The sequence below is a fragment of the Aegilops tauschii genome, chromosome 2 (assembly GCF_002575655.3).
Source record: "Aegilops tauschii subsp. strangulata cultivar AL8/78 chromosome 2, Aet v6.0, whole genome shotgun sequence".
Classification (NCBI taxonomy): domain Eukaryota; kingdom Viridiplantae; phylum Streptophyta; class Magnoliopsida; order Poales; family Poaceae; genus Aegilops; species Aegilops tauschii.
Window position 1 is genome coordinate 267962374 of NC_053036.3, and position 72089 is coordinate 268034462.

Sequence of the window (72089 nt, forward strand, 5' to 3'; positions counted from 1 at the left end):
ACCGTCGTTGAGCGTTTATTCAACTTTGCATCTCTGAATTGATTATTGCTCACCCTTTTTGCTACCATATTATAAGCCTTCCCAGCTCTAAATACATCTACGTCGTGTGTTTTACTCTCCCTGGTAATCGCTCTGTCCAAGCTTTGAGAGTTTTGACTACAACGGTTGTCGATCACCACCTGCTGCTTGGTAAGAACTGGTAAGAATTTGAGATTTGCTTGATGGATTTGTGACGCCCCACCACCACCATTTTCTAGTAGTCTGTAGGATCATATTCTTGTGTGTTTCTATTGCTGCTAACCATGGCAGGATCACAAGTCAATGAGACTGACTGGGAGAACATGACGAATAAGGAGTTGCACGATAAATTTCAGCAAATGATGACTAAACAGGTGCAAGATGTGCTGAACAATTTTGAAGAGGCCATGGATAAGATAACTGGCCTTGAGAAGACGTTTGAAAGAAAGCTTGATAACAAATTTAATGAACTGCTTGCGCGTCTTCCACAACCACCACCAGCTGCACCTGCCGCACCTCTGCAACAACAACAACAACAACAACAACAACAACAACAACAACAACAACAACAACAACAACAACAACAACAACAACAACAACAACAACAACAACAACAACAACAACAACAACAACGACTACCTCCACGTCACGAAACAGCCCTCCGCCGAGCGAGCCGTGTCCCTCTTGAGCCTGGCCAAACTGTTGGTGCTGCTGTTGATACTTCTGTGGCTCATGCTGCTGATGAGGAGGAGGATGATTATGCGGGAGATTGCGAGGATGAGGTTGATAAAAATCAGAACTACGTGCAACCACCAGCACCACAACCACCAGGTCGTTGACATGCAAATAATCGCAATGGTTGGGCTGCACCACCCCCTCAGGTACGAGATCATGACAATCTCCCTAAATTGAAAATGAATATTCCACCATCTGAGGGTAGATACGTTCCTGATATATATCCTACTTGGGATTTAGAAACCGAAAAACGTTTTACATGTTTAGAAAATCCCGAGGAGAGATGTGTTGCTGCTGCATTTTGTGCTTTCACTAGTTTTGCTTGTGTGTGGTGGTTTGAACATCGTAGATTCTATCCGAATAATATTCCAACTACTTGGGCTGCTTTGAAAACTACTATGCATACTCGTTGGGTTCCACCATATTTTCAACGTGAATTACTTAAAAAATTGCAGCGTTTAAGACAAGGAAAAAAATCTATAGAGGAATATTATCAGGAATTATAAACTGGCATGATTAGATGTGGTATTGTTGAGGATAATGAAGCTATGCTTGTACGTTTTATGGGTGGATAAAATAAAGAGATTCAGACCATTCTAGAGTATAAGGAGTATAATAATATCACTCGTTTATTCCATCTTGCTTGTAAAGCTGAACGTGAAGTGCAAGATCGACAGGCATTGGCACGAACTAACTTTTCTGCAGGTCGACCTTCCTCATGGACACCGCGTGCATCCTCTACTTCCACACATTCTACTGCATCGGCACGTCCATCAGATGCCACCTCCAGTCGTGATACAAGAAAGCAGGCACAACCACCACTATCTACCAAGAGCACACCTGTCGGGCCTATACAGAGCTCTTCTTCTTCCATGGCATCAACATGGCACACAAGTGATATTATTTATCGTCGTTATAAGGGAAGAGGTCATTATGTGAGAGAATGCAAATCTCAGCGTGTGATGATTGCTACTGAGGATGGTGGTTATGAGTCCGCTAGTGACTATGATGAGGAGACTTTGGCTCTTATTACACGTGAAGAACACGGTGGAGATGATTCTGAAAATGAGACTCAATACATGGCTCCTGAAGACGCTGACAGGTATGAATTTTTAGTTGCTCAACGTGTTTTGAGTGTGCAGGTTACACAAGTGGAGCAAAATCAGAGGCATAATTTGTTCCATACAAAGGGAGTTGTGAAGGAACGTTCTGTTCGCGTCTTCATAGATGGAGGGAGCTGCAACAACTTGGCTAGCATGGAGATGGTGGAGAAGCTATCTCTCACCACAAGACCACATCCACATCCTTACTACATACAATGGTTCAACAACAGCGGCAAAGTTAAGGTAACACATACTGTTCGTGTGCATTTTAGTATCTCTACATATGCTGATTATGTTGATTGTGATGTGGTACCTATGCAAGCATGTTCCTTATTACTTGGTCGAAAATGGCAATTTGATAAAAATTCTGTACACCATGGTAGAAACAATCATTATACTCTTGTTCATAAGGATAAAAATATTACTTTGCTTCCTATGACTCCTGATTCCATTTTGAAAGATGATATTAATAGAGCTAATAAAGCAAAACAGGAGAAAAATAAGAGTGAAAATCAGATTGTAGCAAAAGAATCTGAGCAACAAATGAAACCTAATAATAAACCATCTAGTGTTGCTTCCGAAATGAAATTGAAAAATGCATGTTTACTTGCCACAAAATCTGATATTGATGAGCTAAATTTTAGCAAATCTGTTTGCTATGCTTTGGTGCAAAGAGACATTATTTTCATTCGAGGAAGTGCCTTCCTCTTTGCCTCCTGCTGTCACTAACATTTTGCAGGAGTTCGCTGACGTCTTTCCACAAGACGTGCCACTGGGATTACCACCTATTTGTGGGATTGAGCATCAAACTGACTTAATTCCTGGTGCATCGCTACCCAACCATGCACCATACCATACCAATCCAAAGGAGACAAAGGAGATTATGCATCATGTACAGGAGCTGCTCGACAAAGGTTATATTCGCGAATCCCTTAGTCCTTGTGCTGTTCCTATTATTCTAGTGCCGAAAAAGGATGGTACATCGCGTATGTGTGTTGATTGTAGAGCCTTTAATAATATTACAATTCATTATCGTCATCCTATTCCTAGGCTAGATGATATGCTTGATGAATTGAGTGGCTCTACAATATTCTCCAAAGTTGATTTGCGTAGTGGATACCATCAAATTCGTATGAAATTGGGAGATGAATGGAAAACTGCATTTAAAACTAAGTTTGGTTTATTTATATGAGTGGTTAGTCATGCCTTTTGAGTTAACTAATGCACCTAGTACTTTCATGAGACTAATGAACGAAGTTTTACGTGCTTTCATTGAACGATTTGTGGTAGTCTATTTTGATGACATACTGATTTATAGCAAATCTTTGGAAGAACATGTGGAACATTTACGTGTTATTTTTATTGCTCTATGTGATGCACGTTTGTTTGGTAACCTTGGGAAGTGCACCTTTTGCACCGACCAAGTTTCTTTTCTTGGCTATGTTGTTACTCCACAGGGAATTGAAGTTGATAAAGCCAAGATTGAAGCTATTGAGAGTTGGCCGTAGCCCAAAACGGTCACACAAGTGAGGAGTTTTCTTGGCCTCGCTGGTTTCTATAGGCGTTTTGTGAGAGATTTTAGCACCATTGCTGCACCTCTCAATGAGCTTACCAAGAAGGATGTGCCTTTTGTTTGGGGTACCGCACAGGAAGAAGCCTTCACGGTATTGAAAGATAAGCTGACACATGCTCCTTTACTCCAACTTCCTGATTTTAATAAGACTTTTGAGCTTGAATGTGATGCTAGTGGAATTGGATTAGGAGGTGTGTTCTTACAAGATGGCAAACCTATTGCATACTTTTCTGAAAAATTGAGTGGGCCTAGTCTGAATTATTCTACTTATGATAAAGAATTATGCTCTTGTTCGGACTTTAGAGACATGGCAACATTATTTATGGCCCAAAGAATTTTTTATACATTCTGATCATGAATCTTTCAAACATATTAAAAGTCAAGCTAAACTGAATCGTAGACATGCTAAATGGGTTTAATTCATTGAGACTTTTCCTTATGTCATTAAACACAACAAGGGTAAAGAAAATGTTATTGCTGATGCATTGTCTCGTCTCTCTACTATGCTTTCACAACTTGACTTCAAAATATTTGGTTTGGAGACCATCAAAGATCAATATGTGCATGATGCTGATTTTAAAGATGTAATGCAGAATTGTAAAGAAGGAAGAACATGGAACAAGTTCGTTATTAATGATGGCTTTGTGTTCCATGCTAACAAGCTATGCATTCCAGCTAGCGCTGTTCGTCATTTGTTGTTGCAGGAGGTGCATGGAGGAGGACTAATGGGACACTTTGGCGTGAAGAAGATGGAGGACGTACTTGCTACACATTTCTTTTGCCCAAAGATGAGACGGGATGTTGAGTGTTTTGTTGCTTGCTGCACTACATGTCAAAAAGCTTAGTCACGACTCAATCCTCATGTTCCCTGGGAGGATATATCTATGGACTTTGTTTTAGGTTTACCTCGAACAAATAAGGGGAGGGATAGCATATTTGTTGTCGTGGATAGATTCTCGAAAATGGCACACTTAATACCATGTCATAAAAGCGATGATGCTGCTAATGTTGCTGATTTGTTCTTTCGTAAAATTATTCGCTTGCATGGTGTGCCGAATACTATTGTTTCAGATCGTGATACTAAATTTCTTAGCCACTTTTGGAGATGTTTATGGGCTAAGTTGGGGACTAAATTGCTTTTTAGTACTACTTGTCACCCCCAAACTGATGGACAAACTGAAGTAGTCAATAGAACAGTGTGTACTATGCTTAGGGCTATTTTGAAAAATAATAAGAAAATGTGGGAAGAATGCTTGCCTCATATTGAATTTGCTGATAATCGTTCGTTGCATTCTACTACTAAGATGTGCCCTTTTGAAATTGTGTATGGTTTCCTACCTCTTGCACCTATTGATTTGTTGCCTCTTCCATCTTCGGAGAAGGTTAATTTTGATGCTAAACAACGTGCTGAATTGATCTTAAAAATGCATGAGTTAACTAAGGAAAACATTGAGCGTATGAATGCTAAATATAAACTTGTGGGAGATAAGGGTAGAAAACATGTTGTGTTTGCACCTGGAGTTCTTGTTTGTTTACATTTGCGTAAGGATAGATTTCCTGATTTGCGCAAATTGAAGCTAATGCCACATCCTGATGGTCCTTTTAAGGTGTTAGAGAAAATAAATGATAATGCATATAAACTTGAGCTACCTGCAGATTTTGGGGTTACTCCCACTTCCAACATTGCAAATTTGAAGCCTTATTTGGGTGAGGAAGATGAGCTTCCGTTGAGCACGACTTCATTTCAAGAAGGGGAGGATGATGAGGACATCAATACCATTGTTACATCCACAACCCCTACTAGTACATATACTGGACCAATTACTAGAGCTCGCGCACGGCAATTAAATTACCACGTACTTCCATTTCTTGGTAATGATTCTAATGTTCATGAGAATATGATCCTGCCTAAATTGGATACATTTGTTTTGCTTACAAATGAAGGGCCTAGCTTGGAGAAGGATGAACATTGGAGCAAGAACAAGCATGGAGTTGATGGCATGCGCAAGGGGAACAAGAACGGAGTTACAAGTGATGATTTCAGGACTTTGAAGCCACCATAAGGAGTGCATGAAGCCTTGGACGAAATATACAAGATGCTACTTCATAAATTTTGTCCAGAGGCTATTCTAGGTGTTGCGTCACCTTATTATTGGGCCAGGCCCATGTAATTTCGAAATACATAAGTATAGGCTATTTTTAGAGTCCGTATGTGTGGGGAAACAAGGGCTAGGGTTGGTTTCGGCCCCCTTCCCCAAGAGCCACGAAATCCCCCGCCCCTCTTCCTCCATATATACAGCCCTTAGGGCACCCTTTAGACTTTGGGTTTTGTTTACATTAAAAGTTCTCCATAGCTGCAACTTCGCGTACTTCATTTGTGTTCAATGACCAGACAAAGGCGTCACAGAACCCCACATTCATCAATAAAGCTTTAGTCTTATATTCGGAATATCCAGAATTGCAATCTTAGTTTCTTGCTTGTTCTTCGTTTGCTCGCAGGAAACAGACCTTTGTGGTCAAGTTGATCGTGCTCCGGCATGGTCAATAACCCTCGGAAGTTGGTTTAGCAATTTCTATGGCGCGACGTCTCACACGTTCATAGTCGGATCGTCAAGGTCGACGCCCACAGAAAACAATAGCCAACATCTCATCAAAACATCGGGACACCTTCGCCTCTATCAGAGGAGGATTAATGGGACACTTTGGCCTGAAGAAGACGGAGGATATACTTGCTACACATTTCTTTTGGCCAAAGATGAGACGGAATGTTGAGCGTTTTGTTGCTCGCTCCACTACATGTCAAAAAGCTAAGTCACGACTGAATCCTCATGGTTTATATATGCCTTTGCCTATACCTAGTGTTCCTTGGGAGGATATATCTATGGACTTTGTTTTAGGTTTACCTCGAACAAAGAAGGGGAGGGATAACATATTTGTTGTCGTGGATAGGTTCTCGAAAATGGCACACTTTATACCATGTCATAAAAGCGATGATACTGTTAATGTTGCTGATTTGTTCTTCCGTGAAATTATTTGCTTGCATGGTGTGCGAAATACTATTGTTTCAGATCGTGATACTAAATTTCTTAGCCACTTTTGGAGATGTTTATGGGCTAAGTTGGGGACTAAACTGCTTTTTAGTACTACATGTCATCCCCAAACTGATGGACAAACTGAAGTAGTCAATAGAACATTGTCTACCATGCTTAGGGCTGTTTTGAGGAATAACAAGAAAATGTGGGAAGAATGCTTGTCTCATATTGAATTTGCTTATAATTGGTCGCTGCATTCTACTACTAAGATGTGCCCTTTTGAATTTGTGTATGGTTTCCTACCTCTTGCACCTATTGATTTGTTGCCTCTTCCATCTTCGGAGAAGGTTAATTTTGATGCTAAACAACGTGCTGAATTGACCTTTAAAATGCATGAGTTAACTAAGGAAAATATTGAGCGCATGAATGCTAAATATAAACTTGTTGGAGATAAGGGTAGAAAACGTGTTGTCTTTGCACTTGGAGATCTTCTTTGGTTACATTTGCGTAAGGATAGGTTTCCTAATTTGTGCAAATCAAAGCTAATGCCACGTGCTGATGGTCCTTTTAAGGTGTTAGAGAAAATAAATGATAATGCATATAAACTTGAGCTACCTGCAGATTTTGGGGTTAGTCCCACTTTTAACATTGCAGATTTGAAGCCTTATTTGGGTGAGGAAGATGAGCTTCCGTCGAGGACGACTTCATTTCAAGAAGGGGAGGATGATGAGGACATCAATACCATTGTTACACCCACAGCCCCTGCTGCTATACATACTGGATCAATTACTAGAGCTCGCGCGCGCCAATTAAATTATTAGGTACCTTCTTTTCTTGGTAATGATTCTAATGTTCATGAGAATATGATGCTGCCTAAATTGGATACATTTGTTTTGCTTACAAATGAAGGGCCTCGCATGGATAAGAGGGATGAACACCGAGCAAGACCAAGCATGGATATGATGGCATGCGCAAGGAGAACAAGAACGGAGATACAAGTGATGATTTCAGGACTTTGAAGCCACCATAACGAGTGCAAGAAGCCTTGGACGAAATATACAAGATGCTACTTCACAAATTTCGTCCAGAGGCTATTCTAGGTGCTGCGTCACCTTATTATTGGGCCAGGCCCATGTAATCTTGAAATACTTAAGTATAGGCTGTTTTTAGAGTCCGTATGTGTGGGGAAACAAGAGTTAGGGTGTCGGTGTACAAAAGAAGGGGCGCACCTTTGTACCCCTTTACCTGTGCACGGACAGTCGGAGCCGCGCCCACGGCCGCACCAAACAGAACAGGGGAGGTGAACCGAGGTAAAACCGAAGCCCAAGATGGCCAGAGCAACGCCAAGGCCAAGAACACAAAGAAGAAGAGAGGCGAAACAGGTTCTCCCGGCAAGACCCTAGCCGGGGGCAGCCTCAGTGGCCCCGGCAAGACCCTTGCCGGGGCGGCTCGCCCACAGCAGTGGAGTGAGCCACCCTCGAGCCCACGGGTTCCAACTCAACCAACCACGTTGGAACTAGGGCTCGGGAGGCACCTCCATGGTGGCATGCAGATCTTTGTCAAGACCAAGGAATACTCAAGGTCAGATGAGGATTAAAAGACAACGGTCCTCGGCAAGATCCTTGCCGAGGAGAGCCACAAGACCCCCGGCAAGATCCTTGCAGGCGACGACAGCGCTCCACGGCAAGACCCTTGCCGGGCCACCCGGCAAGGCCCTCACCGAGGACGCCAGCAGGGCCACCTCCAGGCCCGCACCAGCCAAGTCTCCACCGCCGTTCGCATGCAGCTGCCAGCTCAACCAGCTGGGCTGGCACCTGCGTGGCAACATGCAGTTCCCAGACCAGATCAGCAAGCACATGAAGGTGGCATGCAGATCTTCGTGAAGACCCTACCGCCGCACCATCTCAGCTGCTTGCCTGCCTACATGGCGCCGCATGCAGCGGTCACCAGGGCGCGTGTCGAAGCGAGGAGGAGGGCCGACGGACGGGGCGGGCCTCATTCCTGTCCCCAATAAAGCAAGGGGACACCTAAGCGATGCATTAAATGCGTCTTGTCCTGTAATACGAGCGATAAGCTCGTAGCACTATACGCCTTTCCACCTCGTGTGTGCCACTGTGGCAGGCCCTTTAGACTATAAAAGGAGGCCCATGGCGTACCGGAGAAGGATTCGGCTCTCTGGAACCGCTCAGCCACCGTAGCTAGTTGGAGGGCTCAAGAACACTCAATACATCCACCAAAGCAGGACTAGGGTTTTACGCATCCTCGCGGCCCGAACCTGGGTAAACGATCCTTGTGCTGATTACTAATCCTACTCTTCTTGCAACCCTACGCCCCGACAACCGTAGTAGGGATTCTTGTGATCCCATAGGTGTCGTTTCCCACCGACATCTTTGGTGCGCCAGGTAGGGGGAGCAATTGTGAGAATCTAGTCTAGTAGTTAGCCTAGCGTTTCTTCATCGCCATGGCTCCCAAGAAGAAGACGGCCATGGCGATCGGCTCGTCGGGGGCCGAACGGCCGTACCAGTACGGGCGAGCAGCGGCCTGGTCGCGGACAGAACCCGAGCCGCGGTCCGCGAGCACCAGCATCGCCCTGGCAGCCTGATCCAGGCGAGCGGCGCCGTTTGAGCGCCAGCCGACGGGCCGCATGTCACCAAGTCTAAAGATGGAGCTGGGCCCCCCGCAGGCGGCGCGGGGCCCTCCAGGAGGGTCGTTGTGCCACCCACGGGCGACGCAGCAACCTCCAAGACGCCCACGCCGGCGACCACTGCACACTCTTCCCATGGTGTGCGCGACGAGCAGCGTCACCACGCCGGTGACCCAGGACACCGCCGTGGGAAGAGCCCTGTGCGTCGTCCGCGGGACGAAGGAGTTCAGCATGCCCGCCGAAGTGCTGGCGAAAATTGCGTGCAGCCGCTGGGTTGTGATAGAGCTCATTCTAATGTGGTTAGAAGTCGAAGCGCGCCACGGTCCACGCAGCTGTCGCCGCCACCAATGCCAGCAGAAGCTTTGGCGCGCGTGCAGCTGCTCCTCGACTTCCCTCCTGCTGCGGAGAAGCTCGACGAATGGAGGGACACCATCCGGAGCCTCGTCGCCGTCGCCGTCGCCAATAAAGATGATCGGCGATCGGCGGGACCCTCGGGCCGGCGCTCCACCGAGCCACCACATGCCAGCGCTGGGAGGACCGGGGGTGCTGCGGTCATGGTGCACTCTCCTCCTCCTCGCCAGCCGCCATGGACGTCGGATCGTCATGATGACGCTTGTGATAACATCTCTATAGCGTCGTCCGACCCGCGGACCCACCGCGACCAGCGCCAAGTTCTTCGAGAACGAGCTCACGAAGATGCTCGAACCACTATCGAGCGCCGGCATGATACACGCCACCAGTCGGACAAGCGAGCAGGACCAGCTATGGACCACCCAGCACTGGGGGGCTCCGGCGGCCTACCTTACGAGGTGGGCTGCCTAGCCTTTACCCGTGAGCTGCGGCAGTTCCAGTGGCCGTCCCACCGCACGTTCAAGCCTAACGTCGGCGAGAAGTACACTGGCAAGACCCATCCTTCCGAGTTCCTCAGCATCTACACCATCGCGATGCAGGCTGCCGGAGCTCACGACGACAAGGTGCTTGCCAATTACTTCCCGTTGGCACTGAAGCCCAATGTTATGTCTTGGTTAATGCACTTGCCGGCGGATTCCATTTCTTCTTGGTCGGATCTGTGCCATGAGTTCGTTAGTGCCTTCACTGGAGGCCACCAAGCTCATGGCCAGGCCAGTGATCTGCATATCAATCCCCAGAAGGAAGGGGAAACCATGCGCAAGTACATCCAGAGATTCAGCCGGTTGTAGTACAACATCCCCGACGTTCATCCCGCCGCTGTGATCAGCGCGTGCCATCAGAAAGTGTGCAGCCGCAAGATGCGCGAAGAGCTGGCGATGACCAAGGTTAAGGATGTGGCCGATCTCTATGTTCTGGCCGATAGGTGCGCCCGGGCTGAAGAGGGAAGGAAGTACCCAGGCGAAGACGCCGGCGCGGAAACCGACTCTACTGATGAAGACACCGCCGCCCCGACGAAGAAGGGCCGGCGTCGTAACAGGAAACGCAAGGGCAAGGCCGTGCTTGCCGTTGAAGGGTCTGACGACACCAGCGCTGCCAAGAAGGTCAAGGCAGACGACCGAGGCAAGGAGATTGCTGGGTGCGTCGCCTGCCGGGCCTTAGCAGCTGCCGACAAGCCAGGGGGCTCCGGCAAGCAGTACTGCAAGATCCATCGCACCAAGGGCCACGACCTCCAGAACTGCCGGCAAGTCGAGCTGCTTGTTGAAAAGCAAAATGCCGAGTATGAGAGGCGGGACAAGGAAAAGGGCCAGGATGGTGCCGAGGGATCCGGCAAGAAGCGTGGCGGCCAGGGAGGCCACCGCGACAAGGACAGCCAGCAAGAGAGGACCGCCCGGGGCCGTGACAAGAAGCAAGAAGACGACGATCATGACGAGGACGATGAGTCCGGCGAGCAAGAGTTCCGGAAGGCTACAAAGGCCATGTGCGTCGACGGTGGCGCCTTGCTGCATACTTCTCACCGCTAGCTCAAGCAGTGGGCGCGTGAGATTACAGCAGCAGAGCCGTCGTTCGACGCTCAGAAGCCACTGAAGTGGTCCAGCATGCCCCTCATCTTTGACGCCGAGGACCACCCTGACCGCACAACTGCGGTCGGGTGTTTGCCATTGTTGGTCTCGCCAATGATATGCAACCTCAAGGTGAACAAGATGTTGGTCGACGGCGGGGCCGGCCTGAACTTGATCTCGCCCGTCGTGATCAAAAGGCTGCAAATCTCTGATTGAGACCTCGAGGAAATAGGCACGTTTCAAGGGGTCAATCCACGGAGGAGCCAGCCGAAGGGAAAGGTCACGCTGCCCGTGACGTTTGGAGGGGAGTTGAACCACAGGACGGAGAGGATCGTCTTCGACGTGGCTGAGATCCCCTTGCCATACAACAGGATCCTCGGCCGCCCGGCACTAGCCAAGTTCATGGCGACGTCGCACTACGCCTACAACATGCTGAAGATGACCGGGCCGTTGACCATCATCTCCTTCCCCTCCGACAAGAAGGACGCGCTGATTTGCGCCGACCAACTCTACCGGGAAGCAGTTGCAGCAGCTGCCGCCAAGGCACTTGCTCCTGCCGCTGAAGCCCCGGGAGGGAAGAAGAAGCCCAGCAAGACCTCTCGCACCCACTCCGGCAAGCGCACCTCCTCGGACTATTGTGCTACCGTCGAGGACGTGCCAAAGAGCTCTACGGCAAGAGCAAGATATCCAGAGCTGAGCCACCGCAGACCAAGAAGGTGTCCGTCAGGGAGGATGGCATGGGAGGGGCTTTCACCATAGGCTCCACCCTCGACGGCAAATAGGAAGGCGCGCTCGTCACCTTCCTGCGGGCGAATGTCGACGTGTTTGCGTGCCAAGCATCCGACATCCCCGGTTTTCCCAGGGAGGTGATTGAGCACCACCTAGCTGTCTGTCCTCATGCGCGGCCCGTCAAGCAGAAGGTCGAAAAGCAGGCTCTGGAGAGGCAGGAGTTCATCACAGAGGAGATCAGGAAGTTGGAAGCGGCGGGTTTGGTGAGAGGAGTGCTCCATCCGACGTGGTTGGCCAATCCGGTAGTGGTGCGCAAGGCAAATGGGAAGTGGAGGCTGTGTATTGACTACACAGATATCAATAAGGCTTGTCCTAAGGACCCCTTCCCGTTGCTGCGCATCGACCAGATTGTCGACTCCATGGCCGGGTGTGATCTGCTGTCATTCCTCGACGCCTACTCGGGCTACCACCAAATCTTCATGACAAGAGAAGATGAAGAGAAGACAGCATTCGTCACCCCATGTGGTACGTATTGCTTTTTACGGATGCCTTTCGGGTTGAAGAGTGCTGGCTCGACGTTTGCAAGAGCAGTCCAAATTGGTTTTGAACCCCAGCTCCATAGAAATATGGAGGCATACATTTTTTTTGACTATACACAGTAGGGCAAAACCCCACTGCAATTTTTATATTATATCAAAAAAGAGATGTCTAGCAGTACAAAGAGGCTTGAGAAAAGACAAAAGAAAAAGAATTAAAAAACTATAAGCTACTAAATTACAGGACAAGGCTGTCAAGCCAGAGACAGAAAGCTCTGGCATAGCTCTTTTTAATTCTAAACCTAAGCAAGTTGAGCTCCTCCAAGAAGATGGCTTTCCATCCCTGTATGCTTGGTTGGATGGCTTGAAAAATGAGATTGTTCCTAGAGATCCAGATGGCCCAGGATGCTAGGATGATGATTTCCATGAAGAAAGGCACATGAAGTTTTAGTTTTAAATCAGCAAAAGCTTCAAGCACTGAAACATTGGCCTGTCTAGAGGGACAAATCAGGTCCCAACACTGAGCAGCAAAAGGACATGTCCAAAAGAGATGGTGAAGTGTTTCCTCCTGCTGGCAATTATTTACAGCACAATTATAGTTACCCAACTGAAAAGATTTCCTTCGAAGGAGATTCCTAGTATTGAGCCTGTCATGTAATAACCTCCAAAAGAACACCTTGTGCTTAGGTTGACAAGAGCTATTCCAGATCCAGTTAAATTGCCGGGGCACTATTTTTACTCCCATCATCAGTTTATATGCCTTAGCAACTGAGAATTGATCATTTCCCCAAATGTAGCTCCAGGTATCTGTACATTCCAGATATTCAGAACCCCTCAAAGCTATACAAATGTCTTCCATTGCTTTAAATTCTTGGAATGCTTGCACTGTCAAGGGTAAATGAAATAGATCCTCTAGAAAGTCAGTGTGAATAATGGTGTGCACAGTGGAGTTCCTATTCTTCACAAAAGAGAAGAGATGGGGGAACATGTCCTGCAAGCAAGCTGAGTGCCATAGGTCAGACCAGAAAAAAGCACTTTTGCCATCTCCAATGTGACATCTGGCTAGAGATTTGAAGTTGTCAATGAGCTTAAGATGTGCCTTCCACCAAAATGATCCAATCCAACTGTTGCCAGGCAGCAAATCACCATTATAATGTGTCTCCCAGATCAAATTAACCCAAGTAACAAAGCTTTGTTTTGGACAAAGATGTCCATCACTCCCAAACCTCCTTGGTCTTTTGGTCTACAAACAGTTCTCCAAGCCACCATGGCTGGCCTATGATCCTCCAAGTCAGGGCCTCTCCAGAGGCAATGCCTCAACAATTTAATAGCTTGAGTTTTAATAGTGACAGGCACATCAAGGCATCCCATGAGGTAAATCAGCAGAGAGTTGAGCACAGATTTTACTAGCAGCAGCCTTCCAGCCATGGTCATGAAGGAAGATAGACCCATAAGTTTCTTCTGCAGCCTTGTGACCAGAGGTAGGCATTGTTCAACAGTTGGTTTATGAATACCCAAAGGTGCACCCAAATATTGAATGGGGAAAAATTCCCTTTTACATTGAAAAGTATTAGTCAAAATCTCAACTTTCTCCTCAGACACATTGAGTGGGATGAGGCTGGATTTGGAGTAATTAACTTTCAGACCAGTAGCATCTGCAAAAGTGTTGAGAAGGGCTTTGAGGCAGTGGAGTTGCCTGGCATATGCTTGAAGAAGGACCAAAGTGTCATCTGCATATTGTACTATTGGAAAATTAGGGAAGGAATTCACTTGCAAAGGTGGAGATAGTAAACCCAGCTGCATGGCCTTGTTGAGGATTGATTGAAGAAGATCTGCAGCAAGCACAAACAGAAGTGGTGACAGAGGGTCTCCCTGCCTCACTCCTCTCAGACAGTAGAATTTTTTACCAGGAACACCATTAAGCAATATGGCAGATGAGGCAGAAGTGAACATCATTTTGATCCAGTTAATCCATCTATCTCCAAAACCTTTAGCTTTTAGAATGTCCAGAATTGCCTGATGTTCAATGGTGTCAAAAGCTTTTTCAAAATCTAATGTCAGCACAATAATCTCTTCCTTGGATTTATGGCATTGATGCAGATATTCATAGGCCCAACCCAAGCAATCATGGATGGATCTCTCTTTGAGGAAGCCTTATTGGTTAATGTGGACCAATTTTAAGATCACCCTCTGTAACCTGTTTGCCAACAATTTAGTGACTAGCTTGAGACAACAATTAAGGAGGGAGATTGGCCTATAATCATTTGCTGTGAGGGGAGTACTTCCTTTAGGGATTAAAGTTATGAAAGAGGTGTTCAAACTTTCTAGAGAGATTTGTCCAGGATGAAAATCAGAAATGAATTTGAGCACATCTCCTTTAATTATGTCCCAACAAGCTTTAAAGAATTCATTATTGAAACCATCAGGGCCAGGTGATTTGTCCAGAGGTAATTCCTTTACTACATCATTGATTTCATCCTCAGTGAAAGGCAATTACAAGGTATCAAACTGTGTGGGATCTTGTCTCTTGCCAAACAATGATTCCAAATCAAAATGCATGGTAGTTTTGTGAGAAGTCCCCATTCTTTTCTTATAAGTATCCCAGAGTATAGTAGCCTTCCCAGCATGATCAGATATATCAACTTGAGCCTCATTTTGCAAGATAGCTATATGATTGTGCCTGTGATTGATGGAAGCCTTGGTATGAAAGAATTTGGTGTTTTCATCCCCAAACTTTACCCCTTTAATTTTCCCCCTCTGTTTCCAATAAATCTTTTGGTTTCTCAGAAGAATTAGCAAATGTTCTTTGAGAAGAATCCTACAATTCCACTCATAAGTGCCCAACTCTCTGAACTCCTCAAAAAAATCCCAAAGGAAAATGAGCTCATTGATTTTAGCAATTTGAGTTTTAAGACAAGATAAAGATCTGGCCCACAACTTCAGAGCTCTCCTTAAGTTTTTAAACTTAGCATTCAAACTTTTGACAGAACCAAGATTCCCCACGGGAATACTCCATGCAGCATTAACCACCTATTTGAAATCAGAGTGATGCAACCAATAGTTCTCAAATCTAAAAACTCTTGCTTTGGGGATAGAAGTACCAACTTTGATGACACATGGTAAGTGATCGGATATTGGTTTTGCAAGAGGTAGAACCATAGTGTTTGGGAATGTGGTCATCCAACTGGCAGAAGTAAAAAACCAGTCAAGCTTGACCAGCAAAGGATTTTGCTGCATGTTACTCCAACTGAATTTCCTTCCACGCAAAGGGGTAGCTCAAGTAAACCTTCATTACTAATTGCTTCATTGAACATAAGCATCTCATTAACATCTCCACCAGGTCTGTTTCTGTCTGATGGAGCCCTCATGAAATTGAAATCTCCCATAAGAATCCAGTCCACATCATCAGGCATGTGAATATTCAAAAACCACTCAATGAACTCAATTTTGTCCTGTGGGTCACATGGACCATATATAGTGGTGAGAGTCCAGGACTGATTGGAGAGCAAACTTGTGAACTGAATGGAAAGTGAAAATCTATTTTGGGCAATAACTTCTCCAGCAAATTGAGAGCCATTCCAAGCCACTAGGAGGCACCCTGAAGCTCCAACAGAAGGGAGGAAAGCAAACTTATTGATTCTATTGGGACAGAATTTTTTTATGTAAGCAGCATCAAAGTTCTCTCTCATAGTTTCTTCTAAGCACAAAATATTGCAGTCACTCTCATCTATTTTCTGCCTTAAGGCCAACCATTTATCCTGTGAATTCATCCCTCTAATGTTCCAGTTAAGAATGTTCCAACTTCTATTTGTGCTATTCATGGAGACAAAGATGTATATTGCACCAGAAATCAAGCACCAGCACTTGATCCATAATTAAAAGTGAGAAAAGATTATCAAGGACTCTGAGCCACAGCACATGATAGGACCAGCAACACATCCACAGGCCATACATCAGAGAAGTTCCATTAAGATAGTACATCTCCAGAGGAAATTGTTGCTTAAACTACCAGTATCCAATGATTACATCATAGAAAGAACTGTCCAAAAGAGAACATTATCATTCTTATATCCATCATAGAAAGAACAGTATCCAATGAGCAGGAGTTTCTTTTATATCCATCATTATCTTTCTTAATTCTGTCACTCCTCCTTACCTCTATTTCCACCAGGGGAGTTTTACCACTCCTTCTCTTCCTGAGGTTGTCAGAGCCAAAAGGCTGCAGTAGAGCCTGCGACTCCATGTCTTGCATGTTGGAGGCCACCTCAATATTCTCCTTGTCCTTATCCTTTGCAAGCTGTTCCTCCAGGTCAATGGCCTGACAAATGGGAGCATGTGAAGTAGGACACTTATCAGGTATATGAAACAGTATAGCTTGTTCCATATTCTCCACAGCAGAGAAACGCTCCCACATTCCAGACTTTAGCATGTTGACAGTCCAATCAAACTTATCTGGAGTCAAGAGAAGGTGGACAATGAAATTAAACCAACTTACAGGAATGTTGGCAGAGAAGGAGTTTTTGTTATCCACAGACTCCTCCTGAAAGTGTTTCTTCCACAGCAAGAGACCTTCTTCAGATACAGTATGATCATTATTAGCAGTTGCAGCAAGCTGTATACATTTCAAACCAAGAAGAGAGGGTGCCATACTGAAATGCTCATTAATTTGATTTACCCAGTTACCTTGAAGACCAGACTGAAGATTCTCAATGTTTGTGACAGGCTCAAGCCCTCCTCTGGAGGTATTGATATGAACAGGACTGCACTGAATGGCCTGTTCAGAAGAAACACCAACTTGAGCACCCAAGCCAGGCTCAGAACTGGGCACAAGATCTTCCTCTGCACCCCCAGCAAGGTTAATATCATCCATTTGTTGCAGCTGGCTTGCAATAACTTGAACAGGAAGATCTTCAGCATCAAATGCAGCAACCACATTTTGCTCATGCAACACATTGGGCTCCTCATCATCAGATTGATATGCCTGAATAATGTTTTGAAGGCCATTTGCAACCACATTGGCAGGAGGAGGCAGAGCAACTGGTTCATTATCTCTGGCAAACACATTCCCAGCTAGCACAGGTGGCAGTAAAAGGTTTGAATTATCTCCTTCAGAAAAAGACATGTCTGAAGATAAGCTGTTGTTGCTGAAAGCAGGCAATAACTCTTCCCCATCTGCCCCAGCCATCTCTTCTTGCTGCACAACATCCAGAATGTCCTCAAGAGGTACATGCAGGTTGTCCTGTTGTGGAATATTCCAATTGTCCTCATACTGAACATTCTGGAATATTGCGAAATCGAAAGGAACTCCTGTCAGCAGCAACCAAACTGTCCTATTGAAATGCACCCTCCTATGATTCCTACCCTCATCATGCTTCACAAAAGAGATGAAAACGTCGCCAAATTCATGCAAGGATGAAATAGTGGTCAAAACCAAGGACAGGGCAACTCTTGTGCAAGATCTGGAAGAGACATTTGCCAACCTGCGCAAGATCAACCTTAAGCTGAACCCTGAGAAGTGTGTCTTCGGCGTTCCGCCCGGCAAGCTTCTCGGATTCTTTGTGTCGCAGCGCGGGATCGAGGCAAACCCAGACAAAATCAAGGCTATTGAACTAATTGAGGCGCCCAAGCGGATCAAGGATGTGCGTCGGCTCACCGGCTGCGTCGCCGCCATGAGCCGATTCATCTCCAAGTCCGCCGAGCACGCCCTTCCCTTCTTCAAAATATTGAAGAAGGCAGGCCCGATGGAGTGGACCCCAGAAGCCGAGGCGGCATTGCAGGATCTGAAGAAATACCTTTCCTCCACGCTAATACTGGTTGTGCCTAAACCACAAGAACCGTTGCTGCTGTATCTAGCGGTAACAAATCAAGTGGTTAGTGTCGCACTGGTGGCACAGAGGGAGGTCGACGAGGAGGCAGTGGCGACGACAGAACCAGCGGACGGCAAGCCAAAGATTCCCCCGGCAGGACTTGGTGCCGGCAAGGCAAGGCCCCCGGCAGAGTCTGACGCCATCAGGGCAACGCCCGCATAGTCAAGCGAAGTGGTGCAGAAGAAGAAGATGATGCAGCACCTGGTTTACTTCGTCAGCTCCCTCTTGCAGGGGCTAGGTCGAGGTACTCTGGTGTGCAGAAATTGCTCTTCGGCCTCCTTATGGCCTCGAGGAAGCTGCGTCATTACTTCCAAGCCCACGAGATCACTGTCATCACCCGCCTCCCTGTACAATGGATACTGCACAACCCAGATGTAACCGGAAGGATTGTGGAATCGGCCTTGGAGTTGTCGAGCTTTGGGTTGAAGTTTGAAAGTACCTCAACAATCCAGAGCAGAATCTTGGCAGAGTTCATTGCGGAATGGTCCTCAACACCTGACGAAGAAACCCAAGAGACCGCTCTCCCCAGCAAGGAAGTGGACCACGACTGGAGCATGTACTTTGACGGGGCTTTCTCGCTGCAAGGCGCCAGTGCCGGTGTGCTGCTTGTCGCACTCACCGGAGAGCACCTCAAGTACGTGATCCAGATGCACTTTCCCAGGGAGATGTCCACAAACAACACTGCTGAGTACGAGGGGCTGCTTGCCAGTCTCAGGATCGCGGCAGACCTCGGGGTGAAGAAGCTCATCGTCAGGGGTGACTCGCAGCTTGTCGTCAGACAAGTCAACAAGGATTACTAGAGCCCATTGATGGAGGCCTATGTAGATGAAGTGAGGAAACTGGAGGAGCGCTTTGACGATATCCAAGCGGAGCACGTTCCCCGAGCGGAGAACGACATGGCCGATTACCTCTCGAAGCGTGCTGCATTCAAGCTACCTGTGGAACCAGGTACCTTTTTGCTCCGGTTAACTCAGCCATCCGTCGAACTGTCAACAGGGTGGAACAAGCGGAGGAAATCAGGTCCCGACAAGTACTTTCCCGCCGAGCCCCCTGGGGCTACCGGCAAGGATTCTGCCGTAGACGCTGGGCCTGCCAAAGAGCAACTGGCTCCGGCAGGGCGTCAAGCCCTGGCCGTGGAGACAGCCGCTCCCATGGCAGAGGAAATGCCTTTGGTCCTTGCCGTCGAGCCCCAGGCTCCGGCGTGGGCGCAGCATACTGTCCGGTTCCTCCAAACAGGGGAACTTCCTGAGGAGCAGGAAGAAGCGGAAAAAGTAGCCCGTCGGTCTGCCCTGTACCAGTTCGTCGATGACGTGTTGCACAGGAGAAGGCCGAACGGCGTGAAATTGAAGTGCATCCCCCGGGAGGAAGGACTGGAGTTGTTGGCAGAGATACATGGAGGCATATGTGGCTCCCACATAGGGTCGAGGGCCCTTGTCGGCAAGGTGTTCCGGCAAGGTTTCTTCTGGCCCACCGCCCTCCAGGATACGACGACACTAGTAACCAAGTGTGAAGCGTGTCAGTTCCATTCAAAGAAGCTTCATCAACCAGCTCAAGCCCTTCAAACAATCCCTCTCTCCTGGCCATTCTCGGTCTGGGGGCTCGACATACTGGGTCCTTTCCCCCGTGCTGTCGGGGGCTTTGAGCACTTGTACGTTGCAATCGACAAGTTAACAAAGTGGCCAAAGGTGGAACCAGTGAGGAAGGTGAAAGCACAGTCAGCCGTCAAGTTCTTCAAGGGACTAGTCCGCCGTTTTGGTGTGCCAAACAGAGTCATCACCGACAACGGCACGCAGTTCACAAGCCACACCTTCATGCAGTACATTCAAGACCTCGGCAGCAAGGTCCGTTTTGCTTCGATGGCACACCCCCGGAGCAACGGCCAGGCAGAGAGGGCGAATGCTGAAGTGTTGCGAGGCCTGAGAACGAAGACCTTTGACAGGCTGCACAAGAGCAAAAGGCGCTAGATTGATGAGTTGCCGGCGGTTCTTTAGTCGATCAGGACGACGCCAAATCGAGCCACCGGTCAGACACCCTTTGCCCTAGTATATGGGGCGGAGGCAGTTCTCCCCACGGAACTCATATACGGGTCACCCCGAGTGCTCGCTTATGATGAGCTTGAGCAAGAGCAGTTGCGGCAAGATGACGTGACGCACCTTGAGGAAGATCGTCTTCGGGCGGCTGTGAGAGCAGCACGCTACCAGCAAGACTTGCGCCGCTACCATAGCCGCAAGGTTCATGCCCGAAGCTTTGAGGAAGGCGACCTTGTTCTTCGGCGCGTTCAGTCGGCCAAGAATTCCAACAAGTTGACGCCAAAGTGGGAAGGCCCTTATCGGGTAATACGAGTCACCAGGCCTGGCACAGTCCGCCTGGAGACCAAAGATGTTGTTCCAGTGAGCAACTCCTGGAACATCGAGCATCTTCGCAAGTTTTACCCAGAAGGCGCGGCTTGCCGGCCCCCCGACAATCCACCTTTTGTACGAGCCTTGCCGGCAAGGCATGTAACCCTTTGTACAAAGCCAGGCGCAGACCCTGAGCACAAATAAACGAAGCGCTAGCGCCCTAAGTTATAGCATGCATGCTAGGTCGAGTCTCTTCCTTGGTTAGGGTTGATAGTGCTTAGCGGGGACTAATCCCTAGCCTAGAGGTCGAGTGCGCGTCTCTCTGTTCTTGTCTACCCTCCTTTGGTTCACAGGGCACATGGGCACTTCTGCTGAGCTACTTGGAAGAAAGGGAACGGACCGGCGTCCCAACCCCGACAAACCAGAGGTGCCGGGGGGCTGCAAGTACAAGGATCCAACCGCGGCAAGACAAGGTTGCCGGGGGCTGCAGATCCAAATAAGTCTTTCATCCTCTGTCATGCATTTCGGTACAGAACTGGGACATGTGAAACCTCGTTTTATCTCCAGGCTACCGTGCTCCCCATTTTCCTATACCTAAGGATTGTCTCCTAGGTCCGGATTTGGTTGTAGCCGCAGCGGCAAGGAGATAGAATGAGGGGCCTAAGCCCACTTCATCCCTGCCTCCGCCAAGGGCGCGAGAATGGTCAAGCGAAGTGAGGGGGACGGCAAGGCCTGTTGCCGGGCGAAAAACGTTTATCTTAAATAATAACAAGGATTTGCTCCTTGTCGCGGGGTCCACCCACGAACGAAAAACCCGGCAAACATCCCCTTTTCATTAAAATCATCCCACACAGGTACAGTTCATATGGAATGAAAAACATGAGCAAGGGGATTACAAGTTCTAAATTTAACAAAGGCCCGAAGGATTACAAACTAAAAAAGAGATGAGATGCCCGTAATCCCTTTCTTGTCCCTCTCCTCGGGAGGCAGGTCAAGAAGGCGAAAGGGCAAAAGGGGCGCCTAGGCGAGCTACGAGCAGCAGAAAGCAACAAGAGAACACCTCGGTGGTTACCCAAGGGTGGGCCGGTGATGACGGTGCCGGGAAAGGAGCTGGAAGACGAGGCAGCAGGTCACCGGACACGCGACGAAGGCGTCGGTGTCCGCGTACTCTGAGTTGACGGCCTTACTGCCCGCCCTCTTCCTCTTCCGCAGGCTCCCGACGCCAGCCGAACAAGGAGACGACCCCGAGAAGTTCAAGGAGCTGGCCCCTCCCCGGCAAAGCTCCGTCGGAGGAGCGGCCAGGTGCAGATGCTGCTGCTGCCACACCCGCCCAGGCGCGGGGCGTCCGACGCCTCATCGGACTCGTCCCCGTCATCTGCCCCGCTGTCCTCCTCGTCACTTTCGCTCAAGGAAGAGCTTCCATCGTCGGATTCTCCGTCGGAGGAGCTCTCCACGCAGCACTTCAGGCGAGTTCCAAAATCTCCGAAGACCTTGACGGGGAGCAACCCGTCCTCCATTAATTTGAAGTAGAGGACGAGCCCCGCCGTCAGGCTGTGGATGCGAGCAAACGTCTTGCCTTCACGGCGGAGGTACATGACCTGAGGAGCCGGGAAGTCGACGTCAACCCGCGTACCCTCATTCCCGCAGCCCCTCATGTGCAACCTGAGGGTCTGGGGCGGGTCACGCTCCCTCTCCCGAGCTAACGGGACGGGAAGACGAAGACGGCAACGCGGAGGCCGGCGCATCCTGATGAAGAACTCGTGGGGCTGGTCTCCAACGTGGCCCTCCGTTGGGAAAGGCATCATTGGCGGGGCGAGGCCGGCGCGCCGCCCCGTCCTCCTCTTCCCCGAGCACCACGACCTCTGCCACGGCTTCGCCCACGGCCTCGCCCCCTCCCCCTTCCCCTCGCGGCCGGCTCCCCCACTGCGGGCTCAGGAGGAGGAGGGACGCGCTGTCGAGCGGCGACCCTCACCGCCACCGTCGAGGGACTGGGGTTCCCCTTCTCCATGGCGGATGAGAGGAAGAAGCAGAAGCAGGAGGAGATAGAAGATAGAAGAATGCGGGATGCCATCCCCCCTTCCCTCTCCTTATAAAGGGGCGGGGTCGGGGCTCGGCCGCCCCGCTCGGCCAATCCAGCCACCAGAGACGCAGGGAATCAAGACCGACCCGCTGCCCTAACCAGCGACGGCCTGGTTTCCCGTCTCCACCGCTTGCCACCCCAAGCGCATGGAGGACGCGTGGCGGACGTGCAGAACCGAGGGGATGGGTGAAGCGACCTCTCCCCACCGCGTGATCGTGGGGTGTGGACGCCTTGAAGACCGCGACCCGGCCCCATTGAGTAAATGGGCCGTGCCTTTATGCCTCTCCCTCTTCATGGGGAAGGCATGGGCCGCCCCTGTATCGCGATGTGACGCATGCCTGCGGAAACCGCCCGACGCATGCCACCCACATCATGTACGCACCCCTCCATGTCGTGCAATCAACACAGGTCATGGGGAAGCGCAGAAGATGGAAAATTACCGCGGTAAACACCGCCCCTCCTGCCCGCGCACCGTTTTGGCCCTGGCCCAACAACGTGCCGCGCTCATGTGTGGCCCAGGCCCGGGGGCTCCTGTCGGTGTACAAAAGAAGGGGCGCACCTTTGTACCCCTTTACCTGTGCACGGACAGTCGGAGCCGCGCCCACGGCCACACCAAACAGAACAGGGGAGGTGAACCGAGGTAAAACCGAAGCCCAAGACGGCCAGAGCAACGCCAAGGCCAAGAACACAAAGAAGCAGAGAGGCGAAGCAAGTTCCCCCGGCAAGACCCTTCCCGGGGGCAGCCTCAGCGGCCCCGGCAAGACCCTCGAGCCCACGGGTTCCAACTCAACCAACCATGTTGGAACTAGGGCTCGGGAGGCACCTCCATGGTGGCATGCAGATCTTTGTAAAGACCAAGGAATACTCAAGGTCAGATGAGGATTATAAGACAACGGTCCTCGGCAAGATCCTTGCCGAGGAGAGCCACAAGACCCCCAGCAAGATCCTTGCCGGGGACGAGAGCGCGCCACGGCAAGACCCTTGCTGGGCCACCCGACAAGGCCCTCACCGAGGACGCCAGCAGGGCCACCTCCAGGCCCGCACCAGCCAAGTCTCCACCGCCGTTCGCATGCAGCTGCCAGCTCAACCAGCTAGGCTGGCACCTGCATGGCAACATGCAGTTCCTAGACCAGATCAGCAAGCTCATGCGTGGCGACATGCAGATCTTCGAGAGGATCCTACCGCCGCGCCACCTCAACTGCTTGCCTGCCTACATAGCGCCGCATGCAGCGCTGGCCAGGGCGCGTGTCGAAGCGAGGAGGAGCTGCGACGGACGGGACGGGCCTCGTTCCCGTCCCCAATAAAGCAAGGGGACACCTAAGGGATGCATTAAATGCGTCTTGTCCTGTAATACGATCGATAAGCTTGTAGCACTATACGCCTTTCCACCTCTTGTGTGCCACTGTGAGAGCCCCTTTAGACTATAAAAGGAGGCCCATGGCGTACCGGAGAAGGATTTGGCTCTCTGGAACGGCTCAGCCACCATAGCTAGTTGGAGGGCTCAAGAACACTCAATACACCCACTAAAGCAGGACTAGGGTTTTACGCATCCTCGCGGCCCGAACCTGGTTAAACGATCCTTGTGCTGATTACTAATCCTGCTCTTCTTGCAACCCTGCGCCCCGGCAACCGTAGCAGGGATTCTTGTGATCCCATAGGTGTCGTTTCTCACCGACATAGGGTTGGTTTCGGACCCCTCCTCCAAGGGCCACGAAATCCCCCCCCCCTTCCTCCATATATACACCCCTTAGGGCGTCGTTTAGACTTTGGGTTTTGTTTAGATTAAAGTTCGCCATAGCTGCAACTTCGCGTACTTTGTTTGTGTTCAACGACCAGAGAAAGGCGTCACAGAACCCCACCTTGATCAATAAAGCTTTCCTCTTATATTTGCAATATCCAGATTGCAATCTTAGTTTCTTGCTTGTTCTTCGTTTGCCTGCAGGAAATAGACCTTCATGGTCAGGTTGATCGTGCCCAGGCGTGATCAATAACCTCTCGGAGTTGGTTTAGCGATTGCTAAGGAGCGACGTCCTCGCACGTTCGTAGCCAGATCGTCAAAGTCGACTTCCTCCAAAATGATAGCCACCTCTCATCGAAAGACGGGACACCTTTGCCTCTATCAATTTATATATAGCTTGTCGCCAATACATTGATGATATTTTACTCATATCTTGCTTTCATGCTTGTGATATGTCGTGTGCATTATTCATGACCATTATTTGCACACATGACATGCTTGCCATGCTTCCTTCTAGTACGTTGCATCTTCGCACTACTAGCTTGCTTGAGTTGATCACTATGATTGCTTGCTTTGTCGCTTCACCCATGTTCCATTCTTACTTGCTTTCTTGGGTTGATGACACATATGTTCATGCCTCTCACATGATATATCTTGATCATTGTCTCTCGTGTCCATTAGTTGCCTCTCTCATATCTACTTGTAGCGAGTGCAACCATACTATGCTTATTGATCTTGGAGACTTGGACATATTACTTGTGATGCATGCTAGTTTGATTGAGCTTCTTGTCTTTGGTTGTAGTCGCATCATATGCTTTCATACCATGCCACATCTTGTCCTTTCTTATGATAAGCATGATGAAAACACTTGTTGGGTATCTCACCAACGGAGGATAGGTTTTGCATTTCCGCTAACCTCATTTGTTTTTCCAAGTGTTTGTCATATTCTTTCATTTTGAGGAATTCACAAGGCGGTACCATCGCGAGACATGTTGGTTATCTGATGGCGTACATGATGTGCGACACCAACATTTTCGACATTCTCATAAAGGTGAACTCCTTCCATTTGAGCCATCCTCAAATATGCATATGGGATGGGTCATTCTTTCATCGTTGTCTCCTTCTTCTTGTCTACATGATACATCTATTGGATGGAGGACCGACATTGGAGATAGACCCTATGGACGTTCAAGTTGAGGAGTGCTCGCACTTAGTGGATGCAGCTACTTTGGAAGCACCACCGGACCACTACTTCCACCACGACATTGAGCCATGGTAAAACACCAACCATAACAAATTTGCATCTTATGCATGGATTGACTCACATTATGATTGCCTTGTTGCATCTTGTATTTCTATATCATCCATGATATATGAGCGTATGCACTTCCTTAGCAAAACTGTTGTGATCTTTCTTGATGGCATATTCTTACATCATGATCATATTGCCTACAATCAATTGCATGATAACTTATTCATATTGAGCATCCATTGCCATATTCATGCTATTGATAAACCGTCTCACTATGACATCATTTTGCACCGTGGTTGCATTGATCAGATTCACAACACATTTGTGTGCACAATGAATACTTTTGCTCCCATGAACGCTTTGCGTATCATTCTATATCATCTTGATAAGCTTCATGCGCTTTGCCACGAACAATCTTGTCGCACGGACTCATTCTTACATGATGGACACCTTGTGTGCGCTAACCATTGTATTTACAAGTGTCGTTTGTGTTTGCCCTTTTTGCATGTGTACCACTCCGGAGACACCTTGGAGTACTTGGATTGCGCCATGTCTTCCACTTTCTCCAACTACAAGTCCGTCCACGACAACCGTTTCCATGGTGATGAGATTTTCCATCCGAGGTCGGATCTTTCCCAAGGGAGGGGAGATGATGCGGAGCATCCTACGATCATCCCCATGTACACTACGACCTCTCCCCAAGCCTCAAGTGCCCACATGTTGAGACCTCAAGCATACGCCATTGGACACAAGGTGAACTCGCTCCTTTCCGGATCTTCCCTTTCCACATGTAAGACATGGATGCTACTTCAAGAACGGACCTTGTGCATACTCAGTTACACCCGAGTAGACCAAGGAGAGCCAAAGGACCAAGGCCAAGTGTGCGCAGGAGCGAAGGAAGGAGAAGGAAGAAGAGCCAGCTGCTACAGCGGCCGACATCCGGCCCCAGCCCGGACAGCCAACCCGACCCTCGGAAATCCGGCCCCTTCCTATCCAGAGAGCTCCGGAAGCGATCCCGACAGCCCGGACATCCGGCCCCATGCCCGGACAACCGTCCTCTTCGCCCGGACATTCGGCCCCACCAATCCAGAGAGCACAGGAATCGGGCAACTCCAGCCCGGACATCCGGCTCTTCATGAGCCGCCGGACATCCGGCCCCCAGCCCAGACATCCAGCGCCTGTCTGCGCATAGTGAACAGGCCAAGGGCCCATGTATCCCCCCTCTCACTTACCCCTTTGTGGGCTAACACTGTATATAGACCCGCTACTCCTCCTAGTTAGGGTTAGCATTGTGATAGCTCATATGTGAGATAGAGCTTCGCTCATCCATTTGGATCTACTCCACCGAGAGAGACCGAGGCCCCTCTTCGGAGAAGTTCCACGTTGGATTCAAGACCTCCTCACGGAGAAGACCCCCTTCAAGACCTCCTCACGGACAAGAACTGGTTACCTTATATATCGTCCTTTGTTGGATTTGGATCGTGTGTCTCTCTTTGTGTTACGAGGATCTAGCACATGTGTGATTGTTCTTGTTGGTTTGAGTGATTTTCTCGTGCTTTCCTTCGTGTTTCCCCTCGTGTTCTTCGTGTTCCTCGTTGGGATCCCCTCCTTTCGTGAAAGATCGGCCTACACCGGGTTAGCCCCGTACCATAGAGCAATGCACCATCCTTCCATTTTCAAACCGGAAAGACTACAGGTTCAGTCAGGACAGAAGGAGGAGGCTCTTTGTTGCAATGAAACCCAAGAATTCATGCTTTACATGGTCTATCGCCCGCCCCGCTACCACCCTCACTTTTTCACCAGCAGATGCATTATTCTTAAATGATAAAGTACATAACATCTCTTCCTCATTATGTTTATGCACACAAAAAATTAAGGGCATCCCGGATGGTGCAATATGGCTCGTCGGCGCGGTCAACTTACCCTGAAAGTTGAATTCATGAGCTCCATCACCCGCCAAAATGATCACAACTAAACGTGGTACGCGTCCATCACCCTCTTCGTCGGCGTCGACAACATTTCGGGGGCCGGATCCAAGTTCAAAAACCGAGTTTCAGATGATTTTATCTTTGACGTGTACTCTCTGAGCCTTCTGTGGGCTCACCCACGAACAGATATATGGACTATAAAATATAGAGCAATGCACCGTCCTTCCATTTTCAAACCGGAAAGACTACAGGCTCAGTCAGGACAGAAGGAGGAGGCTCTTCGTTGCATCAAAACCCAAGAATTCATACTTTACATGGTCTATCGCCCGCCCCGCTACCACCCTCACTTTTTCACTAGCAGATGCATTATTCTTAACTTTTAAAGTATATAATATCTCTTCCTCATTATCTAAGCACACAAAAAATAATAGGGCATCCCGAATGGTGCAAGATGGCTCATCGGCGTGATCAACTAACCTTGAAAGGTAAATTCACGGGCCGTTCCCCGATGTTGTATCCACAAAAGGACCACAGTTTGGCCATACGAACTTCATTTGAGCTCCATCACCCACCAAAACGATCACAACTAAACGTGGTACGCGTCCATCACCATATTCGTGGGCGTTGACAACATTTCGGGGGCCGGATCCAGGTTGAAAAATCGAGTTTCAGATGATTTTATCTTTGGCGTGTACTCTACCACCCTTCTGTGAGCTCCCCATGAACAGATATATGGACAATAACATATAGAGCAATGCACCGTCCTTCCATTTTCAAATCGGAAAGACTACAAGTTCAGTCAGGATAGCAGGAGGAGGATCTTCGTTGCATCGAAACCCAAGAATTGATGCTTTACTTGGTCTATCGCCCGCCCCACTCCCTCCCTCACTTTTTCACCAGCAGATGCATTATTCTTAAATGATAAAGTACATAATAGCTCTTCCTCATTATGTTTATGCACACAAAAAATTATAGGGCATCCCAGATGGTGCAAGATGGCTCGTCAGAGCGATCAACTTACCCTCAAAGTTGAATACACGGGTCGTCCCCCGATGTTGTATCCTCAAAAGGACCACAATTTGGCCATACAAACTCCTTCAGCTCCATCACCCGCCAAAACAATCACAACTAAACATGGTACGCGTCCATCACACTCTTCGTCGGCGCCGACAACATTTCGGGGGCCGGATCCAGGTTGAAAAATTGAGTTTCAGATGATTTTATCTTTGATGTGTACTCTACCACCCTTCTGTGAGCTCACCCACGGACAGACATATGGACAATAACATATATATTAGTGCACCATCCTTCCATTTTCAGACTGGGAATACTACAGGTTCAGTCAGGACAAAAGGAGGAGGCTCTTTTTTGCACTGAAACCCAAGAATTCATGTTTTACATGGTCTATCGCCCGCCCCACTACCAACCTCACTTTTTCACCAGCAGATGTATTATTCTGAAATTGTAAAGTACATAACAGTTCCTCCTCATTATATTTATGCACACGAAAAATAATAGGGCATCCCAAATGGTGCAAGATGGCTCGTTGGCGCGATCAACTTACCCTAAAAGTTGAATTCACGGGCCACAAAAGGATCACAATTTGGCCATACAAACTCCATTTGAGCTCCATCACCCGCCAAAACGATCACAACTAGACGTGGTTTGCGCAAACACCCTCCTCGTCAGCGTCGACAACATTTCAGGGGCCAGATCCAGGATGAAAAACCTAGTTTCGGATTATTTTATCTTTGATGTGTACTCTAACACCCTTTTGTGAGCTCACCCACGGACAGATAAATGGACAATAACATATAGAGCAATGCACCATCCTTCTATTTTCAAACCGGAAAGACTACATCTTTAGTCAGGACAGAAGGACGAGGCTCTTTGTTGCATCGAAACCCAAAAATTCATGTTCTACATGATCTATCACCCGCCCCGCTACCACCCTCACTTTTTCACCAGCAGATGCATTATTCATAAATGATAAAGTACATAACATTCCTTCTGCATTATGTTTGTGCACACGATAAATTATAGGGCATACTGGATGGTGCAGGATGGCTCGTCGGCGCGATCAACTTGCCGTGAAAGTTGAATTCACGGGTCGTTCCCCATGTTGTATCCACAAAAGGACCATAATTTGGCCATACGAACTTCATTTGAGCTCCATCACCCGCCAAAACGATCACAACTAAACATGGTACGCGTCCATCACCCTCTTCGTCGGCGTCAACAACATTTCGGGCACCGGATCCAGGTAGAAATACCGAGTTTTGGATGATTTTATCTTTGACGTGTACTCTACCACCCTTTTGTGAGCTCACCCACGGACAGATATATGGACAATAACATATAGATCAGTGCTCCATCCTTCCATTTCCAGACCGGAAAGACTCCAGGTTCAGTCAGGACTGAAGTACGAGGCTCTTAGTTGCATCGAAACCCAAGAATTCATGCTTTACATGGTCTATCGCCCGCCCCGCTACCACCCTCACTTTTTCACTAGCAGATGCTCTATTCTTAAATTAGAAAGTACATAACAGCTCTTCCTCATTATGTTTATGCACACGAAAAATTATAGGGCAACCCGGATGGTGCAAGATGGCTCGTCGGCGCAGTCAACTGACCCAGAAAGTTGAATTCACAGGCCGACCCCTGATGTTGTATCCACAAAGGACCATAATTTGGCTATACGAACTCCATTTGAGTACATCACCGGCCAAAACGATCACAACTAAACGTGGTATGTGTCATCACCCTCTTCATCGGCGTCGACAACATTTCGGGGGCCGGATCCAGGTTGAAAAACCGAGTTTCGGATGATTTTATCGTTGACGTGTACTCTACCACCCTTCTGTGAGCTCACCCACGGACAGATATATGAACAAAAACATATAGAGCAATGCACTATCCTTCCATTTTAAAACCGGAAAGCTAAAGGTTCACTCAGGATAGAAGGAGGAAGCTCTTCGTTGCATTGAAACCCAAGAATTCATGCCTTACATGGTCTATCGCTTGCCCCGCTACCACCCTCACTTTTTCACCAGCAGACGCATTATTCTCAAATGATAAAGTAAATAACAGCTCTTCCTCATTATGTTTATGCACAGGAAAAATTATAGGGCATCCCGGATGGTGCAAGATGGCTCGTCGGCGCGATCAACTTACTAATGAGGACATCAATACCATTGTTACACCCCACAGCCCCTGCTGCTATACATACTGGACCAATTACTAGAGATCGCGCACGCCAATTGATGCGCTTAATACTTTCTGGAAAATACTTTGTATAGAATGCCTCCTTGAACAATACCCATGTCAGTGGGGTACCCTCCGGGTAAGACTTCTTATGAGCGTCCCACCGTTCGAAAGTGCTTGATTTTAGCATGTAGACTACATAAATGACACTCTCTTCATTGGTGCAGCCCATAGCCTCAAATGCTTTCTCCATAGCAGTGATCCAGTCTTCCGCTTCAAGCGGATTAGCAGTCCCGGAGAATGAGGGCGGCTTGAGTTTTTGAAATTCCCCAATTCCACTCCGGTGGCTATCATTTTTACGACGCGCTCCAGAATATCCATTTGACGTTGTTGAGTCTCTTGCTGTCTACCCAAAAATGTTAGTGAGCAGATTGGCCAGCACACTCTTGTTCACCAAGTTCTTGGACCATTAATCCGGCGTTGGTATTGCCCGAATTATTTCCATCACGACTCGTACCGTTGCTGCCATTATCAGTCATCTCCGATGATGAACTTATCAAATTAGCCAAGTTATCAATGGGAAAAATTAGTCATAGAACACATAGTAGTTTTGTTAAGAGGTAGCAAGACATGCACCGTAGTATAGACAAGTACTAATAAAGGTCAAGATAAAACAGTACATGCCCACTAGGGGAGAATGGTGTAGGCCACGTCCTATCATACACTCATCACTCCTAGCTTACACATGCATGCATAGTACGTGTTGCTCGCCAATAGTACAGGGTGTACTAGTACTATACTGATTCGTTCATCCCAACGCTGGGCAACACCAAATTTTCTTTTTTTCCAGAAAGCTCAAACTCTTAGCACTCATCAAGACACTTCAACAGAACTATACACACATACTACTACTATCGAAAAGAACAAATTAGTCACGAGATGTTCTTGTGAAAAGATAGTAATCGGCAAAACAAACATCAACAGAAAGACACTTCTTCTTTAGCTTCACCAGGATCCAACTTCAGTTCTTAAAGAGAACCATATAAGCTAAACAGCAACATAGCAGCATGCTTAGACCATCCCAACACAGAGAACTTAGTCCTTACATTACAAGCATAGCATAACACCATAACTAGAGGCTCCCTCAAACCCAAAGGACAACTAGTGTCATCCTCCACCTCACGCCATGTCTATCTTGCAGCCCCAAAATCCTGAACCACCCACACTCATACCCTGCAAGATTTTATTCTAAGGATACTAGATACTATAGAAAGGACCCCAACGGTACTGCTATGGTGCTGATACCCATCCACTGCTCACACGCTGCCGCTGGAACTTCCGCCACCACCATGCTGCAGTGCAGCCACAGTGTCCCTCAGACAGTGAATGCGACGATAGAACCTATGAGTGAGGCGCTCCAGAAAGGCGACCTCACTCTCGCTGGAGCGGATAATGTTCATCAGCTCAGCACAAAGATGCTCGGCCTCCAGCAGCTTCTTGCGCAGATCCTCCACCTGATGCTGCAGGTACCCCAGGTGATAGTAGTTAATATCCCTAATTTCCACATTATGTTCCGCAACTACGGCGTGGATCACCATCAAGCAGGCTGCCTGCTCTGCCTCAGGGATAATGGCTCCCGCAGCCTCATAATACACGTGAGGAACCCTGTCCGCAGGACCAAGGTTAACCTGAACCCCCACAATGTACAATCCCTCAGGAGCCGGCCTCCAGCAGACAACTGGTTGAGCAAGCCCGAACAGCGCCACAAACTGCTCCAGAAAATGCTTGGTTGGGATGTCAACAAACTCCATGCATGGATTGGACAACACATCCATTACATTAGAAAACCAAAGAAACAGAACCAGCATAGCTACTACCCTATCCCATGACTACTCCATAGCCTTACTATACAACCTATTCTAGTACGTCCCTCACCACACTCAAACCAACCAGCACTACTTCCTTTACTAGGCCAGGGTTATCTCCTAATTAGTTTGCTCATGAACCCTCTTTATACCCTCACTAGCCCTGATTATCTGGTTTATACCTAGTTAATTAAATTATTATTGAGAAGTAGTTTAGTTTTTAAACCTGGCTCTGATACCACTAAAACTGTCACGACCCGAAGGTTCAGAAATACAAGTGACAGTCGCCGTGTCCTTATGAGTTTAAGAAACTCATAAGCAAACAAGGCATGAGTAGCATATTTCAGAACAACAGGGCACAAGTAATACTTTAGTTCCAGCTTGTTCTTTACATAGCAGCTTACACTCTTTAATAACCAAAGACAAGCTAGTGGACTAAATTGGTCTACCACGTGCATATGCACACGCACTGATAGCACTTCCTCTTTTTCCTCTCTGACTTTATTTAAGGATTAAACAAAGACTTCTAATTTAACACCCTGGCCTAGGCGTTGATTTATTCCATATGCTCCTCTAACTCCTCACCCTGCCCACTTGCCGCACACTCTGCGCATATCAGAAGGAAGAGCAGAAAAACAATAGTGAGTATGTTGGGACATACTCAGCAAGAATATAAGAATGCAAGCATTAGCAGGTTACAAATTAAATGTACATAAGGTAGAGATGCTTCAGCCTCCTGTTACCTTACAGGAGCAAGATGAAATTAAACAAGCGCAAACCTACAACAATAATCTCTGCAGAGACATACTAATAACCGTCGTAATCTCCACCAATGGTAATACCTCTCTCCGGGAATCACGACGCCCAGTCCCCTACTTGTGTGAGGCATCTTCCAGTACCGACTAAATTAGCCGCGTACCGTTATTTCAGGTGTCGACCGCCCCGGGCTTGATATACCACACTTACCATGATCACGACGGTGTACGTTCTTAAATTGTTCAAACATCATTGTTTGATCAATCCGTCAACCATACACGGATGGTTCTCACAGTCGTAATAATTACCAGCTCATCACTTATGTTCATGTGTAAAAACATTAATGCTAGTGACCAATTAATTTATTAACATATGTTAAACGTTCAGTTTAAGAGAGAAGACTGATATGCACAGTCTTGCCTTGCAGCGGTTCCTCCTCGGCTAATTTTGAGCTCCAACATAAGCATGTTACAAACGCCCATCAGCTTATTATTTCATGTGACTTGCAAGTGGCAACAGGGACATGAACAGCTATATGCAGTACCAGTACAGGGATGTAACAAATCTCTCTATAGTACTTGGCTATGCTAGAGTGAGACGTGCACAACCAACTTTAACCTTAGTACTGTTCCCAACTATTGGATTTGAGAAATACAACCACTTGCATGCATGGTAGCTAGCCAATGAAGATTATTTCTTTACACAGGAGATGTCCGCATGCATGGTTCCTGTAGTACTAGTTGCTTTCATGTTCTTCTACTAGCCAGTACTAGTTACGCTTCCTTAAATCGGCAAATAAACTTGCTAAGGAACAAAGTATTGACCAGAACAGATCTGATGCAACTCCTAGGAATATTAAGTTCTTTGATTTTGCATCTATCTCCTACCAGCGCTGAGCAAGAGCATCGTACCAGATGTAAGAAGAAAGAACAAGTAGCCTTTATGGAGAGAGATGCTAGCTACAGATATCCCAAAGAATCTGAGATAGCTTCATAGGACAAGACCATGGATAGAGCGTGGACTAAAGCTAGCAGGCCATACCTCCTGGTTCCCAAATCTCTCCTAGTCTTCTCCGATCGGTCACTGTCCTCCGATTGCTATCAACTAGGGTGGAGAATTTTCTGGGTGGGGCGAGATGCACTGTGTGGCCGGAAGCCTATTTATAGCGAGCGGAGTACACGGGGGAACGAGACACCTGTTGATCCTTACCGACTAAGGAGAAGCAACTGGATTAGATCAACCTCACCCTAGTCAAGTTACCCTGGTTACTACAGTGCCTATCCATTTGCTGCTGCCCTTGCCCCATTGCCCAGATATTTCTAGAAACTGGCAATGGAATACTTTGTACATATAATCTGCTGGATGTTTTGTATATGTATACATATATTATTTTTATCTTGTTGTTTGACAAATAATCACAACATAATTATCCATTTCAATTAATTATTGTCACATATTTATTTTAGGTTATTACAGGTGTAGCCACACAAGATTTCCAATGTTGAATATCATGGGTTGCTTGTTGACGTTGAGCTTGATCGCGAGTCGTTGTACTTGGCGCTCGATGGTTTGCGTTGTATCTTCATGCATCTTCTTGAGGTAGTTGACTCGGGCACTCGCGTCCATGTTGTTGCGGTCTTGTAGTGGTAGAGGAAGAATGTCCAATGGGGACAACGGGTTGAAACCGTAAACGACCTCAAAGGGGGACTTGCAGGTAGTTGAATGTCTTGCATGGTTGTAGGCGTACTCGGAGATAGGTAGGCACTCCTCCCACTCCTTGATGTTCTTCTTTATCAACACGTGTAGTAGAGTGGAGAGCGTACGGTTCGTCACCTCCGTTTGGCCGTCGGTTTGGGGATGGTATGCTGAAGAGAACAAGAGCTTGATTCCGATCTTGGCGCATAAGGTCTTCCAAAAGTAACTCAAGAACTTGACATCGCGGTCCGAGACAATCGTCTTTGGCACTCCATGTAGGCGCAAGATTTATCTACAAAAAAAAGTTTTGCAACATGTGAAGCATCGTCTATCTTGTTGCATGGTATGAAACGTGCCATTTTTTGAGAATCGGTCCACTACAACAAAGACGGAATCCTTTCCATTTCTAGCTCTAGGAAAACCAAGCACAAAATCCATGCTAATATCTTCCCATGGTTGGTATGGGATTGGGAGAGGCATGTAAAGGCCATGAGATTGAGCTTTAGACTTAGCTTTGCGACATGTAGAACATCGGTTGGTGAAACGTGAGACGTCGCGGAACATCTTGGGCCAAAAATAGTTCTTGGAGAGCGTAGCAAACATCTTGTCACGTCCAAAGTGTCCCATTAGTCCTCCTCCATGAAATTCTTGCAAAAGTAACCAACAAAGAGAAGAATCAGGGATGCAAAATTTGTTAGCTCTAAGATAATCATCTTTGATGTAATAGCGTTCCCAAGATGTATGCGTCAAAAATTTGGCATAAGGAATAGCAAAAGTAGGATCATGCGCATACAAGTCTTTTATGTGCTCAAAGCCAACGACATTTAATTCAAGTTTAGTAAAAAGCTTGCATATATGGGAAAGCACATCCGCCACAACATTTTATTTGCCTTTTATGTATTTGATGACATAAGGAAATGACTCTATAAATTCACTCCATTTAGCATGATGCTTGTTCAACTTAGTTTGACCCCTAAGATACTTAAGCGTTTCATGATCGGTATGAAATCATTCGAAACTCGGTTTTTCAACCTGGATCCGGCCCCCAAAATGTTGTCGACGCCGATGAAGAGGGTGACGGACGCGTACCATGTTTAGTTGTGATCGTTTTGGCGGGTGATGGAGCCCAAATGGAGTTGGTATGGCCAAATTGGGATCCTTTTGTGGATACAACATCAGGGGACGGCCCGTGAATTCACCTTTTAGGGTAAGTTGATCGCACCGGCGAGCCATCTTGCACCATTCCTGATGCCCTATTATTGTTCTTCTACATAAACACAATGAGGAAGAGCTGTTATGTAATTTATCATTTAAGAATAATGCATCTGCTGGTGAAAAGTGAGGGTGGTAGCGTGGCATGCGATAGCCTTGTAAAGCATGAATTCTTTGGTTTCGATGCAACAAAGAGCCTCCTTCTTCTGTCCTAACTGAACCTGTAGTCTTTCTGGTTTTAAAATGGATGGATGGTGCATTTCTCTATATGTTATTGTCCATATATCTGTCCGTGGGTGAGCTCACAAAAGGGTGGTAGAGTACAAGTCAAAGATAAAATCATCTGAAACTCAGTTTTTCAACCTGGATCCGGCCCCCGAAATGTTGTCGACACCGACAAAGAGGGTGATGGACGCGTCCCACGTTTAGTTGTGATCATTTTGGTGGGTGATGGAGCTCAAATAGAGTTTGTATGGCCAAATTGTGGTCCTTTTGTGGCGACAAGAATGGGGGGACGACCCGTGAATTCATCTTTCAGGGTAAGTTGATCGCGCCAACGAGCCGTCTTGCACCATTCGGGACGCCCTATAATTTTTCATTTGCATAAACATAATGAGGAAGAGCTGTTATGTACTTTATCATTTAAGAATAGGGTTTTTATCACTTTTGCCACTAGTTGTGCCACACTACTCACTTTTTCCACTGAAAGTTTTCACTACTCAAAAATGCCACTATTCCGTTAGAAACACACTCAAAAATGCCATTTTCTCACGTTACCGTCAGTCAAAGGCTCGTTGATTGCGCTAGATGACCGAAATGCCCCTTGTTCCATTACATATGGGCACATTTGTAGCGAGGAGGAAAAGAAAAGCAAGGAGGGGAGTGGGGGAGGAACCTCGTACCTTCAACCAGAGCAGCTAATACACGCGCGCGTAACAACCATGTTGGACGACACATCTATCTGTTAATTATGAAGATCTACTTCTTATAGTGCAATTGGGTTGACCAGACTAAGCTGACCGATTATACCTAATCCTATCCCAAAACTACTCGTATCTTTCCCTATCCACTAGCAGCCGCAGCCACAAACCGCCGCCGCCCGCCGAATTCCTCCATTCGGGTACGGCCGGTCGCCGGTGCGGCCTGCAGCTCCGACGCGCCTCCACTCACCGCAGCTCCGACGCCTCCCATCCCGCACCTCACTCGCCGCAGCTCCGACGCCTCCCTACCCGCACCTCCCTCCCCGCAGCTCCGACGCCTCTTCCGCCCCGCGCACCTCCACTCGCCGTAGGTCCGGCCTCCCTCCCGACCAGCATCGCCACATGACTCCCATCTGACTCATCAGTGCTGCCTCCGCCCATGATTGCTTGAACAGAGGTTGTTCCACGGCAATGGCGATGGACAATTGGGCCGAATCAAAGGCTTGCCTCGACCACCAGATGGCACTAAGTGTACAGGTCACAACCTCTGATATTCCATCAGGGTGAGTATGCTAATTATTAGGATGATGCGTGTGTGTTCATAGTAGCATGTAGCGGTCGAATTTGTTGTGTATAATTCATAGTGACTAACTGCACACAATTTGGTTATGTGTTCATGATGATTTAGGATGGTTGAGGAAACTGCTTGTATGCTGTCCGTTAGGATGGAAACAAGTCGTCTTAGTAGCGATGGCCGCAAGCGATATGTTGGCGGCTTTGATTATCCTCTGTTTGTCAAATCCAGTATCACATACAAAACATCGTTGTGCAAGTTGTGTGATACCTATCCCTGGGGGTGCCTTGATTCTGTGGAGTTGAAGTACTACGAGAGGGAACAGAATATATGGGTTGATGTTGCATGTGATGATGATGCAGCTTTGATGTTTGGAAAGCATCAAGATTCAAAGAAAATATCTATGCTAATTGTGGTTCTTCATAAATCCCCAACTCCCAGCACACCAAACCGCAATCCACCTACACAGCCTTCTTATATTGAGAGTCATCATAAAGGGAGTCAGGCAATTGAAGTTGATCTAGTCAACATACAGGGAGTCAGGCAGTCTACTAGTATTAATGATCCTAAGAGAGACATAATCGATGATGCTATTCGTGATGATGCTATACTCTCAAATAATGATGATGAGAGGGAGTATCCTGACTTAGTTAAGAATTCTACGAAAGAAGATGATTCAACAGATATAGAAGAGGAAGATAATCCTCCAGCATATGAATCCACTGACACTAAAGAGGAAGAAGATAATAGAGCCATGGGTTTAGTTGATGAGGAGGAAGACGAGGAGAGACCTATTGTAGTGTATAATAAGGAGGATCCATCATTTGTAGAAGGATCCATCATTTTTTGGATTGCAAGAATGCACTTTCTACTTTTGCACTTAAAAGTGAATTTGACTATACAGTCCAAAAGAGTGATCCTAATAGGCTGAGAGTTTGTTGTGCATATAAGAGGTGTAAGTGGAGGATACATGGCTCTTATATGAGGAACATCACAATATTTTAGGTATAACTTGGTAATATCTAATTGATTTGATTGTTGTGCACTTTCTTCTGTGCAATTGGAAGCAATACAATTTGATTTTGCTGTTTTTTTAAATGCAGATCAAGGTGTGTCCTTTCTCTCATACATGCCCAACTAAGCTGAGAAGTGAGAAGTTCAAGCCGGCTAAGAGTAGATGGGTTGCTGATGTTATCCTAGATTGGGTCAGAAAGAACCCAGACATTGGCCCTACTGCTCTTCAAGAGAAATCGAGGAGAAGTATCACTTCACGGTGCCGTACATGCGTGTATGTCGTGGTAAGGAGAAAGCAATGGATATGATTAGTGGAAAATGGAAAGATAGCTTTCATCTTCTCTATAGTTTCAAGGCTGAGGTGGAGAAGTGTTCTCCTGGTAGTGTAGTGGAAAGAGACAAAGAGACTGTAAAGTAGTCAATCAAAGGAAAAGTCAGGGAGAAGGAATGCTTTAGGAGAGTGTTCGTTTCATTCAAGGCATGTTGGCAAGGGTTTTTAGATGGGTGTCGACCATACTTGGCCGTGGATTCAACTCCACTAAACGGGAGATTCAAAGGGCAGCTAGCTTCTGCTTGTGCCATTGATGGCTGTAATTGGCTTTACCCGGTTGCCTACGGGGTGATAGAGATGAAATCATCAGATAGTTGGGCTTGGTTTCTTCAAAATCTATATAATCTTATTGGGCATCCTGAAGGACTAGTCATACACACCGATGCTTGCAAAGGTTTAGAGATAGCAGTAGAACAAGTGTGCCCTGGAGTGGAGCATAGGGAGTGTATGAGGCATCTTGCTGCAAATTTTGGAAAAAAATTCAAGGGCTAGGTCTATGATGATAATGTTTGGCCAGCAAGCTTGATTTACAGTTCTAGGAAGCACAATTGGCATATGAAGCAGATCTTTGCTAAGAAGAGTGTTCAAAATATATGGCTAAACACCACACAAAGATATGGTATAGAAGCAAGTTCAATGAAATCTGCAAGGTTGACTACGTCGATAATAACCTCGCAGAGTCATTTAATAGCAAAGTTAGGAAGATTAAGGCTCTTCTTATTGTTGACATGTTGGACAAGATTAGGCAGATGATAATGGAGAAGTTTGATTTGCGGATGAGGACAGCATTAGAAAAATGGCTTGGCCATCTCATAATACCAAGTGTGGTAAAGGCTCTACATGCCAAATCCAATGTTAAACGAACATCTTCTGCTCTTTCAACCGACTAATGTCAAGTTTGATTTGCGGATGAGGATAGAATTAGAAAAATGGCTTGGCCATCTCATAATACCAAGTGTGATAAAGGCACTACATGCCAAATCCAAAGGTAAACGAACATCTTCTGCTCTTTCAACCGACTAATGTCATAACAAACTAAATTAAATGTTTAATATTTGGTGTTCTTTTCAAGACTCAAGATGAAGGTAGTTCGACGCAGTGATGTTGAGGCAGAAATTACTATAGTCGACAAAGAAAATAGGGAGTGGAGGTACCCTGTTGACATAGCCAAGGAAACATGTAGCTGTAGGCAATGGCAAGTCAAGGGTTTGCCATGTATCCAGGCTCTATATTTCATTACTTCACTAAGAGGTCCGGTATCAGAAATTGAACCTTATGTACATGAGTTCTACTCCGTTGCAAAATTCAAGGCTGCGTATGCAGACAACATACCTGCAATGGTAGGCAAGCAACAATGGGACATTGTTGACCCTGTCTTCAAACTACAAGCTCTAGTGTTGAGGAGGCCAAAAGGGCGACCACGGAAGACTAGAATCAGATCTAGTACTGAAGGTGCTGGCCTTGGCCCTAGGAAAAGGAAGTGCAAGCATTGCGGAGGCTTCGGCCACATAGCGAGAATTTGCAAAAATCCAGTCGACCCAGCATTTGGAGAAGATGAGGCTGACCTACATGTTGGAGATGCCCCTTTGTGGCCGGAGAAGGCGACCCCGAGCCATCCGTGGTTGCAAGTTCTACAGGGTAACTCCAAAACATGTGCTTTCTATATGTCAACATCCATGGCTACATTGCTACATTCATGCATTTTCAACATTCTGTCCTATAATATGAGTCGTCAAAGACTAATTTTACTTTCCACTTCCTAAAGAATTTGATTACGTGTAAGCTATGACTATATTATGTACAAAATTGATGCTTTATATTTCCACTTTTTTGCAACATGACCAACTTCTATACAGCTAAAGGAAAAGCGTGAAGAAGAAAACAGAGAAGAAAACCAATAAAAGGAAGAACAAGCAAGATGAACATTCAACCAGAACTGAAGGTTCCACAAGTGGATCTCTTGCATCTCCCATGCATACCCGAGTTGGACACAAATCGCCAGACATCCCTGCCCAAAACACAAGAAGCAAATAGAGGCTGCACATGTGAACATTTATGTGATTGTGACCTTATAAGTTTGTGAACCTGGACCTGTTTATTTTGAACCTTATGTTGAGAATTTGGACCTTTTACTTCAAACTAGCAACTGGATGTTATTCGACCTTAATGTATGTTTGTGAACCTCAGACATTTTCTGTGCTGAAAATCCAGGAAGTGAACATTATGTTTGCTTGTGTGCCGAATGTGTTCAACCATATGTACATGCGTCATGCTAATTTTTTTAGAGAAATTTAGAGAACCATTTGTTGCTGCTCTTACGTGTACAACTCGAGTTTACTTGGTTTGTTAATAGCTATGCCTAGATGTCACGTAAGGATATGTAGCGTATCTCCATTCATTAGTCAACTAGTGACCTTTGGTGTAGTGGCTAGCTCGTGCGAGCGCCTCCCAGGAGGTCTGCGGTTCGAACCCCTCTATTGCCTATTTTTACATCCTAAAAATTATTTCCCTCCTAGGGGCATTTCGGTCATCTAGCACAGTCAACGAGGCTTTGACTGACGGTAACGTGAGAAAATGGCATTTTTGAGTGTATCTCTAACGGAATAGCGGCATTTTTTAGTACTAAAACATTTTAATGCATCTGCCAGTGGCAAAAGTGATAAAAAAACCCTTAAGAATAATGCATCTGCTGGTGAAAAAGTGACGTTGGTAGCGGGGCGGGCGATAGACCATGTAAAGCATGAATTCTTGGGTTTCGATGCAACGAAGAGCCTCCTCCTTCTGTCCTGACTGAACCTGTAGTATTTTCGGTTTGAAAATGGAAGGATGGTGCACTGATCTATATGTTATTGTCCATATATCTGTCCGTGGGTGAGCTCACACAAGGGTGGTAGAGTACACGTCAAAGATAAAATCATCTGAAACTTGTTTTTTCAACCTGGATCCGGCCCCCGAAATGTTGTCGACGCCGACGAAGAGGGTGATGGACGCATTCCACGTTTAGTTCTGATCGTTTTGGCGGGTGATGGAGCTCAAATGGAGTTCCTATGGCCAAATTGTGGTCCTTTTGTGGATACAACATCGGGGGACGGCCCGTGAATTCACCTTTCAGGGTAAGTTGATCGTGCCGACGAGCCATCTTGTACCATTCGGGATGCCCTATATTTTTCCATGTGCAAAAACATAATGAGGAAGAGCTGTTATGTACTTTATTAATTTAGAATAATGCATCTGCTGGTGAAAAGTGAGGGTGCTAGCGGGGCGGGCGATAGACCATGTAAAGCATGAATTCTTGGGCTTTGATGCAACGAAGAGCCTCCTCCTTCTTTCCTGACTGAACCTGTAGTCTTTCCAGTTTGAAAATTGAAGGATGGTTCATTGCTCTATATGTTATTGTCCATATATCTGTCCGTGCGTGAGCTCACACAAGGGTGGAGTACACGTCAAAGATAAAATCATCCGAAACTCGGTTTCTCAACCTTTATCCGGCTCCCGAAATGTTCTCGATGCCGAGGAAGAGGGTGATGGACGCGTACCATGTTTAGTTGTGATCGTTTTGGTGGGTAATGGAGCTCAAATGGAATTCATTTGGCCAAATTGTGTTCCTTTTGTGGATAAAACATTGGGGGACGGCCCGTGAATTCACCTTTCAGGGTCAGTTGATCGCGCCGACGAGCCATCTTGTACCATTCGTGATGCCCTGTTATTTGTCGGGTGCATAACATAAGGAGGAAGAACTGTTATGTACTTTATGATTAAAGAATAATGCATCTGCTGGTGAAAAAGTGAGGGTGGTAGCGGGGCGGGCGATAGACCATGTAAAGCATGAATTCTTGGGTTTCGATGCAACAAAGAGCCCCCTCCTTCTATCCAGACTGAACCTGTAGTCTTTCCGGTTTGAAAATGGAAGGATGGTGCATTGCTCTATCTGTTATTGACCATATATATGTTCGTGGGTGAGCTCACAGAAAGGTGGTAGAGTACACATCAATGACAAAATCATCTGAAACTCAATTTTTCAACCTGGATCCGGCCACCGAAATGTTGTCGACACCAACGAAGAGGGTGATGGACGCGTCCCATGTTTAGTTGTGATCATTTTGGCGGGTGATGGAGCTCAAATGGAGTTCGTATGGCCAAATTTATGTCCTTTTGTCGATACAAGAACGTGGGACGGCCCGTGATTCAACTTTCAGGGTAAGTGGATCGCGCCAACGAGCCATCTTGCACCATTCGGGATGCCCTATAATTTTTTGTTTGCATAAACATAATGAGGAAGTGCTGTTATGTACTTTACCATTTAAGAATAATGCATCTGCTGGTGAAAAAGTGAGGTTGGTAGCAGGGTGGGCGATAGACCATCTAAATCATGAATTCTTGGGTTTCGATGCAACGAAGAGCCTCCTCCTTCTGTCCTGACTGAACCTGTAGTCTTCCCTGTTTGAAAACGGAAGGATGGTGCATTGCTCTATATGTTATTGTCCATATATTTGTCCCTGGGTGAGCTCACAGAAGGGTGGTAGAATACACGTCAACGATAAAATCATCCAAAACTCGGTTTTTGATTAGGACATCACTAACAAAGTTACAACCACAACCCTAATGATACATATACAGCACCAATTACTGGAGCTCGTGCACGCCAATTAAATTACCAGGTACTTTCTTTTCTTGGTAATGTGACGCGGAGCATCCTACGATCATCCCCATGTAAACTACAACAATTCCCCAAGCCCCAAGTGCCCACATGTTGAGACCTCAAGCATACGCCACTGGACCTAAGGTACACCCAAGTAGACCATGGAGAGCCCAAGGACCAAGGCCAAGTGTGCGTGGGAGCGAAGGAAGGCGAGGGAAGAATAACCAGCTGCTACAGCGGCCGGGCATCCGGCCCGACCCTCGGAAATCTGGTCCCTTCCTATCCAGAGACCTCCGTAAGCGACCCCGACAGCCCGGACATCTGGCTCCTCCCGAAGCCCCGGACATCCGGCCCCACCAATCCAGAGAGCACAGGAATTGGGCAACTCCAGCCCGGACATCCGGCCAAAGGCCCAGACATTCTGCTCTTCGTGAGCCGTCGGAGATCCGGCCCCCAGCCCGGACATCCGGCGCCTGTCTGCGCACAGTGAACGGGCCAAGGGCCCATGTATCCCCCCTCTCACTTACCCCTTCGTGGGCTAACACTATATATAGACCCCCTTCTCCACCTAGTTAGGGTTAGCGTTGTGATAGCTCATATGTGAGATAGAGCTTCGCTCATCCATACGGATCTACTCCATCGAGAGAGACCGCGGCCCCTCTTCAGTGAAGATCCACGTTGGATTCAACACCTCCTCACGGGGAAGAGCCCCTTCAAGACCTCCTCACGGAGAAGAACCGGTTACCCAATGTATCGTCCTTTGTTGGATTTGAATCGTGTATCTCTCTTTGTGTTATGCGGATCTAGCACATGTGTGATTGTTCTTGTTAGTTTGTGTGATTCTCTCGTGTTTTCTCTCGTGTTCTTCGTGTTCCTCTTTGGGATCCGCTCCTTTTGTGAAAGATCAGCCTACACCGGGTTAGCCCCGTATCATATGGAATCAGAGCTTAGGTTTATCATGATTTTGGAGCCTCCCCTCTTTGTTTTCCAGCCTTGTTTTGTTGATTTTGTCCCTAATTCAAAAATTCCCCACGAAAATAGCCCCCAATTTTTTTGTGATTTGTTAGTGTGATGAATTTTTGTTGGATTTAATCCATGGATTTGCTTTGTTATGAGTGGATCTAGCTTTCCCCCATCTTTTCCCCACTTTCCATCCACGAAATCTCTGCAATTTTGCCCAGAAATCATCAATTTCCGCCACCAAAATCGAGTTCCTGGAGTTCATCCTCGGATTTGGAGCCCGGACATCCGGCCACTGGCCCGGAAATTTGCCCCCCCCGGACATCCGGCTCCTGGAGCGCAATTTCGCGCGCGGTTCTGGACATCAGGACCCGGAAATCCGGCCCAAACCCCCGGATGTCCGGCCCCTGGCATTTCAGCCTTCGATGTTTCACTGCTTTTACCATAACTAATTCATCATGAGTCCGATTTTGACGTTCTTTAGCTCGTTTTGAAGCTATTGACATCCCCCATAACACAAAAATACTACGAACACCATTTGAATCCATCAAATGTTTGGAACTTTGGCATCTTTGCCTAGGGCTTCCACCATAACTTCCGCAAAACCACCATAGCCTTCGGCAACCTCACCCATTTTGTTCCCCATTCCATTTGTGGTTGTTTGAGTTGTGATTCGAGTCTCCTAAGGTGTTTAGGCTACTTAGGGATGATTGCCTCTTCATCAACCACCACCATAACTTCCGCATAGGCTTACCCACCATACACTTCCGCCACCCCAACTTAACCCAATTTTGTTTGTGTTGTGAGTTGGGTCTCCTGAGGTGTTTCGGCTACTTAGGGACCGTGCTTCCAACTCCGACACCGTGTATAGTCCACCACCTTACCCCCCACTTCCGCATTTCCTACTCCCAAAACCCATCATTGCATTTCCGCAATCCAATTAAGCTTCCGCAACCACCAACGCTTTACCACTACCACCATTTGACATTTGACATTTGAGATTTTGAGTTCGCGGTTTTTCCCGTTTCCTAAGGTGTTTTGGCAAATTAGGAATGGTTCGACTTCGACATCACCGCAACTCATCATCGCCTCAAGTTCGTCATTGACATTGACCACTTCACCATCATCCGTCCGTGGCTTACAAACGAGAAACCGTCGACGGTAACCTCGATGACATCATTGTACATTCTCCCTTGCCATTACATTGTTAACCCCAAGCCCATTTTGCGTCACTTGCCTATCGAGACTAGCCATTTGAGTATTGAAGGCAACATTACTTGTGCACATTAGTGATCTACACCTTCCATTGCATACATACCATATCATATTGGTATCATCATATCATATATTGTGTCACAAGATTGTTCCCGCATATACACAATTGCTATCTTGGTTTGTGCATTTCGCATAGTGGCCATAAAAAAAGAATAAGCTTTTATGCAAAAAAAAGAGAGAGCAAAGAGGCTTGTAAGCAATAACCATAGCACCATACCACATTCCATATAAGATTGTCATATCCGATCATCTTGGATCATAACACTGGGAAGCATATATACATAGCATAATTGGGATAGAAGTCGTTGCATTTTTGTCTCCTATAGGTTGTGCACAAGTGTCGTATCCGCCTATTGAGCAATCGTGCTAGCGTCTCTCTAGAGTTGTGCAACAAGAGCATTTTCCGTGGATTCCGCATTTTGAGCTCATTCCTTGGTTGCACGACCCCATTTATCTATCCGTGTGTGCGTTTTAGTGTGCCATTCATTGCTATTGGTCTACTTGTTTCACTTGCGAATTTGTGAATCTCTTTCAACATTATTGACTCTTACTAACATTTTGCATCAAATTTTTGTGCCATTATCCTTACCGAGCTCCACCATAAGCCTTATTTGTGTAGGTGTGAGAAATTGAAAAGATCGGTACCAATTGTGCTATTTCCTTGTTACATTATTGAGTGATCATTGATCCATCTTCAACATCGGTCAAGGTACATTTGGTATAGTTCTTCTCTTTCTCCCACTCATATTTGCTTGAGTCTTGTGATGGATAGGCAAGGCATTTCATATCCCGTCTTCCACAACAACGATGGCGCAAATAACTACATCACCAAATCGTCAATCTTCGATCTACAACGACAAATGCAAGGCGCACAATCAAGATTGCGAGAGTGCATCGACAACCTTGCCATCAACATGCGACACTCCAAGCTACGTACAAGAGATTACCTCGACCACAAGCTCTCCACACAAGAGGATAACAATGCAAGGATGGAGGAGATTCGGACCTTGTTGATCAACCGTTCATCCCTTTCATCATCCTCAAGGCGACGGCGAGCAAGTCGACCATCTTCGGAGCGCCCAAGCGATACAAGCGCAAGTCGTCCATGTCCACATCTACATGGTGAACATCATCACGTTTGTGATCCACATCGTCATGACGAGCAAGTCACCTCCAAGCAACATGTGCGCGACGACGAACGCCATCGAGCTCAAGTACGACAACGACACCATCAACATGAAGATGCTCGAGATGCGCCTACCTACAAGTCCCAACAAGCTCTACATCAAGCTATGACCAAACTTCAAGAGCACATGAGAAGACCGCGAGACAAGCACCACCAAGAGGACGCTGCGGCTACTACCACCACCACTTCGGCATCTTCTCCAAGTGCTATCAAGGCATCTTCGCCTTTGGACGTACGGCATCTTCGCCTACTTCCCACGAGTTCACCTACATCGACATATTCAACAATAAGGCAACCACCTACGAGCGAGGGCGACACTTCCATCTTCGGAAGCCCCTCAAGGAAGATGGCCGAGCATGGGAATTTCCCTTCGGTCATGGAGACGAGCTACGAGGTGCCACATCATATGGGCCTCCAACAACAAGGCGGCGACAAGAAGGTTGAGCATGGGACTATCCCTTCAACCAAGGCGGCAATAGGCGTCGAGCATGGAGACATTTGCACCAACATCTCTCCGAAACCCACATATGACGAGATGCCCCAATTCCCATGTGAGGTGAGCCACCCCACCATGAGTGATATAAGTGACTCCACCATATGTGACATTGAGTGCATTTCCTACGAGAGGATGAGTGTGACCACCACTAGCCCCACACATGAGAGCATGCCACACATCCTATGTGAGCTTGAGAGCCATTTGAGTGGCTCCACCAACCATACGAGTGAGAGCATCCAAGAGGGAGTGAGTGAGCCACATCACTTAGTGAGCGAGGCTGTTGACACGACATGTGAGGCCACTATGATTTCTAACAACTTAACCTCTACTCCGAGTGTGTTTTCGTTGGTGCTAGGTCTCCTACATGATGACATGCCAATCCTCGACGAGTCCATACCTACAATGGAGACGAGGATGGCCATGGTGGAAGGCGATGCACCACCCACATGGTTCCATCAAGATGAAGATGACAACGAATGGATCTTCGACACCTCACCTACCACACATGAGCGATGGGTGATGGTGCTTCTCTTATCCCACTAGTGGACTATCTCACCAATGATTGCTTGCATGATGTTGATCCACCTATTCCCATGCTTCATGCTAGTGCGACTTCTTCATGTCATGACTTACCAAATTATGATGAATATGATGATAAGCATGTTGAGTTGCCTAGTTGTGATGCTATGCTCCATAGGATATCATGTGAAAATTTTATTGGTCACGTCATGTTTGACAATCCTTTCAACTTGTCATATGCTATGAGTGAGATCTCCCAAATTGCATCATTTCAATCTCAACATAGTAACTATGCATGACCCATTACAATAAATCCCATTTGCACTTATGGCATAGATGACAAGGTCATGGTCATTGGCTTTTGTTTTTCATGTGATGATATTGCCATGCTTCCTTTACATGATTTGCGCAATTCATCTACTATGCCATGCCATGATCACATTGTTCCAAATATGCTTTGTTTTGGATGTTGTCAATATTCTCCATGTGATGTTTCCACTAATGCTCATGAGGAGACCCCCATAGTTTCCTCATACATATTAGGAGATTTTGATGCATTCCATACTTTGCATTATTCCCATAATTGCGTGCACCATATGCATTCCATGAATAACAATGCTCTACATATTTCTCATGATGCATTACACAAATTGAGTCTCCATTATGCTATACATAATAACAAACTTCTCACAGTGGATGACATGTTTCTATATCACACATCTCATTTATTTGAGCATTGGCTATTTTGTGCTAACCAACACATGCACGTATGCATCATGATGGATGATCTGTACATCTACCATGCACACACAATTTTTCCTTTGCCTTTGTTTTGTGTAGGTACTCACATATACTCGTCAACCTCTCAATCGCAAGAGTTGACGAAACGAGCTCTTGAGAGCAACGATGATTTGGGATTCCGTGGACTACCCTTACCACTGTTCCATTCGCGCAAGGACTACGCGCATCTCTTTTACTTGTCTCTCACACGGCTATTGGCTATTTACCAATTGTCACCTTATGCCCATTCTATCGTGTTCACTTTGCATGTTATTCTTGCTTCTATGCCTTTGCCATGCAATTGTGACCCTTGCTTGCATTTACCCATGATACACCAATATGCTACTTCTATGTGTATTTGCATGCTTGGTAGAGATCCTTGTTGCTATTACCATGTTTTCCTTGTATCTCATGCTATTGATGATTGTTGTGTTGGGAGAGTCATGATGTCCCATTGCTATTTCCATGTGGCCTCTCGTCAATACATTGATGATATTTTGCTCATATCTTGCTTGCATGCTTGTGTTATGTCATGTGCATTATATATGCCCATTATTTTGCACACATGACGTGATTGCCATCATTACCTCTAGTACGTTGGATCTTCGCACTACTAGCTTGCTTGACTTGATCACTATGATTGCTTGCTTTGTCGCATCACCCATGTTCCATTCTTACTCGCTTTCTTGGGTTGATGACATATATGTTCATGCCTCTCACTTGATTTGTCTTGACCATTGTCTCTTGTCTCCACTAGTTGCATCTCTCATATCACCTTGTATTGAGTGCCAACTTGCTATGCTTATTGATCTTGGAGACTTGGACATATTACTTGTGAAGCATGCTTGTTTGATTGAGCCTATTGTATTTGGTTGTTCTCGCATCATATGCCTCCATACTATGAAATACTCCCTTGTCCTTTCTTATGATGAGCATGATGCATACACTTGTTGGGTATCTTACCACACGAATGATAGGTTTTGCACTTCCGCTAACCTTTTTTCCTAGTGTTTGTCATGTTCTTTCGTGTTGAAGGATTCACTAGGTGGTACCATCACGAGACATATTGGTGATAGAAAGGTCTACATGATGCGCAACACCAACATTTTCGACATCCTCCTAAAGGTGCACTCTTTCCCTTTGAGCCATTCTCAAATACGCAAATTGGATGGGTCATTCTTTCATTGTTGTTTCCTCCTTGTTGTCGATCGACATTGGATATGGACCCTATGGACCTTCAAGTTGAGGAGTGATCGGACTTAGTGGATGCACCACCGGACCAACACTACTACCACGACATCGAGCTATGGTACAACACCACCCATAACAAATTTGAATCTTATGCATGGATTGACTCACATTATGATTGCCTTGTTGCATCTTCCATTTCTATGTCATCCATGATATATGAGCTTGTGCACTTCCTTAGCAAATTTGTTGTGATCTTTCTTGATGGCATATTCATACATCATGATCATATTGCCTACCATCAATTGCATGATAACATAATCATATTGAGCATCCATTGCCATATTCATGCTATTAATAAACTGTCTCACTATGACATCATTTTGCACCGTGGTTGCATTGATCATATTCACAACACATTTGTGTGCACAATGAATACTTTTGCTCCCATGAACGATTTGCATGTCATTCTATATCATCTTGATAAGCTTCATGCGCTTTGCCACAAACAATCTTGCCGCACAGACTCATTCTTACATGATGGACACCTTGTGTGCGCTAACCATTCTATTTCCAAGTGACGTTTGTGTTTGCTCTTTTTGCATCTGTACCACTCCGGAGACACCTTGGAGTACTTGGATTGCGCCATGTCTTCCACTTTGTCCAACTACAAGTCCGTCCACGACAACCGTTTCCATGGTGATGAGGTTTTTGATCCAAGGTCGGATCTTTCCCAAGGGAGGGGAGATGATGCGGAGCATCCTACGATCATCCCCATATACACTACGACAACTGCCCAAGCCCCAAGTGCCCACATGTTGAGACCTCAAGCATACGCCATTGGACCTAAGGTACACCCAAGTAGACCATGGAGAGCCCAAGGACCAAGACCAAGTGTGCGCGGCAGCGAAGGAAGGAGAAGGAAGAAGAACCAGCTGCTACAGCGGCCGGACATCCGGCCCGACCCCCGGAAATCCGGTCCCTTCCTATCCAGAGAGCTCCGGAAGCGACCCCGACAGCCCGGACATCCGACCCCATGCCCCGGACATCCGGCTCCTCCTGAAGCCTCGGACATCCGGCCTCTTCGCCCGGACATCCGGCCCCACCAATCCAGAGAGCACAGGAATCAGGCAACTCCAGCCCGGACATCCGGCCAGAGGCCTGGACCTCCGGCTCTTCGTGAGCCGCCGGACATCCGGTGCTGTCTGCGCACAGTGAACGGGCCAAGGGCCCATGTATCCCCCCTCTCACTTACCCCTTCATGGGCTAACACTATATATAGACCCCCTTCTCCTCCTAGTTCGGGTTAGCGTTGTGATAGCTCATATGTGAGATAGAGCTTCGCTCATCCATACGGATCTACTCCACCGAGAGAGACGGTGGCCCCTCTTCGGAGAAGATCCACGTTGGATTCAAGACCTCCTCACGGAGAAGACGCCCTTCAAAACATCATCACGGAGAAGAACCGGTTACCCTATGTATCGTCCTTTGTTGGATTTGGATCGTTTATCTCTCTTTGTGTTATGAGGATCTAGCACATGTGTGATTGTTCTTGTTGGTTTGAGTGATTCTCTCGTGTTTTCCCTCGTGTTCTTCGTGTTCCTCGTTGGGATCGCCTCCTTTCGTGAAAGATCGTCCTACACCGGGTTAGCCCCGTATCATAATGATTCTAATGTTCATGAGAGTATGATGCTTCCTAAATTGGATACATTTGTCTTGCTTACAAATGAAGGGCCTACCTTGGACAAGAAGGATGATCATTGGAGCAAGATCAAGCATGGAGATGATGCCATGCGCAAGGGGAACAAGAACGGAGTTACAAGTGATGATTTCAGGACTTTGAAGCCACCATAATGAGTGCATGAAGCCTCGGACGAAATATACCAGATGCCACTTCATAAATTTCGTCTAGAGGCTATTATAGGTGCTGTGTCACCTTATTATTGGGCCAGGCCCATGTAATTTCGAAATACTTGAGTATATGCTGTTTTTAGAGTCCGTATGTGTGGGGAAACAAGAGTTAGGGTTGGTTTCGGACCCCTCCTCCAAGGGCCACGAAAATCCACCCTCTTCCTCCATATATACAGCCCTTAGGGCGTCGTTTAGACTTTGGGTTTTGTTTAGATTAAAGTTTGCCATAGCTGCAACTTCGCGTACTTCGTTCGTGTTCAACGACCATACATAGGCTTCACAGAACCCCACCTTGATCAATAAAGCTTTCCTCTTATATTCGCAAGATCCAAATTGCAATCTTAGTTTCTTGCTTGTTCTTCATTTGCCTGCAGGAAACAGACCTTCGTGGTCAGGTTGATCGTGCTCCGGCGTGGTCAATAACCTCCCGGAGTTGATTTAGCGATTGCTAAGGCGCGACGTCCTCGCACGTTCGTAGTTGGATCGTCAAAGTTATCTGCACCAAATTGATAGTTATCCTCTAACCGAAAGATCGGGACACCTCGCCTCTATGAGTTTTTCAACCTGGATTCGGCCCCTGAATAGTTGTCGAGGCCGACGAAGAGGGTGATGGACGCGTACCACGTTTAGTTGTGATCGTTTTGGTGGGCGATGGAGCTCAAATGGAGTTCGTATGGCCAAATTGTGGTCCTTTTGTGGATACAACATCGGGGGACAGCCCGTGAATTCACCTTTTAGGGTATGTTGATCACGCCGACGAGCCATCTTGCACCATTCGGGATGCCCTATAATTTTTCGTGTGCATAAACATAATGAGGAAGAGTTGTTATGTACTTTAACATTTAAGAATAATGCATCTGCTGGTGAAATAGTGAGGGTGGTAGCAGGGCGGGCGATAGACCATGTAAAGCATGAACTCTTGGGTTTCGTTGCAACGAAGAGCCTCCTCCTTCTTTCCTGACTAAACCTGTAGTCTTTCCGTTTTGAAAATGGAAAGATGGTGCATTTCTCTATATGTTATTGTCCGTATATCTGTCCTTGGGTGAGCTGACAAAAGGGTGGTAGAGTACATGATGTAGGGTAGAACCCTAGACGCCCGATCTTTCATGATTGGAGAGGATCCTACGAAGAACACGAAGAACACGAGGGGAAACGAGAGGAAACGCTCAAATAGACAAGAAGCGATCACACATGTGCAAGATCCTCGAAACACAAAGAGATAGACGATCCGAATCCAACAAAGGACGATACATAGGGTAACTAGTTCATCTTCGTGAGGAGGTCTTGAATCCACGAGGGGATCTTCATGTGAGGGGTCTTGAATCCAAGGTGGATCTTCTCCGTAGAGGCCGGGGTCTCTCTCGTGGAGTAGATCCGTATGGATGAGCAAAGCTCTATCTCTAAATGAGCTAATCCTTTGCTAAACCTAATTAGAAGGAGGTGGAGGAGTATATATAGTCTAAGGGGCAAAGGGGTACATGGGCCTCGGCCTAGAGGCACTGTACGTAGGAAGGGGGGCCAGATGTTCGGGTGTCTGGCCGGATGTCCGGGGCTTCACGGGGAGTCGGATGTCCGGGCTGACGCGGCTGGTCACGGTGCTCTCTGGATTTACTTGTCCGGATTTTCGGGGGCGAGGCCGGATGTCCGCGTGTTGGCGAGGCGCCGGGTGTCCGGTGTCGCGCCGGATGTCTGGCCTGGAACAGGCCGTTTCGCTCTTCTCTGGGTAGCTGCTGTCCGGATGTCCGGGGGTGGCTGCCGGATTGATAGAGGCAAAGGTGTCCTGTCTTTCAATGAGGTGGTGGCTATCATTTAGGAGGAAGTCGATTTTGACGATCCAACTACGAACGTGCGAGGACGTCGCGCCTTAGCAATCGCTAAACCAACTCCGAGAGGTTATTGACCACGCGGGAGCACGATCAACCATGGTGTACAGAATTTTAATCAAATTGCCATGGTCTACCAAGTAATAAGGAACATGCATGCATAGGTACCACGTCACAATCAACATAATCAGCATATGTAGAGATACTAAAATGCACACGAACAGTACGTGTTACCTTAACTTTGCCGCTATTGTTGAACCATTGGATGTAGTAAGGATGTGGATGTGGTCTTGTGGTGAGAGATAGCTTCTCCACCATCTCCATGCTAGCCAAGTTGTGGCAGCTCCCTCCATCTATGATGACGTGGACAGAACGTTCCTTCACAACTCCCTTTGTATGAAACAAATTTTGCCGCTAATTTTGCTCAGCTTGTGTAACCCGCACACTCAAAACACGTTGAGCAACTAAACATTCATACCTGGCAGCGTCTTCAGGAGCCATGTATTGCGTTTCATTTCCAGAATCATCTCCACCATGTTCTTCACGTGTAATAAGAGCCAAAGTCTCCTCATCATAGTCACTAGCGGACTCGTAACCACCACCCTTAGTAGCAATCATCATCGCATAATGACCTCTTCCCTTACAACGATAACAAATAATATCACTTGTGTGCCCTGTTGATGCCATGGAAGAAAAAGAGCTCTGTACAGGCCCGACAGGTGTGCTCTTGGTAGATAGTGGTGGTTGTGCCTGCTTTCTTGTATCACGACTGGAGGTGGCAGCTGATGGAGGTGCTGTTGCTGTAGAATGTGTGGAAGTAGAGGATGCACGCTGTGTCCTTGAGGAAGATCGGCCTGCAGAAAAGTTACTCCGTGCCAATGCCTGTCGATCCTGCACTTCACGTTCAGCTTTACAAGCAAGATGGAATAAACGAGTGATATTATTATACTCCTTATACTCTAGAATGGTCTGAATCTCTCTATTTAATCCACCCATAAAACGTGCATGCATAGCTTCATTGTCCTCAACAATACCACATCTAATCATGCCAGTTTGTAAATCCTGATAATATTCCTCTACATATTTTTTCCTTGTCTTAAACGCTGCAATTTTTGAAGTAATTCACATTGATAATATGGTGGAACCGAACAAGTGTACGCCCAAGTAGTTGGAATATTATTCGGATATAATCTACGATGTTCAGACCACCACACACAAGCAAAACTAGTGAAAGCACAAAGTGCAGCAGCAACACATCTCTCCTCGGGCTATTCTAAACATGTAAAACGTTGTTCGGTTTCTAACTCCCAAGTAAGATATATATCAGGAACGTATCTACCCTCAAATGGTGGAATATTCAATTTCAGTTTAGGGAGATGGTCATGATCTCATACCTGAGGGGGTGGTGCAGCCCAACCATTGCGATTATTTGCATGTGGACGACCTGGTGCTGGTGGTTGCACGTAGTTCTGATTTTGATCAACCTCATCCTCGTAATCTCATGCATAATCATCCTACTCCTCATCAGCAGCAGGAGCCACAAAAGTATAAACAGCAGCACCAACAGTTTGGCTACACTCAAGAGGGACACGGCTCGCTCGGCGGAGGGCTGTTTCGCGACATGGAGGTAGTTGTCGTCGTTGTTGTTGTTGTTGTTGTTGTTGTTGTTGTTGTTGTTGTTGTTGTTGTTGTTGTTGTTGTTGTTGTTGTTGTTGTTGTTGTTGTTGTTGTTGTTGTTGTTGTTGTTGTTGTTGCAGAGGTGCGGCAGGTGCAGCCGGTGGTGGTTGTGGAAGACGCGCAAGCAGTTCATTAAATTTGTTATCGAGCTTTGTTTCGAACGTCTTCTCAAGGCCAGTTATCTTATCCATGGCCTCTTCAAAATTGTTCAGCACATCTTGCACCTGTTCAGTCATCATTTGCTGAAATTTATCATGCAACTCTTTATCTGTCATGTTCTCCCAGACAGTCTCATCGACTTGTGATCCTGCCATGGTTAGCAGCAATAGAAACACACAAGAATATGATCCTACAGACTACTAGAAAATGGTGGTGGTGGGGCGTCACAAATCCGTCAAGCAAATCTCAAATTCTTACCAGTTCTTACCAAATAGCAGGTGGTGATCGGCAACCGTTGTAGTCAAAACTCTCAAAGCTTGGATAGAGTGATTACCAGGGAGAGTCAAACAAATGACGTAGATGTATGTGGAGCTGGGAAGGTTTATAATATGGTAGCACAAAGGGTCGGCAATAATCAATTCAGAGATGCAAAGTTGAATAAACGCTCAACGATGGTACTGTGCTGGTCCTAGGCTAGACCGTACTAGAGACGCGAGCATAGAACACGAACAAAATCACGGCGCGACACGTAAACAAGGTAAAAGCACACTCTGAATTTATTATTTATCATTTTTTGCGCTCTTTTTTTCACTCCTCTTTTTTTGCGATAAATCACTATAATGGCGAGTGTCTCAAAACTCTTCCCAAGTCAAACTAATAGGATAGGCACGAATTTTTTTGATAATTTGTTTTGGGAATCAGGGCAACGATGACAAAAAAGTGCGATAACACTATGATGGCGAGTGTCTCAAAACTGCCCGGGGGTCTCCAGACACTTTTCTTTTTCGAAACCTACTCAGGCAAGGAAACACGAATCAGAAAATAGATGGATCTCGAAAACAAACCTAATATGAGAAGAACTCGGATTGGTGGTGGATATATGATGGTAAGATATGGCAGCGGTGGTGGTATATGGCAGCGGTGGTGGTATATGGTATCGGTGGTGGTATATGGATATGGATTGGTGGTGGTATATGGATACAGATTGGTGGCTGATAAGTGGTGGTGGTAGATGGCATGAGCGATGACGATGGTGCGGCGGCGGTGTGACAACTTGTGAACAAAACTCGAAACTCTAAGGGAAACTAGATGCTAAGACCAGTAACTTGACACAACGATGCAACCACAAATTCAACAAAGCAAAATACTAAAATACTATGCAAAGGCTCAGACTGGTTCAGATATGATGAACTAACCCTATTTTTTTGGCTTTTTCGTGTACTGTAGGTATGAAGAAGAGACTCGATCTAAACTATGAAAAACTGTAAAATCTCACCGAGCAACCTGGAAATCTGATACCACTTGATAGAGGCAAAGGTGTCCCGTCTTTCAATGAGATGGTGGCTATCGTTTTGGAGGAAGAAGACTTTGACGATCCGACTACGAACGTGCGAGGACGTCACACCTTAGCAATTGATAAACCAAATCCGAGAGGTTATTGACCACGCCGGAACACGATCAACCTGACCACAAAGGTTTTTTCGTGTAGGCAAACAAAGAACAAGCAAGAAACTAAGATTGCAATTTGGATATTGCGAATATAAGAGGAAAGCTTTATTGATCAAGGTGGGGTTCTGTGATGCCTTTATTGATCAAGCTTTATTGATCAAGTTGCAGCTATGGCGAACTTTAATCTAAACAAAACCCAAAGTCTAAACGACGCCCTAAGGGCTGTTTATATGGAGGAAGAGGGGGGGGGGGATTTCGTGGCCCTTGGAGGAAGGGTCCGAAACCAACCCTAACTCTTGTTTCCCCACACATACGGACTCTAAAAACAGCCTGTACTTAAGTATTTCGAGATTACATGGGCCTGGCCCAATAATAAGGTGACGCAGCACCTAGAATAGCCTCTGGACGAAATTTATGAAGTGGCATCTTGTATATTTCGTCCAAGGCTTCTTGCACTCCTTATGGTGGCTTCAAAGTCCTGAAATCATCACTTGTAACTCCGTTCTTGTTCTCCTTGCGCATGCCATCATCTCCATGCTTGGTCTTGCTCCACTGTTCATCCCTCTTATCCATGCCAGTCCCTTCATTTGTAAGCAAAACAAATGTATAGAATTTAAGCATCATCATATTCTCATGAACATTAGAGTCATTACCAAGAAACGGAAGTTCCTGATAATTTAATTGGCGTGCACGAGCTCTAGCAATTGGTCCAGTATGTATAGCAGGAGGGGCTGTGGGTGTAACAATGCCATTGATGTCCTCATCACGGATGTCCGGCCACTATAGCTTCAGCGGCTCCATCTTCTTCCGTCATCGCTTGCAGGCTTCCCTCGCGCATGGTGTAGTTGTTCCTTGGCTCTTGCACTCCTCCTCGACATCCGTGAAGCTCCGACAATACCTATGCATGCACACGGGAGAAGTCTCAAGTAGTATACCATCCTCGAAGGGGTCAAGTGAGCACGTGTAAAGGGATGATTCACCTTTGTGTATGTGAAGTAGAGGTCGCACATGTCACTTTCCAAATGGACTCTTGACATGGTGATGTCCATAGGATGCTCCGCATCATCTCCCCCCCCCCTTTTGAAAGATCCGACCTCGGATCGAAAACCAAATCACCATGGGAAAGAGATGGCTTCTCCATGTAGAAGTGGACGTTCACCAAGTACTTGTCATCTTGAAGCTCAAAATGGGCACTCTCCAATGTCGCACCGTCCAGTGATTCCTTCAAAAGGAGTAAGGACAACAAACACTTGGAAAAACAAATGTGGTTAGCGTTAGTGCAAAACCAAGCATTCGATAGGTGAGTCACCAAACAAGTGTCGTCATCATGCAAAGCATATGGTGTGACAAAGGATAGTGACATGGCATGTAAACATATCAATCGAGCACAAGAAAAGATATCATGGGGGCCAGCATGCAATTGTGAGGTAGTGATGCAAATATGTGTGTCAAGAGAATAAGCATCTACCTCATGGTCATAGCAAGAATTCACAAATTGCTCAATGAAAGGTCGATGGTAGGCATAGGAATCATTCATAGCACCAAAGGAAATGAAGTGTCTAAACACATGGGTCAAGTGCAAGACAATCCAAGCATAATGTGCATGGGGTGTAGTGAATATCGTGTGGCACTCAACACAATCGAAAGACCAATTGTTCATCATGTGTGAGGCAATCAAGGAAAGCATGTAGCAATCAATGGGATATGGCATATGTGAAGTCATGACACTGTTGCAACCAAACATATGAGAGGAGCAAGTAATCCAAGAATTGGATGCAACACACAAGGCATATATATCATGATGCATGGAACGGTGAAAATGACAAGTCGAAGCAATATCTCTAACATGTGCACAATCAAATGTTCCAAGATGACCAATAAGTCGCATGGTGTAAGCAGCACAAGTAGTATGATCCACAATATCCATGCTCATGGTTTGGGGGTTCTCAAAAGAGAAGGTTATCACCTTGAAAGCATGTCCTTGTGCGTCCTTCACAATGCCGAAGCACAAGCAAGTGTGATGTAGAAGCGTCGTGGTAGGAGGTAGTTCGCTCTCAAGAGCTCGAATGGTCAACTCGCGTGAAGTGGAAGTCGGCACGACATCCAAGTATCCTATACATAAAAACAAAGAATGTATGCGCATGGTAGATAAACACATCATCCATCATGATGGTTCTCTTATCTTGCACATAACCATTAGAAGCACAAGTGCATGAATAATATGATGCAACAATGGCTATATTCATGGCACTAGGTATATGGTGCAAAGAGCTATGACAAGCATGCTTCACAAGAAATATGTCAAATCTCCAAATATATGTGAGAATGCTATGGGGGCAATCTCATTTGAAAGACTAAAATCATTGTTGCACTCAATACATGTCAAATCATCTAGAATGAGATAGGCAACACATGGAGATATATGACAAGAAGCAAGAACAATCATGTGCAAAGCATGGTAATGGTTGTCATCAACCGCATGAAATGAGCAAGTATGAATCATCGGTGATGCAACAAGGCAAGCAACCAAAGAAATCAAGCCATGCAAGCTAGTAGTGCGAAGATGCAACATACTAGAGGAAATCATGGCAATCATGTCATGTGAGCAAATAATAGGCATAGGCAATGCACATGACATATCGCAAGCACGAACACAAAGCAAGATCATAGTGTCATCATAGGCATGGGGTACAAAGCAAACATGGCAATAGCAAGCAATATCTCCACCAAGCTTGCAAATACACATAAAAGTACTAGAATCAATCATCATGTGTAATGCAAAGCATGGGTCACAAATGCATGTCAAAGGTATAGGAATGAACATATCATGCAAAGTGAACATGGCAAGATGGGCATATAATATGTAGAAGAAATGCGCGAAGTCTTTGCACGAAGAGAGCGGTGGGAAAGGCAATCCATGGGATCCCAAGTCATCATTGCTCTCTAGAGCTCATTTTGTCAACTCATGGGATTGCGAGGTTGACAAGTATTCAATGGTACCTACACAAAAGAGACACAAACCAAAGAAATTGTGTGCGTGGTAAATGTACACATCATCCATCATGATGTGTATGTGCATGTGAGCACAAGATAAGCATCGCATATGGCACAAGATAAACCAAAGAAATTTGATGCATGGTATAAGAATATGTCATCCATGATGAAAGAATAGTTATTGTGTATGACACGATGGGGATGCAAATTTAACATACAAGTATATGGCACATCAATAGCATGTTTATTTATGGGAAACATATGGTGCATACAAGTATTGGGATCATGAAGTGGATAGGATGAATCAAAATCTCCTAACATGTATGAGGAAACTATGGGGGTCTCCTCATGACAAATGGCGGAAATATCATATGGAGAAAATGGACAACATCCAAATCAATGCATATCCGAAGCTAGCTAGTCATGGCATGGCATATGAGATAAATGATGCAAAGGGAGCATATTAATATCATCGCAAGGAAAACAAATGCCAATAACCATGGGCTTGTCATCGATGCCATATGTGCAAATTGGGTTTATTTTAAAGGCATGTGCATAGTCACTATGAAGAGATTGCAAATATGACATATGACTGAACTCATACATAGCATATGACAAGTCAAGCAGATTGTCAAACATGATGTGACCTAAAGAATTGTCACAAGAAATCCTATGTAACATGGCATCACAACTAATAGACTCCACATGAGAATCATCATAATCATCATAAATGGGCAAGAAATCATCACATGAGGAACTCGCACGAGCATGAATCATGGTACTAGGTGGATCAACATCATGCAAGCAATCATTGTCAAGAATGTCCACTAGTGGGTCTAGAGCATCACCTTCACCTATGTTACCTTTTTGATTGCACTCAAGTGGTGTAGGTGAGGTGGTAAAGACCAAATGGTGGTCATCTTCATTTTGATGGAACCATGTGGGGGGTGCATCATATTCCACCATGGCCATCGTCTTGTCCAAAGGGAGGACATAGTCATCGCGAATCGGTGCGTCATCATATATGGGACCTAGCACAAAATGAGAAGACGCAATAGAGGTAGAAGTTAAGTTGTTAGAAATCATAGTGGCCTCACATGCCCTATCAACTATCACACTGTCTCTATGTGGTGGTTCACTCACTCCCACAAAATAGGTGCACTCAAACTCACATATGGTGTAGTCACTTATCTCACTCAAGTGGTGGGGGTTGTGGCTCTCCTCACATGGGAATTGGGGCAACTCATCATATATGGGGCTAGTGGTGAAGTCACTCTCACTCTCAATATGGTGGTAAAAGTCACTCAAGTCATCATACGTCGCCGTGGTCGAGGTGAAATACTCCACCATCTCATCACCGTCGCCATGGATGAAGGCCGAAGATGGCACATCATCACTCTCCTCCATGACCGAAGGGAAAATCTCATGCTCGATCATCTCGTCACCGTCGCTATGGATGAAGGCCGAAGATGGCACACCATCACTCTCGCCTCCAAAGATGGAAGCGTCATCCTTGCTTGTCACCGTGTCCCTTGCCTCCAAAACTTGGTCCTTGATGGTCTCCATGGTCGTAGTCATCGCCGCACCATCTTGAAAAAGAGTCGTGGAGGACTCGGCATCATCAATGCCATAAAGAGGTATGGCGGTGAAGTCGAACTTGGGAGCATCGTCTTGGAGCTCGTCGGGCTTGGACATCTTGGTGGTACTATCCTCATGCTTGTTCTCGTAGAGCTTGGTCGCCGCGAAGTGTTCTTGGGTGGAGAAGACTTGGCCTTCATGAGTTCTCGTTCCGCCTTGAGAGCACCAATGTAGTTGTCGTCGAGGGACTTGTAGTTCTCGAGGAATGTAGTCTTGGAGATGTCGTTGTTCAATCCCATCATGAAGTAGAACTTCATCGAAATGGGGTGTCCACGCCAGCTCGTCACAAGGCTTTTTTCATCTCCTTGAAGTACTCGTCGATGGACTTGGATCCTTGGGTAGTGTTCTCCAATTGGCGTAGAAGTTGTTCCGTGTAGGTTGGAGGCACGAACTCTTGCCGCAAAGCTCTCTTCGTCTTGGGCCAACTCCTGTCGTAGCTTTCCGAAGGTGTGTGAAGCCACCATGTTGACGTGTAGTCGTGGAAGTTTCTAGGGGCGCACTTCACTTGATCTTCGGGAGGAACTTGACGTAGCTTGAGGTAGTCGTCCATCAAACGCTCCCACTCGAGATACTCCTCAGGTTCTAGAGTCCCATAGAAAGGAATCTCATGGTCGGTGTCGAGGTCGTAGTAGCTCATGGAAGTCGAGGACTTGAGCTTGAGGAGCTTCTCTTGAGTGTAGTCTTGAGGTGCTTGTTGGCGAAGATGTCGTATATCTGAATGCGAAGATGCCTTGAAGTCGCTTGGCAAAGATGCCAAGGGAGATGGTGAAGTCGTTGAGCAGTTGTTGGTGTTGAGCTCTTGACCTTCATGTTCGTGGTGGTGATCTGTCGATGCCGATGTGACCTTGCCGGAGATGGTAGCTTGGAAGCATGTGTACTTGAGCGTCTTCTCGAAGATGAGGAAGATCGCTTGTAGGACTTGATGAGGGCTTTGATCTCCTTCATTTGAGCTTGCATCTTGGCGTCGGTGGAGTTTTTCTTGGCATCGAACTCGTCGTTGTTGGTGTAGACCGAAGGTGAGATGCCTTGCCTATCCATCACAAGACTCGAGCAAATGTGAGTGGGAGAAAGAGAAGAACTAGACCAAATGTACCTTAACCAATGTTGAAGATGGATAAATGATCACTCAATAATGTAACAAGGAAATAGCATAATTGGTACTGGATCTTGTCAATTCTCACACCTACACAAGGCTTATGGAGTAGCTCGATGAGGATAGTGGCAGAAAAAATTAATGCAAATCGTTAGCAAAAGTCAATAATGTTGAAAGAGATTCACAAATTCACAAGTGAAACAAGTAGACCAATAGCAATAGGTGGCACACGGAAACACACACACGGATAGATAAATGGGGTCACGCAACCAAGGAATGAGCACAAAATGTGGAATCTACGGAAAACGCTCGTGTTGCACAAATCAAGAGAGACACTAGCATTTTTCTCTATAGGCAGATACGACAGTTGTGCACAACCTATAAGAGACAAAATGCAACGACTTCTATCCCAAGTATAATATATATGTATGGTTCCCGGTGTTTCTCTCAAGATAATCCAAGATGATCGGATATGATACCATATGATATATTGTAATGCACTATGATATGATGCTATGGCTCTTGCTTACAATCTTCTTTTCTCTTTCTCTTTTGCTTAAAAGCTTATTCTTCTTTTTGGTGGATACCCGGTCAAAATGGGTTAAGGTGGAAAGGTATGATGGGCTATACAGGGTGTCGGGGTTGGAAGCACGGTCCCTAAGTAGCCTAAACACCTTAGGAGACACAAGCCACAACTCAAACAAGCTCAAACAAAATTGGGTTAAGTTGGGGTGGTGGAAGTGTATGGTGGGCAAGCCTATGCGGAAGTTATGGTGGTGGTTGATGAAGAAGCAATCGTCCCTAAGTAGCCTAAACACCTTAGGAGCCTCGAATCACAAATCAAACAACCTCAAATGCAAAGGGGAACAAAATGGGTTAGGTTGCAGAAGTCGGTGGTGGTTATGCGGATGATGTGGTGGAAGCCCTAGGAAAAGATGCCAAAGTGCCAAATATTTGTATTGAAACATATCTATATGGATAGAGGATGTCAATAGCTACTCAACGAGCTAAAGAACACAAAAATCGGACTCCAAATGTGAAAGTTATGGTCAAAACGGTGAAATGGGAAAGGCTGAAATCCCAGGGGTCGGACATCCGGGTTCGTGGGTCGGATGTCCGGGGTTTGTCTAGTCAGAGAGCGCTGATTTTGCATTCCAGGGGCCAAATGTCCGGCCGGGGACCCGGAGGTCCGGCCCGATGGCCCGGATGTTCGGCCCGACGGTCCTAGTGTCGTTTGGGGCGGAAATTTTCGAATTGGGGGCGGAAATTGATGATTCCAAGGGCAAAATTGGAGAGATTTCATGGATGGAAAGTGGGGAAATTTGGGGATATGCTAGATCCACTTGAAACCAAGCAAATCCATGGATCAAATCCAACAAAACCAACAAATCACAAAAAAAATTGGGGCTATTTTTGGTGGGGATTTTCGAATTTAAGACGAAATCAACAAAATTAGGCTAGAAAACAAGGGGGTAGGGGCTCCAAATTCGTGATCAACCTTGCTCTGATCCAAGATTATGTAGGGTAGAACCCTAGACGCCCGATCTTTCACGATTGGAGGGGATCCTATGAAGAACACGAAGAGCACGAGGGGAAACGCGAGGGAAATCATGAGGGGAAACGAGAGGAAACACTCAAATAGACAAGAAGCGATCACACATGTGCTAGATCCTCGAAACACAAAGAGATACACGATCTGAATACAACAAAGGATGATACATAGGGTAACTAGTTCATCTCCGTGAGGAGGTCTTGAATCCACGAGGGGATCTTCCCGTGAGGGGTCTTGAATCCAAGGTGGATCTTCTCCGTAGAGGCCGCGGTCTCTCTCGTGGAGTCGATCCGTATGGATGAGCAAAGCTATATCTCTAAATGAGCTAATCCTTTGCTAAACCTAACTAGAAGGAGGTGTAGGAGTATATATAGTCTAAGGGGCGAAGGGGTACATGGGCCTCGGCCCAGAGGCACTGCACGCAGTCAGGGGGGCCGGATGTCCGGGCGTCTGGCCGGATGTCTGCGGCTTCACGCGGAGCCGGATGTCCGAGCTAGTAGGCCGGATGTCCGGGTTGACGGGCTAGCCACGGTGCTCTCTGGATTGACTTGTCCAGATTTCCGGGGTCGAGGCCGGATGTCCGGCTGTTGGCGAGGCACCGGATGTCCGGGGTTGCGCCGGATGTCTGGCCTAGCACAGGCCGTTTCGCTCTTCTCTGGACAGCCGCTGTCCGGATGTTCGAGGGTGGCTGCTGGATGTCCGATCGCTGTAGCTTCAGCAGCTCCGTCTTCTTCCGTCGTCGGTTCCAGGCTTCCCTCGCGGATGGTGTAGTTGTTCCTTGGCGCTTGCACTCCTCCACGACATCCGTCAAGCTCCGACAATACCTATGCATTTACACGGGAGAAGTGTCAAGTAGTATACCATCCTCGAAGGGGTCAAGACAACACATGTAAAGGAGATGATTCACCTTTGTGTATGTGAAGTAGAGGTCGCACGTGTCACTTGCCAAACAGACTCTTGACATGGTGATGTCCATAGGATGCTCCGCGTAAGTACACGTCAAAGATAAAATCATCCGAAACTCGGTTTTTCAACCTGGATCCGGCCCCCGAAATGTTGTCATTGTCGGTGAAGAGGGTGATGGATGCGTACCATGTTTAGTTGTGATCATTTTGGCGGGTGATGGAGCTCAAATGGAGTTCATATGGCCAAATTGTGGTCCTTTTGTGGATACAACATCGGGGGATGGCCCATGAACTCACCTTTCAAGGTAAGTTGATCGCACCAACGAGCCATCTTGCACCTTTCGGGATGCCCTATAATTTTTCGTGTGGATAAACATAATGAGGAAGAGCTGTTATGTACTTTATCATTTAAGATTAATGCATCTGCTAGTGAAAAAGTGAGGGTGGTAGCGGGGCGGGCGATAGACCATGTAAAAAATGAATTCTTAGGTTTCGAAGCAACGAAGAGCCACCTCCTTCTTTCCAGACTGAACCTGTAGTCTTTCCGGTTTGAAAATGGAGGGATGGTGCATTGGTCTATATATTATTGTCCATCTATCTGTCTATGGGTGAGCTCACGAAAGGGTGGTAGAGTACACGTCAAAGATAAAGTCATCCGAAACATGGTTTTTCTACCTGGATCCGGCCTCGGAAATGTTGTCGACGCCGACGAAGTGGGTGATGGACATGTACCACGTTTAGTTGTGACTGTTTTGGCGGGTGATGGAGCTCAAATGGAGTTCTTATGGCTAAATTGTGGTCCATTTGTGGATACAACATTGGGGGACGGCCCGTGAATTCACCTTTCATGGTAAGTTGATCGCGCCGATGAGCGATCTTGCACTATTCGGGATGCCCTATAATTATTTGTGTGCATAAACATAATGAGGTAGAGCTGTTATGTACTTTATCATTTAAGAATAATTCATCTGCTAGTGAAAAAGTGAGGGTGGTAGCGGGGTGGACGATAGACCATGTAAAGCAGGAATTCTTGGGTTTCGATGAAACAAAGAGCCTCCTCCTTATTTCCTGACTGAACCTGTAGTCTTTCCGGTTTGAAAATGGAAGGATGGCACATTGCTCTATATGTTATTGACCATATATCTGTCTGAGGGTGAGCTCACAAAAGAGTGGTCGATTACACGTCAAAAATAAAATCATCCGAAACTCGGTTTTTCAACCTAGATCCGGCCCCCAAAATGTTGTCGACGCCGACGAAGAGGGTGATGGATGCGTACCATGTTTAGTTGTCGTTGTTTTGGCGGGTGACGGAGCTCAAATAGAGTTCGTATCGCCAAATTGTTGTCCTTTTGTGGATACGACATCGGGGGCGGCCCGTGAATTCACGTTTCAGGGTTAGTTGATCTCGTCAAACAGCCATCTTGCACCATTCAGGATGCCCTATAATTTTTCATGCGCATAAACATAATGAGGAAGAGCTATTATGTACTTATCATCTAAGAATAATGCATCTGTTGGCGAATAAGTGAGGGTGGTAGCAGGGCGGGCGATAGACCATGTAAAGCATGAATTATTGGGTTTCGATGCAATGAAGAGCCTCCTCCTTCTGTCCCGACTGAACCTGTAGTCTTTCCAGTTTGAAAATGGAAGGACGGTGCATTGCTCTATATGTCATCGTCCATATATCTGTTCGCGGATGGGCTCACAGTAGAGTGATAGAGTTCACGTCAAAGATAAAATCATCCGAAACTCAGATTTTCAACCTGGATCCGGCCCCCAAAATGTTGTCGACGCCGACGAAGAGGGTGATGGACGCCTCCCACATTTAGTTGTGATCATTTTGGCGGATGATGGAGCCCAAATGGAGTTCGTATGGCCAAATTGTGGTCCTTTTGTCGATACCAGGACGGCGGACGACCTGTGAATTCAACTTTTAGGGTAGGTTGATCGCGCCAATGAGCCATCTTGCACCATTGGGGATGCCCTATAATTTTTCATTTGCATAAACATAATCAGGAAGAGCTGTTATGTACTTTATCATTTAAGAATAATGCATCTGCTGGTGAAAAAGTGAGGTTGGTAGTGGGGCGGGCGATAGACCATGTAAAGCATGAATTCTTGGGTTTCGATGCAACGAAGAGCCCACTCCTTCTGGCCTGACTGAACCTGTAGTCTTCCCGTTTTGAAAATTGAAGGATGGTGCACTGATCTATATGTTATCGTCCATATATCTGTCTGTGGGTGAGCTCGCAAAAGGGTGGTATAGTACACGTCAAAGATAAAATCATCCAAAACTCGGTTTTTCAACCTAGACCCGGCCCCCGAAATGTTGTCTACACCGATGAAGAGGGTGATGGACGCGTACCACGTTTAATTGTGATCGTTTTGGTTCGTGATGGAGCTCAAATGGAGTTCGTATGCCCAAATTGTGGTCCTTTTGTGGATACAACATCGGGGGACGGCCCGTGAATTCAACTTTCAGGGTAAGTTGATCGCGCCGACGGGCCATCTTGCACCATACGGGATGCCCTGTAATTTTTCATGTGCATAAACATAATGAGGAAGAGCTGTTATGTACTTTATCATTTGAGAATAATGCATCTGCTGGTGAAAAAGTGAGGGTGGTAGCGGGACGGCCGATAGACCATGTAAAGCAACCAAGAGCCTCCTCCTTCTGTCCTGACTGAATCTGTAGTCTTTCCGGTTTGAAAATGAAAGGATGGTGCATTGCTCTATATGTTATTGTCCATATATCTGTCCGTGGGTGAGCTCACAGAAGGGTGGTAGAGTACATGTCAAAGATAACATCATCCGTAACACGGTTTTTCAACATGGATCCGACCCCCGAAATGTTGTCGACGCCGACAAAGAGGGTGATGGACTTATACCACATTTAGGTGTGATCGTTTTGGCAGGTGATGGAGCTCAAATGGAGTTTTCATGGCCAACTTGTGGTCCTTTTGTGGATAAAACATCGAGGGATGGCCCGTGAATTCAACATTCAGGGTCAGTTGATCGCACCGACGAGCCATCTTGCACCATCCGGGATGCACTATAATTTTTCGTGTGCATAAACATAATGAGGAAGAGCTGTTATGTACTTTATCATTTAAGAATAATGCATCTGCTGGTGAAAAAGTGAGGTTGGTAGCGGGGCGGGCGATAGACCATGCAAAGCGTGAATTCTTGGGTTGCGATACACCGAAGAGCCTCCTCCTTCTTTCCTGACTGAAGCATTAGTATTTCCGGTTTGAAATTGGAAGGATGGTGCATTGCTCTATATGTTATTGTCCATATATCCGTCCGAGGGTGAGCTCACAAAAGCGTGGTAGAGTACACGTCAAAGATAAAATCATCCGAAACTCGGTTTTTCAACCTGGATCCCGCACCCAAAATGTTGTCGACGACGACGAAGAGGGTGATGGACGCGTACCACATTTAGTTATCATCGTTTTAGCGGGTGATGGAGCTCAAATAGAGTTCGTATGGCCAAATTATGGTCCTTTTATGGATACAACATCAGGGGACGGCCCGTGAATTCACCTTTCTGGGTAAGTTGATCGCCCGACGAGCCATCTTGCACCATTCGGGATGCCCTATAATTTTCCGTCTGCATAAACATAATGAGGAAGAGCTATTATGTACTTTATCATTTAGGAATAATGCATCTACTGGTGAAAAAGTGAGGGTGGTAGTAGGGCGGGTGATAGACCATGTAAAGCATGCATCTGCCATTGAAAAAGATCCTCCTCCTTCTGTCCTCACTGAACCTGTAGTCTTTCCGGTTTGAAAATGGAAGGACGGTGCATTGCTCTATATGTTATTGTCCATATATCTGTTCGTGGGTGAGCTCAAAGAAGGGTGGTAGAGTACACGTCAAAGATAAAATCATCCGAAACTCGGTTTTCAAGCTGGATCCGGCCCCCGAAATGTTGTCGACGCCAACGAAGAGGGTGATGGACGCATCCCACGTTTAGTTGTGATCATTTTGGCTGTGGATGGAGCTCAAATGGAGTTTGTATGGCCAAATTGTGGTCCTTTTTTGGATGCCAGAATGGGTGACAGCCCGTGAATTCAACTTTCAGGGTCAGTTGATCGCACCAACGAGCCATCTTGCACCATTCGGGATGCCCTATAATTTTTCATTTGCATAAACATAATGAGGAAGAGCTATTATGTACTTTATCATTTAAGAATAATGCATCTGCTGGTGAAAAAGTGAGGTTGGTAGCGGGGCGGGCGATAGACCATGAAAAAGCATGAATTCTTGGGTTTTGATGCAACGAAGAGCATCCTTCTTTTGTCCTGACTAAACCTGTAGTCTTCCCGGTTTGAAAATGGAAGGATGGTGCACTAATCTATATGTTATTGTCCATATATCTCTTCGTGGGTGAGCTCACAGAAGGGTGGTAGAGTACATGTCAAAGATAAAATCATCCAAAACTCGGTTTTTCAACATAGATCCAGCCCTCGAAATGCTGTCGACACTGATGAAGAGGGTGATGGACGTGTACCACATTTAGTTGTGATCGTTTTGGCGGGTGATGGAGCTCAAATGGAGTTCGTATGCCCAAATTGTGGTCCTTTTGTGGATACAACATCGGGGGAAGGCCCGTGAATTCAACTTTCAGGGTATGTTGATCGCGCCGACGAGCCATCTTGTACCATCTGGGATGCCCTGTAATTTTTCATGTGCATAAACATAATGAGGAAGAGCCGTTATGTACATTATCATTTAAGAATAATGCATCCGCTGGTGAAAAAGTGAGGGTGGTGGCGGGGCGGTCGATAGACCATGTACAACATGAATTCTTGGGTTTCGATGCAACGAAGAGCCTCCTCCTTCTTTCCTGACTGAACCTATAGTCTTTCCGGTTTGAAAATGGAAGGATGGTGCATTGCTCTATATTTTATTGTCCATATATCTGTCCGTGGGTGAGCTCACAAAAGGGTGGTAGAGTACACGTGAAAGATAAAATCATCTGAAACTGTGTTTTTCAACCTTGATCCGGCCCCCGAAATGTTGTCGAAGCCGACGAAGAGGGTGATGGACGCGTCCCACGTCTAGTTGTAATTGTATTGGTGGGTGACTGAGCTCACATGGAGTTTGTATGGCCATATTGTGGTCCTATTGTGGAAACAACATCGGGGGATGGCCCGTGCATTCACCTTTCAAGGTTTGTTGATCGCGCCGATGAGCCATCTTGCACCATTCGGGATGCCCTACAATTTTTCGTGTGCATAAACATAATGAGGAAGAGCTGTTATGTACTTTATCATTTATGAATAATGCATCTGCTGGTGAAAAAGCGAGGGCGGTAGCGGGGCGGGCGATAGACCATGTAAAGCATGAATTCCTGGGTTTCGATGCAACAAAGAGCCTCCTCCTTCTATCCTGACTGAACCTGTAGTCTTTCCGATATGAAAATGGAAGTTGGTGCATTGCTCTATATTTAATTGTCCATACATTTGTCCATGGGTGAGCTTACAAAAGGGTGGTAGAGTACCCGTCAAAGATAAAATCATCCGAAACTCGGTTTTTCAACCTGGATCCGGCCCCCGAAATGTTGTCGACACCAACGAGGAGGGTGTTGGTGCGTACCATGTGTAGTTGTGATCGTTTTGGCGGGTGAACACTACTAGGAAAAGGGCTATAGCTGATATGGACATTAATGGCGCACCATGTATGTGGTGCGCCACTGCTATATAGCAGTGGCGCACCAGATACAGGTGCGCCATTAGTGTCCTCATTACTAATGGCGCACCAGACAGACGGTGCGCCATTAGTAGCAAATTTTATTTTTTTATTTTTCCAAAACTATTAATGGCGCACCAGGGCACAGTGCGCCATTACTAGTTTTAACTAGTAGTGGCGCACCACAAGCTCTGTGCGCCACTACTAACAAATTTTTTTTACTTTTTTTTTTCAAAACTAGTAATGGCGCACCTGTGTGAAGTGCGCCATTACTAGCTCAAACTAGTAATGGCGCACCATAACCACAGTGCGCCACTACTAACAATTATATATCTATATATATATATATATATTTGCAAAACTAGTTATGGCGCACCCCTAACTGGTGCTGGTTACTAATGGCGCATTTTTAGGTGGTGCGCCATTAGTAACCTGAGACCAGCTAGATATTTTGGACAGCCACCTACCACACTTACTTTCCCCACTTCATTCTCTCCACCTCCTCCTTCAAGCTTGTCTCGGCTGCCTCCTCCGCCTCACCTCATTTGCACCATAGATTCACCCAAATTAAGTGGTTAAATTATCTTTTTTTGATAGGTAAGTAAGGGGAAAGCTTTCTTTATGTTGTAGATCTACTTTTGTCTCCCTCCAACAACGTGCACATGCACTTTTTATGGCCTAGCTAGATCTACGTATGTTTGTGGTGTTGCATATGTTTGTGATGTTGCATATATGTTTGTGTTTGCAGGTACCGGTATTTGAAATGCGATAGTTGCCAATATTTTACCAGAATGTTGATTCATTTCTGTTTCGGCAAGAATTTGGCACTATGCATTCTTTTTGGTCCTATTTTTAGGCAAAGTCATGCCAAATTTTTTCTTGGTTCTAAAATATCGTTTTGCTCTACCCCGCAGGCGACCATGGTGCGCACGATGACCGAAAGTATCGTGAATAGGTTTTTGAGCTCCGCGAAGGCCAATATGCTTCAAAAGAACGAGACGGAGATAAGATGTCCGTGTCGAAGATGCAAGCTGA

The 72089-nt window shown here is 46.5% G+C and overlaps 1 long non-coding RNA gene across 1 annotated transcript; it reads right to left on the reverse strand.

Annotated features, from left to right (window-relative positions):
• Positions 1-31725: 31725 nt before the first annotated feature.
• On the reverse strand, positions 31726-34512 carry LOC120973317 (uncharacterized). The gene is made up of 2 exons (XR_012202453.1): positions 34411-34512; positions 31726-33219 (listed from the first exon to the last, which is right to left on the reverse strand). It is a non-coding gene; the product is annotated as an uncharacterized lncRNA (long non-coding RNA).
• Between the last annotated feature and the right edge of the window lie 37577 nt (positions 34513-72089).